Consider the following 67,070-nt stretch of genomic DNA (forward strand, 5'->3'; position numbering starts at 1 on the left):
CAACTACCCGGACCCTTACACAGCCCCTTCCGAGAGGTTTTTGTAGGTCAAAAGTCTGCTGGAGAAAGAGTAGTGATGACTGGCAGCAGCCCTTAGATGCTACGGAAACAATGGCACAGCCAACCAGCACCACACCCACACACAGCTGAAACACACCACAGAGCCATTTTGCTGTTGATAGGGTCGTGGCATTTACACCATTGAGTCAATACATATTTACTGAATCTGTATCATGTGCCCAGTACAATATTAATAGAAAATGGGAAAAAACCTACATGTACCTCAATAGATACAGACAAATAATTTGAGAAAATATCCAACACCCTTTTATAATAAAACAACAAACACTCAACAAACTAAGTGTAAAAGAAAATCTTCCTCTACCTTTATAACAGCATCAATGAAAAACCCTCTGCTAACATCACATTTACTGGTGAAAGACTGAATGCTTTCCCCCCGAGATCAGGAGTGGACAAGGGGTTCAACTCTTGCCACCTCTATTCAATGTTGTACTAAAAGTTCTAATCAGGGCAATTAAGCAAGGGGGTGGGGAGGGGAGGAAAGGAATCCAGAATGGAAAGAAACAAGTAAAACTCTCTCTGTGTACAGATGGCCTGGTCATACATATAAAAAAAAAAAATTTCACACACACCAAGACAATGTAAGAGAGCTAATAAAAGGCTATAGGATCAATATACAAAAATCAGTTATGTTTCTGTACATTAGCAATGACCATTTCAAAAAGGAAATTAAGAAAACAATTCCATTCACAATAGCATCAAGAAGAACAAAATACCGGGAATAAATTTAACCAAAGAAATGCAAGATTCATACACTGAAAACTGCAAAATGTTGTTGAAAGAAATTAAAGAAAATTAAATAAATGGAAAGACATCTTGGGTTCACGAATTGGCAGACTTAACATAGTGAAGATGGCAATACTCTCCAAATTGATCTACAGCTTCATTGCAAACTCTATCAAAACTCCCACTGCCTTCTTTGCAGAAATGAACAAGCTTATCCTGTAATTCATATGGACCTGCAAGTGACTCGGATAGCCTAAATGACAGGGGGAAAAAAAGAACAAAGTTGGAAGTCTCGTGGTTCTTGAGTTTAAATTTATTACAAAGCTACAATTATCTGAATTGTGGTGCTGATGTAAGATAAATATATAGATCAAGGAAATAGAATTAACAATCCAGGAATAACCCTGGCTGGTGTGGTTCAGTGGATGGAGTGCCAGCCTGTGAACCAAAGGGTCACTGGTTCGATTCCTAGTCAGGGCACATGCCTGTATCAATAAAATCTTTATGGTCATATGTAAATGGGTTCATTCCTGAATTCTTTTTTTTTTTTAAGGTTTTAGTTATTTATTTTTAGAGAGACGGGAAGGGAGGGAGAAAAGAGGGAGGGAAACATCAATGTGAGGTTGTCTATCATGCACTCCCTACTGGGAACCTGCCTTGCAACCCAGGCATGCGCCCTGACTGGGAATCGAACCGGCGACCCTTTGGTTCTCAGGTTGGCACTCAGTCCACTGAGCCACACCAGCCAGGGCATGACCAATTAATTTCTGATAAGGGTGCCTAGACCGTTCAATGGTAAAAGAAGAATGGGTGTTTTCAGTAAGTGTTACAGGAACAATGGGGTGTGCATATACAAAAGAGCGAAGTTGGACTCCCATGTCATGTCATAAACAAAAATTAATTCAAAGTGAATGGAAGACCTAAATGTAAAATCTAACACTATTGAACTCTTAGAAGAAAACATAGGTGTAAATCTTTGTGACCTTGGATTAGGCAATATTTCTTAAATATAACACCAAAGCACAAGCAATAAAAGAAAACATAGATAAATTAAAGTTCATCAGGATTTAAAAACTTTGTATATCTAAGGACACTATCAAGAAAGTGAAAAGACAACCACAGAATAGGAGAAGATATTGTAAATCATATATCTGATAAGAGTCTAGTATCCAGAATACATAAATCACCCTTACAACTCAACAACGAAAAGATAAACAACACAATTTAATGATAAACAAGACTTGAATAGGCATTTCTCAAAAAAAAAAAAATACACAAATGGCCAACAAGCACATTAAAAGATGTTCAACATCATCAGTCATTAGGGAAATGAAAATCAAAACTATAATGAGATACCACTTCACACCCATGAGGATGGACATAATCAAGAAAACAAATAATAAAGTGTTGATGAGGATGTGGAGAAATTGGAACTCTCATAATTTGCTAATGGGAATGTAAAATGGTTCAGCCTCTGTGGAAAATAGTTTGGCAGTTCCTCAAAAAGTTAAACATAGAATTACCATATGTCCCAGCAATTCCACTCTTTGGTATATACCCAAAAGAGTTGAAAACAAATGTTCAAACAAAAATTTCTACACAAATGTTCAAGGCAACACTATTTACAGTCGCCAAAAGGTAGAAACAACCCATATGTCTATCAACTGATGAATGGATAATCAAAATGTGATATATTTATACAATGGAATATTATTCCACGATAAAAAGCAATGAAGTTCCGATATATACTGCAACAAGGATGAAACTGGAAACCTGCGAAGTGGAAGAAGCCAGACAGAAAAGGCTACGGATTGTGTGATTCCATTTATCTGAAGTGTCCAGGATGGGCAAATCCATGGAGACAGAAAGTAGATTGGTGTTTGCCAGGGACTGGGAAAGGGGAAGTGGGAGGTGACTACTTAATGAGCAGGGGTTTCTCTGGAGAGTAATGATTTTTTTTTTTCCTGGAATTACATAGTGGTGATGGCTGCATAACATGGATACTAAAATCACCGAATTGTACACTCGGAAGTGGTTTAAATGGTGACTTTTATGGTACGTGAATTTTTACCCCAATTTCTTCTCTTTTTAATTGAAAAGAGTCAATGGCACGTCAGGATGTCTGCCGGCGGCGGAATCAGCTTTGCCAACAATAAAAGAAATCAAACTCCTCATCGCACACCCCGAGGGCCTGTCACTGACCCTGCCGTGACTTTGATCTCACACAGCTCTCTTCACAAGACTGCACGCTTTACAAGGGCAGGGACAGCAGAGTCTAGACCCCAAAGCCTATTCCAATGCCGAGAAACACTAACAACTACGGGGCCTCGAAATTGAGAAAAGCTCCGGAGACAGCCCATCAACAATCGACCCAGGGAGGAAACAGGACAGTCTTTATTCCTGTTCACATCTAGTGGTCCCTCCTGAGAAAATGTGAACAGAGAAGAAGAAGGAGGAAGAGGAGGAGAAGAACAACAAGAAGAACAGAAACTCCTCTCAAACACACGATAGCACAGAAAAGCAATCTGAATTGCTTCTTTTTCCTCCCTTCCTCCAAGCTAAGGCATCAAGGCTGAAAAAAAAGAACTCCTCCCCAGTCAGGTGCAATGAATGCCAAGGTTACCGAAGGGAAATCACGTTGATTATTGACATGTGAAGACCCATCCACTTAAAGCATCGGGAGCTGGTAAAAGCAGAATCAGTCATTTCTGTGGAGGAATCAGGCAGCTTTTCAGAGATTATGATGCTGGAGCTTGGAATGTTCATTTCAGAGCAAGTACAGGGAAAAAAAAAAAGCCAAAACTATACTTCATCACCTGACATTGTCACCCTTTTCTCTTCCAGGCTCGGCTGAGCTTCACCCAGATTCTCAGACACTGAACCCACCTTTCCCCCGCACCACGGTGGGGAAGTAGACTAGTTTCAGCTATATTGAGATCTCCCAGTTTCTCGCTCAGCCCGTGAGCTTTCATGTTCTGTACCTGGTTCAGTCTCACAGCCTTTTGCAGTTCTCCAACCATACCGGTCCCTGGGTCTTTGCCGAAACTGTCCCTTCTTCCAGCATCACCATTCCAAGAAGGTGACCCCCATTCCTCGAGGACTCAGCTGAGAATTCCTCCCCGGAGGGAAGTCCTGTCGGATCCCAGGCGGAACCAGATCACCCCTTGTCCATGCTCACAGCCTCCTGTGGCCAAGGTCACAACCCACCCATTTCCTGCCTTTTCCCTCACCAGGCTGTGAGCGCCTTGCAGGGAAAACAGCTCGGAGTTGCCCGCCTTGATTTAAATCGGTAAGCGAGTAAACCCTGGACCGTGTTTCCTCCTCTGCAAAATCCTGGGGTTGGACGAAGTCGCCGATGTGACCTGCAGACAGCCCATGTCACATGATTTATTGTATTTAAGCAAAAAATTTTAAATCAGAAACGTTTATACTAAAATCTGGATTTCTGTCTTTTGAAAACTCAGACATTTTGGCAGCCTTGGGTCCACAGCTGCGGAGGGGCCAATGAGCCCCTCTCTGCAGGCGGGGCCCCGTGCTGGGCCCTCTTCTGCAGGCAGCGGACGTGAGCCCTGCTCTGGGCGCCTTCTCAGACTGGGCTGCCAATCAGAGGACGTACCGACCCATGATTCCAGCTGCTTTTCCTCCTGCTCTGTCCAGTTAACATCACCACCATTTTTGTTTTCATTTTGATGAGACCCAGGGACTTTTTTGGTTTTTTTGGTTTTTGTTTTATCTTTCTTTGCATTTTAAGGCAGTAACTGCAAGCCTACCCAGTTATTTCTGAAACAATCAATCACCAGATACAATTTAATCATCCTTAGAAATAATTTATGCCAACCCTATAAAAAGCACTATCACTTTTAGGTTATCCAGAGCACCCGCCCTTCTCTTTCTCAGCACTGAACTGGAAACAGCAAACTCCACTTTCAAAAGCACGTTTCAAAGGTAATCCAACTGAATACAGACTTCTTAAAAGCACATCAAATGCTCAAGCAAATCCTACCTATATATAACCATTTAAGCAATTTCAAATGCATTTCTGTTGCATAATTATGCACGGACTTTGGTCATAAAACATGCTGCCACAAACTTCAGTGAAATCACCACAGATTACTATTTGTAAGGAAAATGCCCAGTGTAAGGGAGAGCTATCATCAGCTTCTCAATGGATTTCCATCTGGTCATTTCCCACCAGCCGGTTGACCCCAATCAGTCGGCACTTGGGTCCTTGGAAAAGCACCCAGCCCCAAAAAGGAAACTCAATTAGGATCTAGCTGGGCCTGAGCAGATTGGTTTGTAATGCTGGAAATTTTGAACTTGAAAGCAGAGGCCATTATGTTTCTGTATATCAGTGAAAAGGGACCGTTATTTTCCTCTAGAAACTTGCTATTTTGCCTCTCTTCCCTACTGACAGAGTTTAGAATGGTGGTTCTCATCCCTGGCTGCACAGGAGAAACACCCAGAGGGTTTTGTTTTTGTTTTTTTTTAATGCCGAAGTTCAGACGCCATTGTAGACCAATGCGGTCAGACTTTCAGAAAGGACAGCCAGCTGCCATCAGAGTTTCGAAGTGCTCCAGTGATTCCAGTGCTCAGCTAGGGTTGGGAAACACGTGGCCCTTGAGAAGCAGTGGTTCCCAAAGTGTGGTCCCTGGATCAACAGTATCAGCATCACCTGGGAACTTGTTAGACATGCAGATTCTCAGCTCCACCCCAGACCTACTGAATCACAAATTCTGGGGGTAGGGCCCAGTACTCTCTAGTTTAACAAGCATTCCAGGTGATTCCAATAGGTGCTAAGGTTTGAGAAGCACTTTAAAGCTCTGTGACCTGAGGCAAGTGTTTTCCCAGTTGAGGGCTCAGTTTCTCCATCTGTGAAACGGGTATAATGAGGATTTCAAGGCAACAATACACTGGGTACACTTAATGTATTATCTAATGATACATTAAGTAAAGGCTGACGACTGTTATCTAGGAGTACAGCCAGAAAGTCAACCCCTATTTGCCTTCCCTACCACACCACGCCCCTACATCCTGGACCAAGTCTGTCCATCCTGCCCCTTAATATTCCTTCCCCTCTTCTCTTCCTCCCACCACTGCCTTGGAATTGAAGTTCTCAATGGTCCCAACGGAGCACAGTGTGGACTCTGCACACGGCCTGAGGAAAGAAATGAGACGGCAAAGGAAGAAAGACAACAGGGCGCTGGGCAGGGGGAGGGGTGGCTTCCGAGGACCTGAGCCCACAGGATCACTCACTGGATTCAGAGCCACTTCGGAGGAAGGTGAGTCACTGCTGTCAACTGTGCTGGTATTTCTTCTCCCGGGACTTCATGCTGGATGACAAGGCTGGCCCTATGCTTCTGAGACACGCCCTGAGACTGCAGAGCTCCTGTCCCTGCAGCAGAGTGAGCCCCGGAGCTTGCCGTGTTATTTGCTGGAGCTGAAAGGACCCTGGCAACCTAACGAAAATGGCTCCTGACCTGTCCTCAGGGCTGCTGCCCAGGGCGTGGCCAGGGGCCTCAGCCCTGTAACAAGGCTCCCTCTGTTGATCCATGAAGCCGTGTTTTCAGGGGCATCCTCACGTCTTCTCCTGGAACAGACCATCATCGCCCCTCGAGAGCAGCAGCCCCTCACTTGTCCTGCTTGGGTGACTGTTCCCAAATTGTCTCCCCAGGCAACAGTCACATGACTGGAATAAAAAAGAAAAGAAAAGGAGGTTGGGATCCAGAGGCCTGGTGACACAGCAAATGTGGCTTTATCGTCACCATACTTGTCCCAGCTCCAGTGGCTCACCAGGCACACTCCTGCCCTCGGGCCTCAGTGCTGACCGTTGCACAATAAATATACTCATTTGGGTGAAATGCCTGTACGGTTGCAGAGCATGGCCTTGGGACTCAGACAGCTCTGAGTCCAAGTGCTAAATCCACGCTTTCCAGACTGTGACTTTGGGCAGGTTCCATAAACTTTCAGAGCCTTGGTTTCCTCACTTGTAAAGTGGGCATAATCAGGACTGGCTACTGAATTTGCAGCGCCCAGTATAAAATAGAAATGCAAGGTCCTGGCTGGTGTGGCTCAGTGGATTGAGCACCTGCCTGTGAACCAAAGGGTCACCGCTGTGATTCCTGCTCAGGGCACGTGCCTGGGTTGAAGGCCAGGTCCTCAGGAGGGAGTGTGCAAGAGGCAACCACACATTGATGTTTCTCTCCCTCTCTTCCTCCCTCCCTTCCCTTCTGTCTAAAAATAAATAAATAAAATCTTTACAATAGAAATATGAGACTCCCTGTCAAAAATTTACTGAGAATTTCAAGGTGGCATTGAGCTGTGTGCAGGGCTCCTCCTGAGCACAGGTCCTGTGTAACTGCGTGGGTGTAGGCCTGTGAGTGACAGCTGGGCCTGGGTATACTCATAAACAGTATCTATTGCATTGAGTATACAGACCAAATAGGATAAGGTGTATGGAGTACCTTATGTAGTTCCTGGCACATAGTAGATACTTAAAAAAAAAACCCACAGCCCTGGCTGGCATAGTTCAGTGGATTGAGCGTGGGCTGCGAACCAAAGTGTGGCAGGTTCAATTCCCAGCCAGGGCATATGCCTGGGTTGCAGGCCATGACCCCCAGCAACCGCACATTGATGTTTCTCTCTCTCTCTCTCTATCTCCCTCCCTTCCCTCTCTAAAAATAAATAAATAAAATCTTTAAAAAAACCCCACAAATTTTCCTCCTTACATCTTACCTTCTTCACCCATCTGTTACTTTCTGGGCTGCCATGGCTCTGGTCCTTGCACTGAGGCTGGCCCTGCTGAGAACTAAAAGCAAAGCCCGCCCTCACCCACTGCTTGGCCTAGCCCTGCTGCGGCTACTGACTGTTAGCTCTGCTGTTCCTGGGAAGTGGGGTGATGGTCCCCTGCCAAGGACCCTTTGCTACCTGGGTAGTTCAAGGGGAAGCTCTGGGAGGGGTGGGCTGGGCAGCAGGAGTGAGTGGAGGCCCAGCTGCGGCTGTGCAGCTGGCACTGAAGCCGTTCCCCTGGATGAATGAGGACCGTAGCAGGAGGGTCCCGCTGAGCTCCAGAGAGGCTGTCCCCCTTCCACGGAGTGAGCGAGCCCCATGCAGGGCCCATGGCTTGCTCCTCCCACCTCTCCAAGGGGACAAACAGAAAGGACAAGTATTTTTGGAACAGGAAAACATCACTTTCTATTGCTTCACTGTGTTCGCTCACTTCACTGACTCTGAAATAAACAGACCTGGCTGAAGGAACTGGCCCTCGGGGAGCGGTGAGGTGAGAAGGGGCAGGGTGGGGAGTAGGGAGAAAACCAGAAACTGCCTGTCAGGCACCAGCCTGAATCCTGCGGGCTCTGGACCCCTCCTAACCAGCCTGGCCCGACCAAAGAGCCTGTGGCCCACTTCAGGTCACTGCAGAGCAGGGGAAGACGCTGAGCTTCTCGCACTCTGCACATGAGAATGCCAGCATGGGCGTGGGGGGCGGTGCAGGGTTGGGGTGAGTGGGAGGGGCGTGGGGTTTTAAGCAACTTCTAACTATAAAACCCTATAGATTTACACATAAGAAAAATTAGGGTTATATTTTCCAATGGTCTTGCCCTGTGTCTCCTTTCAGGTCTTTTTTTTTTTTTCTTTTAGTCAGTTATCCTGGTAAATAATGTAAGTCAATTTATGAAATGTTCATTTGTGCTTAGTTTTCCTAAAAGAGCAATGCCTGTCAGAGGAAGCGGCGTTCACACATGTGCATCTGTGCACATGCGTGCACACGTGGGTGTGTAAAACTTACAATAATGGAGCCTTGTCGAGATAGCACGTGGCCTCCCCGCCGTGACAGACAGCCTGGTACAAGCCCTGTGATGGATCTTACTAGCCGCGTGATCCTGCACGTGTTACTTGTCTTTCTGCTCTGCCTCTTTCTCTTTTATACGTGGAGGTGTCATGAAGATGAGTGATAATGAGTATCAGCAAGGTGCCTGGCACAGGGAAACAGTTAATAGCAAATTTACAAGGTTGTGGAAATTTGCAAGGTCCCTGGCATATGAGAGCTGCCCACAAAACGTCCACTAAAGGACTTGAGAATTTTAAATTAGGTATTCCACAGACAGACATTGTAACAGAGGGTCAATTCTTTTCCCTCCTTTCTCCCATCTGGCCCTCTCTTTCTTGGTGTAGTTGCCCCTCTCATTACCTCTGGGACAGAGTGGTCAAATTGGGTCACTTGGGGGGCTGGAGGGTGACGAGGAAAGGCTGAGGTATGGCGGGCAGTGTAGAGGTTAATTTTATGGGACAGCGTGACTGGGCTAGGGGACGCCCAGAGAAGTGGTAGAACATAATTTCAGGTGTGTCTATGAAGGTGTTTCTGGAAGAGATTAGCATTCGAATCCGTAGGTTGAGTAAAGACTGCCCTCCCCAAATGCAGGCAGGCTTGCCCCGGCCCCCTGGCACATGAACAGAAAGGCAGAGGGAGAATGAGCACGCTCTCTGCCTGAGCAGGGGCGCCCGCTTTCTCCTGCCCTTGGACGCCAGAGCTCCCGGTTCCCAGACCTGCGCCCCCAGACTGAATCACACTGCCAGCCCCCCTGGTCCCCAGCCTGCAGACCACAGACCCTACCTCCCACGTGCCAGTTCCAGTAACAAACGCCCTCTTCCATCTCTCTCTCTCTCTGTCCTGTCGGCTCTGTCCTCCGGGGAACCCTGCCTGATGCAGGCAGTTCCCCAGACAGAGCCGCACCTCCGCGGAGTGTTCTTCTCAGCTAGGGACACGGTGGGGCCCCAGGGGGCTTGCCCAGGCCTCAGGGACGCCCTGCCTGAACTTTGCCGTCTCTCCAGAATATGGCCTTCAGCTGGAAGGATGACGGCAGGTGGCATTCGCCTCCATTGCTAACACGGACCCCCTGCCCTCCTGTGCCGCTGAGAGTGGTGACCGGTACGACCGCTGCAGACGGCTGTTGGCCAGCATGTTCTGGAGCGGGACATCCTGCCCCGTCCAAGGGAAATGGGGCAATGTGGCCACCAAAAGCACGTGTAAGAACCTTGTCTCAGTCCGTTTGGGCTGCTCTAACAGAAAGGCCATGGACTACAGGGCTTATTAGTGACAGGAATTTGTTTCCCACAATTCTGGAGGCTGGGAAGTCCAAGATCAAGGTGCTGACAGACTGGGGCCTGGTCAGAACTGCTTCCTGTTTCATAGATAGCAGTCTTCTTGCTGTGGCCGTAAGTGGTGGAAGGGGCAGGGGGTTTCTCTAGGGTCTCTTTGATAAGGACACTAGTGTCACTAATGAGGAATCCACCTCATTCTTCCCCAAGGCCCCACCTCCAAACACCATCACAATGGGGATTAGGTTTCAACACAGAATTTTGGGGCAGGGGGCGGATGCAAACATTCAGTCAATAGTAAATAGTCCTAACAGTTTATTCCTAATAGCTGCAAACTGAAAATAACCCAGATGCCCACCAGCAAGAGAATGGGTAAATAAATTGTGAGCATTCACATAATGGAATGCTACATCGCAATAAAAATAAACCACCGCTGCAGGCAAAGACAGGGACCAGCTCAGACATTATGTTCAATGAAAGGAGCCAGACACTGCACTGTCCCATTCATCTGAAAGTCAAGAACAGGAAAACCGGTCCATGGTGACTGAAGTCATATGGTGATTACCTCTTGATGGGTATTGACTTCCAGGGCATGAGAGAGAACGTTCCAGGTGCTGTCGAAAACCCGACCTGGGTGGTGGTTCCAGAGGTGCATACATATGTAAAAACCATCAGGTTGTACAAGTAGGATCAGTGCACTTCATGTATATTTGATTCGATGTGTATTATATCTCAATAAAAATGAAAAAATAATTATAATGCTTTACCAGATTGTACTGTCTGTGCGAGCCCCGAATGAATACATCCAGGAGCTGTCTTGGGAAAAGCACACATATCGCATTATTTTTGTGCTGAGGGCCTTAATTTTAAACATGTACACGTTTGAAAAGCACCACAGCTGACATTTCTTTATGGTTTAATAAAGCCACGCTTAAGGAAAGGGCAAGGGTCTGAAGGAATCTCTGGGAGGCCCTGTCACGGACACAGCCACGGGCCGAGCGAGGCCGAGCAGGGGGCGCCCGGACTCCCAGCGTGCGGCCTGAGGATGGGCAGGGTCCGCCCGTGTGGGTGCAGGGATGGGGCAGGGGTGGCCTCAGGGTGCCAGTGCAGGCACGGAGCCCTGTCTGCCTCCTGTCTGGAGCTGCCCGAGGCCTCCTAAAGCCCAGGGACACCACTTCTTCTCTCGGCTTCCAGGGAGTCCTAAGGTACACTGCCCCGGCCGAGGGGGTTTTGCTACTGTGAAAACACAGCCTGGGAGAAGAGGCCCGGGGAGCTGGCAGACACCAGGAAAATGCCCTAAGCGGGAAGTCAGCGTGTGTCCTGTGCGGTCACACTCAGAAGGGCCCACAGTCAGTGAATACTCTGCTGTCATCATCTTGAAATTCTTGTTTTATTTTATTTATTTATTTTAGAGAGAGGGGAAGGGAGGGAGAGAGGGAGAGAAACCCTGATGTGAGAGAGAAGCATCTACTGGTTGCCTCTCACACACTCCCCCAGTGGGGAACAAACTCACAATCCAGGCATGTTCCCTGACCGGGAATCGAACCGGTGGCCTTTCATTCTGCAGGATGAGGCCCAACCAACTGAGTCATACCAGTCAGGGCTTGACATTCTTAATAACTGTTGAATGGGTGGCCCCACATTGTCATTTTTCTTCGAAAACTTGATGGTTGGTCCTGGGAGTAGCAGAGCCCGGTGTTAACAGTCTCTCGTGGGAGTCAGGGCTCTAGTCCCAGGTTGGCCCCTTGCTGGCTGGACCCCTCGGGCAGGCTGGCTGTCCGTCCATCCGCAGTGCCTCTGCCCCCTGTCTCTGCCAGGGACAGGCACTGCCCCGCACAGGTGTTAGAAGAATTCAGTCAGTCTCCAGCACTGGGCCTGGCACATTACAAGTGCTCAATACATTTCGTGATGAGCGCTAAGATGACTGAAGGAGGATTAATAAGGCAGCAGTCTTGCCGGGCCCCACCTTTGCAATGCCGGTCCCAAAAGCAGGAGCCAAAAAAAAAAAAAAAAAGAAGCTTTAGGATGAACTCTTCCCAAATAGCAAATGTTCTCTCTTGGGTACCGGGTCTAACACCAGCTGCATTATTACACCCCAGGAGACGTGCGTCCTCATCAAGTCACAACAGCCTGCTTCCAGCCTGTGGAGGGAGCAAGAAACAGCCTGAAATCCCGAAAGCTCGCACAGCACCAGGTCCGTTGCATCCAGCCCGTCACTGATTCGGGGGTTCACTGAAGCACAGCCAACAGGTGGTCATCTTGGGTCCTATATGTCGCTTCTGTAAATAGACTTTTGCTTAAAAAAAATTGGCTGACTTGGAAAAGCTGAAAGAAAGCTGTGAGAATACTTTTTCTCTATATCCCTTCCCACGAAATTGACAGGCCTGAGAATTCCAAGGACCTGCGCTGTTCACACATCCATTAACCTCTTGCAGCCCGAGGTTCTCCCCGTATGTGGGCAGTCCACAGCGGAGATGAGCAACGCGGATGCTGGAGTCAGGCTGCACGGGGTGCCACCGCTCTCCGGTCCTGTGGCCTGGGACCAGCTGCCCGGCCTCTCCATGCTTCCTCATCCGCAAGAGGGGAAAATAACGGCTCCTACCTCCCTGGGTTCTCATGAGGATGAAGCAAGATGATACGGGCGAAGTACATAGGATGGTGCCAAGCGCACTGGAGTGCTCAGTGAGTGTTAGCCGCGGGTCGTGAGCCCAGAGCACCCAGGCATGCAGGGTCACGGGGTGGTCACCGTAGCAGCTGTGGTTATGGGTACTTAGACTGCCCGGGACCTTTGGTCTTGTGACTGCAGGTCCCTTCTGAGGAAGCCTCCAGAAGGTAGAAGATCCACCACGGTCCAAGTGATCGTTCAAGGTCAAGGGCTAACCTCCACCTAACTGAGATCTTTTCAACCTCCTGAGGGCAGCAGCCACGGAGCTCGGAGTCCTGTTCGTGTCGGAGCGGAAAAGCTGAATGTCGAGGTCCGAGAGTCCGCATTCCTCACTTACATATAAGGAGCCGAGGCTCAGAGGTGGCAAGTGACCCGCCAAGGTCACGGAAAAATAGGGCCTGCGCAGGGAAGGCAGCTCAGGGCTCATGCTTTTCCACAGTCCTGCCCTGCTCACTCCCCCCTCCAGCTCACTCGGCCAAACTCCTGGCTCCTCACTCAGCCCTCCCCACCGCAGCATCTCCCCAGTGAGCTTTCTATCAGGTTATGGGCTCGTCTAATTCTCGGCCACATCCTGCCGAAGACCCATTTTTCTTACTGAATCAGGCCGCCATTAGGTCCTGAAAGCCCCATAAGTCTTCTATGGATGAGCAGATCCCTTAATCTATTATTCCACAGTCCTATTTATATATATTTATCCATATGGCTATATAAATAGGGCTCTGAGACATATACGTGGCAGGTTATTGCTGTAGCATAGCTGTTCTCCCCAAGAGGAAAACAAAAATGATGTATGGCCGAGGCTCTTCGCCATGCAGGAAGCTCCCGCCTGATTTATGAAGAGTTAGGTTGCAGCCACATGCTCTGAAGGTAGAGAGGATCTATTGCAAAGTTATCTAAGAGCAGGACACCCTCGGCCCCAGACACCACAAGGCCGTGGTGGTGCAGCAGGAGCTCAAGGGATCCCAGAGCAGTTGCTCAGAGGCACCTGCCCCGTCCCATGCTGTGAAGTGGGATTCCTTTGGTCACAAGTTTAAGCCAAAGAAGGGAGTTTGTTGTGAGGATACTGGGTATCTCCAGGAACTTGAAGAGAGGAATGTGGCTGGAGCACCCGCATGTCTCATTTTCTCTCCCTGTCCTCCACCCCTCTCTCCACTCCCCATCTCTCTGTCTCCCCCCTCCACCCCCCACACCTCTGCTTCTCCCTGTGTCTTGGCTCTGTTTCTCTCTCCCTCCATAGGGGCATTCTCCATATAGAAGGAAACATGGCAGCCAACAGCTTCCAAGTTTTCCTCTCACAGCTTCCACTGACGGATGTGGTTCCACGTACAAAAAACCCTGGTATGGGAATCATGTGCCCTGCGTCCAGGGTCGCGAGCAAGGGTCATGAGGGCAAGAGCAGCTGCTGCAGGCGCCGCGGGAAGGGACTGGGTGCAGGAACCTGCTCCGTGCGTCTGTTCCAGTCACGGTGTGGACTCCGACCAGGCACCTGACCTCCCCGGGCTCCTTCTGTGCAAAACTGGACGAACGATGCACTCCACAAAGGCAGAGATTTGTGACTGGTTTGCTCCCAGATGCATCCCCAGGGCCTAAGCCACGCCATCCACATGGCTGTGCTCAATAAATATCTATTGAATAAATAAATGAGTGATAACTCCCTTATACAATTGTTGGCAGGATTAACTGTGATAATAATAAGAGCTAACATTTTGAGATCACCTATGTACCAGGAACTGTTGTAAGCATATGAGTGAATATATAAAGTGCATTTAGGACAGTGCCTGATGTGTGTGCACACACGTGAGAGAAAGCTAGAGTCCCAGAAGCTAAACTGGCCCGAGGTCACACCGTCAGCGGCAAGACCAGGAGGCAGATCTAGGGCTTTGCGAAACCACTGCGCTGCCTTCTCGGGACTTGACTGACATTCCCTGGTCAGCAGTTCCCAACCGTGGGCGGAGAGAGTGGAGACTCTCGGATAAACCCGGGCTGTGGAGCGTGCGTCCGGACATGTGTATAAGTCATTGTAAATGCTTTACAGGCTGAACGCGTACGCTGATCCCGCATACATGTAGGGCCACTTCGAAACGTACATATTCCACGTCACTGCATTTAATGAAATAGAAACTCACTGTAACCCATTACTGAACTCCTAGCAGCCCATGCTCATGTGTCTTTTCTCAATTCTCCAATACTGCAAAAACATGTTTCTATGGGGGAGGTTGTGAAATTTAATTTTGAGTAAAATCACTTCAGTTAGGAGCCTGAGCTAGGTCTGCCTCCTCATGTCACGGATGAGGAAAGAGAGCCAGGTTGGGGGCGGGGGGCAGTGGCTGCCCCAAGGCCACATACCAGAGAGATGGGCCACACCGCCCCCTTCCATTCTGACCATCCCAAGTACTGGCGATGCTGGGGTGCCACAGGGAGCCCCACTCTGCTGTGGAGGGGGGTGTAATTCTTACAGAAGCAAGTTGGCATTTTCTAGTGAAGTCGAGGGTATGCACACCCGATCGACCACCCAGCACGTGCACTTTTAGGGTTGTGCCCTAGAGAAGCAGCAGACAGGTGAATAGGAGGCTTACTCAAGATAGTCACTAAAGCTGTAAATCATGGAAAAGGCATCAGTGACCATCAGGAAGAGAAGTGAGAGGCTGAAGCCTTCGAGGAATTTCAACCCAGCAGCCAGAAAGAATAATCCAGCTACATCAGTCCATAGGAAGACATCTCACGAGGGGAACTACCACACCCTCGTCTTGTGGTGGGACCTCAGTCCTGCCCCCTCCAGACCTCAGTTTCTTCGCCTGCAAAATGGGCATTTGCGATCAGACCAGTGGTTTTCACATCGTGTTTGGCAAAGCCCCAGAGATGCTTCTCGGGTTCTCCAGAGATGTCAGCTTTCAAAAATACTTTAAACTCTTCTACAGCTGCGGAGACAACATGCCCACTCCAGTGAGCTCTGTGGGAAACGTTAACCCTTCGCACCCTGGCGTGGCACGAACTAGCTGGAACGCCCACCTCGCTCACATGAAGCAAAACTCCAACTGTGCTTCCCCCGCCTCTCTCCGGCTTCATGGCGGCGGGTCCCGAGACCACAAGGCAAGCAGCTGTTAAAACCTCGAGCATTTTCAACTGCTTAGCCGAAGGCGTCAAGATTTTTTTCCATATTGGGTCACCAAGGCAAACCAGTGATAATTTGTATGTTTTGGAAGATGCTAATTGTCGACCATAATTTCAAAGGCATATTTGTTGGTTTTTAAACTGTACTTAGTAGTAATGCAATGAAACATTTTTAAGTAACCTTCTTTTGGTGATGTTGCATTCACAGAAAAGTCATACAGGTAGTCCTGAGATTTCCTGGATACCCTCGACCGGGTTTCAGTTTCTCCTAATATCCGCCCCCTACGTCACTCCTACGTCACCCCTACGTCACCCACTACGTCACCCCCCACGTCACCAGGGTACATTTATCAAAGCTGAGCTACCAGCGGGGCACCTTACTGTAGTTACACAAACTCCAGGCTGTTTCCAGCTCTCACCGGCTCCTCCCCCAATGCCCTCTTTCGTTCCGGCAGCCACTTGGGGTGCCGGGTTGCCTTTAGTCAAAATGGCATTTTCACCGGTCACAATGCCCTCATGTAACAAGTCATACGTTATAAATGTAAACCTAGAGTTCTAGACTAATAAAATATCTAGCGTATCTATGTTGCATAATGAAATTCTAGGAAGATTTCTCGGAGGGGGGTGGGGGAGAGAAGGGGAAGGAATCCAGTTTTTGAAACAGGTCTCGAACAAACTGGAGGAGCTGATCTTCGGGCCCTGGTAACCCGGCCCGCACAGGGCCAGGTCCCGTCAGTGTGGGCTCTCAGTGTGGGCACCCCACAGCTGTTCTGGGGGGATTGGGATGCGCTTGTCCGACACGAGGAGCCAGGGGCTCATTTGCTCATGCATTCTTTTGCCAAATATTTAAGCACCTGCTATAGGCCAGGCACCCGAGGAGCTGAGAACACGGACGAACAAAGCAGACAGATTACTGCCCTCTTGGAGCTCTTCATTCTGGTGAAGAGACAGGGCACACAAGAGAAAGAAGTAAACTATGAAAAAACAAAGTGAGAAAGGAGAAGATGAGAGGGTGGGGGCGCAATGTTAGATAAGGAAGAAGACATCTGGGGGAAGAGTGTTCCAGGCAGAGGGAACAGCAAGTGCAAAGCCCCTGAGGTGGGCACACCTGGGAGCTTGAGGAGCAGCAAGGGGGCCAGCATGGCAGCGGAAGACTGACCAGATAGGAGGCTGAGCGGGAGGAACATGAGGAGCTGATCACAAGAGAGCCTAGAGCCTCTGGGAAATAACAGCTGGACTCTGGGTCAGCGGGGGGGGGGGGGGGGGGCGGGGGGGGGGGGGCTGCGCACTCAGCGTGGGCAATTTCAGGTGAGCGTGAGCAGGTGTGCACCCTCGGCAAGGCCCGGATACCGCCCTGTTGGAGCAGGGCTGGCCTGGACAGTGCTCGCTGGCCTCTGGGGCCTCTCCTGACCCAGCTCCCTGAGGAGCCACAGACACAAGGAAGGCGTGTTGGCCTGCCTCGTGTGTCCAGGCTGCCCATGCGCAGGGGGCGCCCAGGGCAGAGCGAGGCAGGAGCCTGGACAGGTCAGCCTGAGCTGGCAGCAGGTGCCCAACTCGCTGACCCGCAGAGAGATGAACCCTGCAGCCCTTGGGGCTATTGAGAAAGAGGAGAAACCTGGGTGGAAAGAAACACTTCTCACCCTTCATAGCACAGGGGGGCTTGGAGATGGTTTCATCCTAATGGTGAACTCAAATGTCCTAGGGCAGGTGGCTGCACGAACAAAGTGTGGTCCATCGTTTGATGCGTCTCAGTGATGTACAGGAAAGAACTACTGACACAGGCAACATGGCCCCAAAGGTCGCTGCGTGCAAGGAGCCAGACAGAAAGCACACACTATGCGATCCCATTGCTATGGTCCCAGAAAACAAACGTGTTATCAGTCTCAGCGCCCTCATTCAACAGGACTGACCTCCAGTGACAGAAAGCAGACCCTTGCTTGCCTGGGGAGGGTAGCGAGGAGGGGGTGGGGCAGGGCACCTCGAGAAGGGGTCGACTAAACTTTTGGGGACGATGAACATGTTCATGCCCCTGACCGCGGTCCTGAGTTCACAGGTGTGTTTATACATCAAAAGGTGTCCAGTTACGTGCTTTACATATGCACAGGCTACTGTATGCCCATTATATCTCAGTAAAGTCAAAAATGCAAATAAACACTCCACACGAAAGACGGAATGAGAAAAATAAAAAAAAGTGGGACTTCATTTTGTTTTCTATTTTTGTTTTTTTGTGTTTTTTTTTTAATCTTCACCTGAGGATATGATTGACCATCGATTTGAGGGAGAGAAACATCTATCGGTTGCCTCGCGCACGTGCCCCAAGCAGGGACCTAACCCTCAACCTTTGGTGTGTGGGACGACACTCCAGCCCACTGAGCAGCTCGGCCCAGGCGTGACTTTATTCAGTATCCCAAGATTTTACTGGTGTTGTATTTTGTGAATATAGTATATAGATCTATATAGTTAAAGTACGGTTACTCTATATTTTATGTACATTATCATCACATACATGATTATACACTACAATATAATTGTTTTTATTTTTGTGTTTTCTCTAATACAATTTTATATCGTTATAATTAGACCATATATAACATGCATGTTTGTCATATACGATTTTCCATTTATCTACTTTTTACACTATAAGTGCACCTGTGTGTGTGCAAGCACACAGGTGTGGGTTTATATAGAGACCCCAGGTGTCAGCTGGAGTCTCTTGGCTCCCAATCCTGGGGTAGCACTGATTCGAGTCCCCGTTCCACAGGTCAAAGCTCTGGCCAAGATCCCTCTAAATCCCCAACTGTCTGATGTTTCAGATTTCCGTTCACAAGTGAAACACACGCTTCTCCCCTCCCCACCCCACCAGCAATCTCAAATACAAGGCCGATGCCTAAAGCTCAAATTTTCCGTGAACCCTGGGGAGCCAAAGCAGCACCTCATAGCAAACAGCTGAGTTATTCCTGGGACTGCCTGTGCCTCCCCCCTCCCTGGCTCCTCCCCTTCCCACCCCCTCCTCTCAGTCCCCTCCCTGTAGGACCACCTTCCCCTGCCCCAGATTCTTCTTTTCAAAGGAGGGAGATTCTGCCTGCCCAGCACCTCCTCTCTGACTCTCAAAATGCTCTGCAGAACAAAAGGCCGGCAGAGACAGTGGGGGGGGGGGGGGGGGCAGGCAGGAGTGGGGGGCCGCTGACAGCTCTTTTCTCCTGCCTCCTGCACACACACACGGGCTTGTAACTCCCCGGGCACGTGTACCCGTGTGCACATGCACACGGACTTACACGGTAAAGACCTGAACCAGAATGCCAACCCAAACGCAGCGCCCGGGAACTGGCCAGCCCCCCTCCTCTCGCCCCTCGCCCACGTGCGCAGGGCCCTCCAACTCCTGCCGCTCCCCCTCACTCTCTGAAGTGTCTTTCCTTCCTGCTCTAAACTGTTGCTCTGTGTCCCTGCTCTCTCCCTCTGGGGGCTGCATTTCCTGAGTAAGTAGCAAGCCAGACAGTTGAAAGGCTGAATAAACAGTCGGTAGAAATTAACTTGAACGTTCAGAGAGAAGAACAAAGACTGGGGACGTGAGCTGGGGAGGGAATGTAATTGCCAGAGAGGAGCCGCCCGGCGCCAGGCTGCAGGAGACGCAAAGCAGGGATGTTGACGGCAGCGGAGAGGGGCAGGTGCGATGCTGGTTTGATAAGTAAGTAGGAGCGCGAGAATTCTGCTGGAAGGAAGACGCCGAGGGAACAGGGAACGGGGAATTGGCACGGGGAATTGGCACGGGGAAGACAGGTGGGCGAGGTGTCCTGAAGGCAGCCGGCCGAGGTCGCGTCTGGATGGGGGGCCCCAGCCCCGCCCCTGAGCCCAGCTCAGGAGGCGAGGGCCTCGAGGAGCAGGGGCCTGGGCAGCAGGGGTTTGGGTGGAGGGGTCACCTTGGAGCCTCCGTGGTGGTTCCATGGGGTGAGTGGAAGGAGACCAGCAGTTTGGTCTTCAATATGGAGCAAGTGATGGGACCCCTGGATCCAGAAGCAGGAGGGGGATGCCACCTGGAAGAACCCACAGAAGCAGACAGAGATGGCCGTCTGAGAGACTTCCACAGGGAGACATTCAGCACATCTTCTCGTCCTCACGCCTACGCCATGCAGCAGCCCAAAGGGCGTAAGTAAACAAAACACTTAGCAAGTACACTCGTCCTGGGGGCCAGAAACTTCACGTTCGGCACCCGCAATTTGTGGCAGTATTGCTACTGACCCAGTTTACAGATGAGCAGACCGAGGCCCTGAGATCGCATAGCTCCCGGCTGGTGTGCCAAGCCAGGGGCATCCCACACGTGTTCAGCTTTTGCGAGTAGGGAGCTTCCAGTCCTAGGGGCAGACACTTGCGGTCAGGTACGTCCTGTTCCAAGGTCTGAAACCAGGGCGGATATGGCCTTTTCTCCCTATGACCTCATGCCCGTCCTGCCAGACCCAGCCTGGGCCCACCAGAGACTAAGACAGGGTGTCTACCCCGTGTCCTGGGCCTCCTTGGGCCACGGGGGTGAGGCACCTGTCAACAGCTCTGAACGCACTTTCTCATTCAACCTCCTCCAACTGTCCCAGAATGAAGCTCTGGCTGCCTTAAGGGGCATATAAGTAAGGAAGGCGTAAGAAGTCAGAAAACCAAAGACGAGGAAATAATCATGGAATGAACTTTTGGGCATTTCCTCCGCTGTGAACTGAGTCCCCACTGACCAGATATTTTCGAGGGTCTACGATGCTTCCTATGCTAGACTTACAGAAATTAAAAAAAAAAAAAAATAAACAACCAGAAATAAAAACGTATGCCCTGTTCCCAAGGGGCTCACAACACCAGGAGGTGATGTCACAGCAAGAGGATACTAGGTGTGCTCTGGGGACAGGCGGGCTGCCACCACTGCACAGCTGGGAGGCTGGAGGAGGGGACCTCGCCCTGTCAAGGGAGAAGGGAGAACGGAGAACGGGCAGTGCAGACGGCCCTCGAGGAGGCTCCGAGGTTAGAGACCTGAGCCGTCCTGCCCTTGGACGGAGCAGCAGGGAAGGCGGAGGGTGGGGGTGAGCAGGAGGCTCTGAAGGCCCAGGGGGCTCTAAGGCCTTTCAGGATGGCACCAGGGGTCTCCCCTGAGGGCTGTAAGAATGGCTGGTGCCCGCATCCAACCTGGAAATGACAAAAAAGAAACCCCAGGAGGGTTTCCTTCCCTGAAAGAATGCAAGAGCCGGCCCAGGACCTTGGGCCATCTCCTCAGGCCAGTGTTTGGGGATCAGACCACAGGCACCATCACCTTCTGCAGGGAGACTGGGCCAGCCCCCTTTCGGACGCCCCAGGAAACCACAGGAGGGAGGTGCAGCGGTCCTGATGCTAGGTCGCTCCGAGTTCCTAGCGCTCTCGGGTCGGTGGACGTGCCATGAATATTCATGGTTGGAAAAACAAGGTGAGGTCCCGCCATGCTCCTGGAAGAAACTGTCGAAGGCACCTGACTTTCGTCCTCCTGCCTTTAAATGCTAAGTCAAAGCCAAGAAGGACTACACCTTCTAAAACCCCAGCTTCCTTAATTTGTTTAACAAAAGACATGTCCATGCTCTGTGGCCTCTTAATTTCTGTAGATGTTAAAGTGCAGAGAATTAAGGAATCAATGGGCAATTAAGGAGGCACCGGCAGGTTCTGGCCAAGAGCGTATTATTTATTTATTCAGCCAGCCATGCTCATTTTTAAAGCGTTAACTTTCCATTTTGTTTCTGACATCAAAAATAAATCAAACTAAACTGTACACGTCATAGCAGAAAAAATTATTTGCATGATGCATTGCCCCTCTGAAGGCTCAGTAGCCACCTGCAAAAGGAATTTTTGTCAGGAAAAAAAAATTAAAAGACGCGAGTTCATTCTGGCACTGGCCTCCCCTTAGCATACAGACAGGATTCGAAAGATAGAAATAAGGTTTTACTTCACTGGTGACTTTTCCACCTCGTCTCAAGCTTCTTTTCGATTTCTGAGCACCCATTTTCCTGGACTGTGCTGAGAAAGTTACCAGATTTTAGTCCATTAACATCGTGCTGCTTTGGTGAAATTTCAGAACGTGCAGAAATGAGCAGCTACCGTGGGCCCACCCGCCAGCCCACAGGTCCTGCAGAGCTCAGCCAGCCTCTGGTTCCTGCCCCTCCCTGGTTGGGGGCCTTTCCTCTTAAAGTGGGGGCTCCCCAGTGACCCCCTTTCCCCACTGTCCAGCCGATACCATTTGACATCCCTTACCTAAAAGGAAAAGTACAGCCCTGGCCGGTGTGGCTCAGTTGGTTGGAGCCTCATCCCAGCAAAGCAAAACGTGGCCCGTTTGGTTCCGGGTCAGGGCACAGGCCTGGGTTGCAAGGCTGGTCCCCAGTCTCGGCACATTCAAGAGGAAACAGATCGATATTTGTCTCTCACATCCATGTTTCGCTCCCTCTCTTTCTCCCTCCCTTCCCCTCTCTTGAAAACGAAATGAAATCTTTAAATAAATAAATAATAAAAAAGAAAAGTACGAAATCAATACCCAGTCTCTTGTCCCTTAACTGCTCCCAGATTTGTAACTGCTCCAGGATTTGGGCGAGCTCTGCCCAAACGTGGACAGTTCGGAACTGCTCCGTGCTCTCCCACCCCGACTCCGCCCCCGCCCCCTCCAGCAAGGCCTCGGTCCTACAAGCCCTACTCCCACTTACCCAAGCTTCTCCAAGGCAGATCCTGGGCCGGTGATTCTCAGAATTCAGTGTGTATCAGTACCACCTGGTGGCGTGTAAAAACAGTTTCTGATTCAGTGCGTTTGGGGTACGCCCGAGACCTCGCATTTCTCGTAAGTTCTGAGAATGAGACCCACTGTTCTAAGGCAACCGCGGTAAGGGAGGAACACTTCCAGGAACTTGTGCTGTGGCGCCATCTAGTGGTTTGAGGACTTCATGGCTTGTGTGGAGTGCGTTTGCTTTTCATCTGAATTTTTTTTAGGGAAGCTTTTTATTGAAATTAAATGATCTTTTTACCTTTTGAACAACCACAGGAGAGGACTGAGACTGGGGGACACGTCTTTTGTCTCCAGAAACTCGACACGGTACAAACGGACGGTGTTGTTTGTCCTCCAGGTACTTCTCACGGAGGCACGACCACCCTCACACACCGGCAGACCGCGGAGCAGCCACGCCGGTTCACACAGCAATTGAACACCAGTTTAACCCCAGACTTGGTCCTGAATACTCCTGGCAGTTGAGTCAACGCAGGAAATGAGAGTTCCATCAGCCTATCTGTTTAAGTGGAAAATCAAATCACCCCAAGTTGTTGATGCAGTGAATCTCAAATTTCAGAGGGCGCGGGTTCAGCTGGGCGCTTATGGGAAATGCAGACTCCCAGTCCCACCCTTAAGGGTTTAGGGGAGGGCGTAGCCCTTTGCATTTTTTTAAAAGTATGTTTTATTGTTATTACAGTTGTCCCAATTTTCCCCCTTTGACTTCCTCTGCCCCGTACCTGCCTTCACTCTAGCAATAGCCCTCCTTAGTTCACATCCATGGGTTGTGCATAAAAAGTTCTTTGGCTTCTCTATTTCCTGCACTATTCTTAACCGCCCCCTGTCTATTTTGCACCTACCGTTTATGCTTCTTACTCCTTGCACTTTCCCCCCATTCTCCCCCACCCCCCAGTTGATAACCTTCTGTATGATCTCCATTGCATTTTTGACAAGCATTGCAGGTAAACACCGAAGCAAATGACCTGAACCCCCCAATTTGGGAAACACGCTGATGCATTCCCCTTGCCCAGCGCTGTCCCACAGAAGCGACACCAGCCACACGAGTGATTTGCCCTTTAAGAAAAGCAGGTGTGACTGCATTTCACTTAACCTGCTGCTTTGACCAGCGCCCACCTCACCGTGCAGCACAGCTCACCAGGTGGGGCACAGTCCATCAAAGGCCCGGGTGACAATGGGCAGGTCCTAGGATCCACATTTTAGCCTCATTTATTTGCAGAGCTCTTTCCACCAGGCCCTGGGCTATGTGCTTTACCTGTTTTATGCCAGTTCAGCTTCATGCCAAGCCTGTTATACTCTCAGGACAGAGAAGATGCTGTGAACCGACCACTACCCCATCCACATGGCCCGGAGGGCACAGCAGGAAGGAATGGGGCAAGAGTCTGAGCCTGGCTTCTGCAGGAGGAGAGGGCTCCGGCAGGGGAGAGAGTGGCTTGAGGCTGGCACCTCATCAACAGGGACAACAGGGACGAGAATTTAACACTGAAGCAGATTCAGAGTGATGGTAGGACCTGCCCTGGAGCTATACATCTGGTTGGATGGGGCCCGCTGGTGGCAAGTGACAGGCACAGCTTAGGGACTGAACGGAAGGCAACTAGGGAGCCTTGGCAGGACTCAGGCGGCCTCGGCAGGGCAGCCGGGCAGCAAGTGTTAGAGCCTTCTCTGTGCCAGGATTCTCTTTCCCAGCAGCACATCCGAGTCACCTGGTGAGGCTCTTAACATCTCAATATGCAAATAACTACTGGAGCTGAACATACCCCTACCCTGTGGCCCAGCAATCCCTCCCAGGTGCAGGCCCAAGAGAAATGAAACAAAAAACAAATCCACCAAAAACACGAGAGTGAATCACAGCAGCTTTATTCATTATGGCACCAACTGGAAACCCGAACGAACATCAGAGGATGGGTAAATAAGCTGCAGTGTGTCCATACAGCGGGGCACACGAACCCAGACACTGTGGTGAGTGCCAGCAGCATGCGTCCTTAGTGGGCGACTCCATTCACACGACATTCCCTTACAGGCTGAACGGGTCCTAGGTGATAAGGGAATACGGGTTCCCTGGGGAGCGGGTATGGAGGAGAACAGGGCACGAGAGGAGTCCTGGGGTCCAGGAAACATTCCTCTGTCTCCACCTGCAGATGGTCGCCCGGGCCCGTGTGTGTAAAAATGCACCCCGTTCCACACTCGAGATTCGTGCACGAGGGTAATTAATACTTTTTAAAAACTACAGTCCAACCTCGGTTCTCGAATGTCTCCCCTCTCAAACAATTTGGTTCTCGAACAAGTTGTTCACAGAACCAAAGTTCCGGTGTCAAACTTTGGTTCTCCTCGTGACGACCCTTTCAGGCGGAAAGCTGTGTGATCAGGCACGATTCTGTCAGGTGGCAAAGGAGAGTCCCTTTTTGAGCAGATCACTTCCCCCACAGCCTTCCGGAAGAGATTAGGGTTGAGAACTGAGGTCCTGCTGCCTATTTCAATGCCAGGGCTGCAGCCCGGACCGATGAAACTTGCGTGTCTAAGAATGCATCCCAGGCACTGGTAGTTTCAGGAGCAATTCCAACATGCAGCCAGCGTGGGTCACTCCTGCCCTGCACACACACACACATCACCTGGGTGTCTAATTAAAATAAGGATGTGGGTTCAGTAGGGTGGGGCTGCAGAGAGAAAGGTCAGTGGCAGAGGCAGAGCTCCTGCCTCCCGCCAAACCAGGGAGGCGGAGAAATCCACCCCAGCTCTGGAAGGAGGCATCCGCCCTCTGGTGTCTTCCACGGCTTCTCAAATGTCATCTGTCCCCACGAGATGTTGATGGGGCCTATTTCTAGTGACAGACAGCCAAGACCTCTTCTAGATAATTTGCAAAGTTTGTAAAAATACAAAAGAAGTCAGCCTCATTAAAGGAATCTTCCTGGAAGGCCCTTATTTGCATAACAGATCGGCCTGGAGTCAGATCTAGCAAACCTCAGCGCTCATCTCAGAAACACCCACGTTTCACAGGTGGGGGGTATGGGAGCAGAGAGGGCAGGGAACCTGTCCCATGCCCCATGGCCGGAACTCTGAGTCCTCCAAGGAAGAGTCTGGGACCCGGCACTGCACCGTCGATCAGGACAGGCCAGTGCAGGCCAGCGCAGGCCAGGCCTCGCTGACTACACTTGCTGCTTCCTGTGCCATGTGCCACCAGTGGGCTGCACCTCTGCTCCAGGGCCTTCTGCTGGGGCCCAGGTGCATGGGCCGGGATCCTCTGGGAAGCGGCTGATGCTGGGCCACAGGGAGGGCAAGCCGTTCAACATTAATGTCACCATTAAAAGACCCTTGAGGTAGACGTGTATGTGAGAAGTCTAGAACTCTGAATTGTATTCTAGATGTTCCAACAAAACCCAGGAGACAAGAGGACATGTGCATGCCCTTGTAGGAAAAAGGGCAGAAATCTGACATTCTGCTGAGTTCCTTAATGTTTAGGGAGGAAGGATGCCTTAAATACGCGACATTGAGAGAAATATAAATCCCAATTATCAGTGGATAACTGATATCCACCAATAACAAATAAGGCGTTGAGAGGAAAATGAACTAAGTGGTAAATAATATTATAATAATGATCATAATTAACAAGTTAAATTCACCTATTGACTTCATGGATTTCACTCAAAAAATAATTTTAGTGATGTGTTTATAAGCCACTCACCTAGTGACAGAGAAAAAGGATATAAAATTCAAAACAAAAAGTGCCAAACAGGATACCAAAACTATTTTAACGCTGATGAGGAAATACCTTCCATGAGCTTTTTCAAACTAGGCAACGTAACTGAAATTTATGAGAGTAGTTCAGAGAAGCCAGAAACCATGATAATAGCAGAATCATTTAATGTGGTTTTCTTAGAAATGAACAAACACAGGCAAAAAAAAAAAAAAAAAAAGAGGGTGGAGGGAGAGGGCCCCAAACAATAAATTTTAATAATTTACAAGCCCGATTTCACAGATTACATAGAACTTTATAACAAACCAACAGCATGCATTATTTCCAGGTGTCAAAACATTTGCCATGATCACCTCCCCCGAGCCATTCTGAAATGCATCTGCAAGACGTGCTAAGGAACCCAGCATCCCCTGAGTGAAGTAAGGGCCACAAGGAAGGCTGTCCTTGTGTGGTGGCGATCGAAGGAACAGCCCGATCCTGCACTGTCCTGTAGGGTTGCCCTCAGCCACCTGTGACTGCTGAGCTCTGGAGCTGTGGTTAGTCCGGCCAGACAGGCTGGAGGTGGAAAATATACAGCCCGATTTCAAAGACTGAGTGAAATAGCTCATTGATACTTTCAATGTCCATTACATATAGAAGTGAGATACTGGGTTAAACTAGTACTAGTTTCACCTGATTTTTTTTCCTTTGTATTGTGGCTCCTAGAAAAATTTAAATTACTGTTTGGGGGCTCATAGATTTCCATTGGACAGTGCAGTGCTGGTCTAGAAACAGACCCAGATTCTGTTTTCCTGCCCGTATCCTTTCAGACATTTTCCAGCAGAGACCACGTTTTCCTTTAGATCGGCACAGGTTAAAAATGTTCACCCTTTTGGCCTAGATGCCACAGGGTCTCCTAATTTTGTTTCCATTGCTTAAATTTTAACTTTTCATATGAGCAAAATGAGTGATTGCCCGTGTAGTGTGTTTTCCCTCTAAGTTTCAAGCGTTCCTAGGGCCGATCGCTTGGTTGCTATGGTGCTCACCTGGGGAGGTGGAACAAGGAACACCCACCCTCTTGCTGCTTCGGGGGAGATACGGTTAAGAGAACCCGCCATGGTCGAAGCCTGGCTTTGAATCTCGGTTCTGCTGCTTCCAAACCCACTTCCTAACGCCAACTCCTTCCCCCTCCAGGGTCAGTCCCTGTGCCCCACTGGGTTGTCGTGGGATCAATTACTTCCTGTGAGACACCAGTGTCTGACGCAGTCAGCGCTCCCAAACTCTGGCTGCTGACGGCTTTATCCGATGCCCGTGACGGTCAGACACACCTCCAAGCAGCATAACTGAGGCTGTCCAGGGCGCAGCAGAACCCCAGAACCCCCCTCCATGCAGACACCCTACTGGAATCGGCCACCCCTTCCATTTCTAGTGGGCCCCGAGGACCAGAGGGGAGGTCGACACACGCACCTGCAGTGAGAACAGGCGGGAAGCTCTAGCCACCTCCGTCCAGCACCGCGCCAGATCACCAAATCTCTCTCTGGCACTGGCTCTCCCGTGAGTTTTCAAACCCACACTTAAGCTGTCCTCCAGGTGGCCCACAATTCATTCCAAGAGGTCTAAAACATACTTGCTGGACCAGCGGAGCTGGACCTCTATAAATTTGCTCCTCCGTAAGTGCAACGAGTTCACTTGGCAAAATGGTCAAAATCAACTTTTCCAGAACCTAAAAATGAAAGGCCCACGACCATCTGAGATGTGCTTTTGAGAGGACACGTCTTCACCAACCTGCGGCGTGTCGAATGGCCAACCCTGAAGGCTCAGCCGAGGGAACCTGAGACACACAAGCAGCCCACCCACCTCCTTTTCCCCACTGTGCCCCCCCCAGCTCTCCACCTGGGGGGCTTTGTCCAAGGATGCCGACCCTCGCTAGTCTGTCTGGGCCATCCTGGCTTTGGTCTCTGCTTGTCCACCTCCCCTTCCTCCTCCCTGCACTGGAATTGTGTGATTCCCTCCATCAGAACCCCTCAATGGCCCCCGAAGATAGTCCGGGTCTGCACACCAGGCTTTGCGAGCTCTCCCCAAACTAGCTCGAAGGCTCCCGTATGTGCCTTCTGCTCCGATGAGGAAAGGTGCACAGGAAAGGCTGAGACCTGGATGTAGCATGACTTGGCCAAAGTCACACCCAGTTACCAGGGCACGTGGGCTACCAGCAGCGACACCTGCAAGAGAGCTCTCATGGGCAACTCCGTGCAAGCAGGGCATGGGCCCGCCGTTTCACCCACAGCCTTGTGTGGTCGGCACTGTTCATCATCCGTTCCTGCAGACGAGGGAAGCTGAGACTCTTGACCACTGGCTAGCTGCAGCTCTGTGGGAGGGTTCCTTCCGTGTGAAGGACCCTGGGGCTGTCTTAGTACTCTAGAGACCCCCAGAAGCCAGGACTGAAGGGCCTGAGCCTGCCTGTGAGAGGAGGACCTGGCAAGTCCAGACCTACTATCTGCCTTCACTGTGTTATGTGCAGAGTTTGTATCATTCTTACCAAAGCACTTCATAGGTCTGGTCTATTAAAAATGCACAGCCACAGAATTTTGGAAACCAGAGCTTTATACTTGAGCCTGGCTATTGGAGACCTTCACTGAGGAAGCCGAGGACACTTGCTGCCACCTTATGGGGCCTGGAGGGGAAAGGGCCAGATGGAAATCTCTGGCTCCCCCATCGTCCAAGAGCCACGGGCCTCCAGCCCAGCACACTCACCACCACCTCTTAGCTGCCCAACCCTTCTCACCACGGAGCAGACGCACTCCGAGCTGCTGGGTATACACCTCAGGGTTTACACAGGCTTAAGTGGCTTATTTTAAATTGCACAGTGCTGTAAAAAAGAATCAAACGTACCACCGCAAGGTAATCAATGAGTTGCTTTCTTTCTTTTTTTTCTTTTTTTAACAAATTTGTACAGAAAAAAAAAAAATCCCCGAATCACAATCTCTGGTAATTCGATGAATGTTTTTTTTTTTAAATCACAATCACACTTGTAGAGAAAGAAAAAAAAAAATCCCCGGATCACAATCTCTGATAATTCAATGAATTGCTTTTTTTCCCCCCGAAACAAACTTGCACAGAAAGAAAAGAAAATCCCAGACCACAACCTCTACTCTGCAGTCACGCCGGCCAGCGTGCGGGACGCCTTGGAGCCCCAGCAGGGGCGGCTCACGGGTGGCTGCAGCTTCTGCTCACCGACGGCATGGCGTGTGGAAAAATCGTGAGTTCCCTTTGTCCTCCAGTGTATCTTGTATAAAATATTACATTTTTTAAACACATATTTACAGAGTTTGCACAAATAGAAAATGGTTACAAATTACAACAAGGCTTGGCCAGATAACAAACAGTTTGCTTCTCCCACGGACCAAGGCCAGAGAGAGGTATGATTGCTTTGTATTTACATATGCATTAAAAAGTCTGCCTGCTTCGTGACCTAGGTCAAGTTTATAAAAACTGGTTAAACATCATAAATCCATTTATGCAAGCTGTACAAGTAATTAATGTCAATTCGTCAGTTCATGTCTTGCTCCCTGAAGAAAGATTCTGAAGCAAAAGAAACCCCTCAAATGAGCAACACACCCTCGGCCTGTCTGCTGCAGCGGGTTGGGTTTGTGTGTTGGGGCGGGGCGGGGGGAGTGGGAAGGGAGAAGAGAGGAATGGAGAGGAGGGGACAGGACAACTTGGTCAACGTAGTTTTTCTTCTTCAGCAGCTTAGAACCAGGTTAAGCTGACTGGCTTGTTAAACACCACCCTATGGCTTTAAAAACAACCCATAGCTCCTTCCTTGCTTCAGAGACCAAACACCTTCTCAGCATGCCTACAGTATGAGAAAAAAAAGGACTTTCTGAGGAAGACAACGTTTGTTATTCTCGTGTAAAGTCTCTGCCTCGAGCCACACCCGATGTCCACAGTGCAACAGACTCCGGCGGCCGTGGGGACGGGGGTCAGAGGCTTGTGTAGTAGCTGTCTACCCACTGAGCAAGTCCTCGCTCCACCAGCGACCGGTTTATCAACACCACCTGGAAAGGAAAGTTCCCTTGAGTGCTCTGCCCACCGCACCCAGGGGCCACTTGGGCAGCTGGCGTGGAGTCGCCCTTTTACAGCGCCAGGCGGCCACCGCCGGCAGCAGGCACAGCAGCGATGGGGGGAGGCGGGACTCGTTTTCTGGGTCAACAGAGGCGTGCACTTCTGTGCTCTGCTGGCACGAGGACATGCTCTCCAGCACACTGAAGGAACCTCAGCTCTGACACTGTGAGACGGAGGAGAGGGAAGCCCGACAGACCGCAGGCCCATGACTCTTCAGCCCAGGTAATTCTTTGCTGCGGGAACCCACCTGTGCACTGCGAAGTGTTTAGCAGCATCCCTGCCCTCTGCCCACGCCCAGCTGTGTCAACCACAAAGGTCTCCAGACATTGCTCAATGCCCCCCGGGGACACTGGTCTAGAGTTACAGCCTCCGGCTCTCTCAGGAGGAAACAGTGCCAGCACCAGCTCCTCACTGAATGCTGCTGCCGGCCAGGGACTCAGAAGGAAAAGGAGGCCAGACTTACCTCGTCTCCAACCACACTCCACAGCTGAATCAGAGGAATGCCAGTTGGACTGTAATTTGTCACCTGAAAACAAACAAAAACACCAGCATGTTTGAAAGTTACCCCGCGCACCTCTCCGTGAGGACTGCTGTTGGCCCAGGGCAGGAGCCGCAGGAAGGTGGGCACTTAAGGGTCAGCCCCCAAGAAGCCCCGATGTTTGACAAGGGAGGCCGAGGGGCACCGCAGAAGCCGGAGGAGGCTCCTCGGACGGAGCCTGTCCAGCCGGCCCCGCCTCCCTCCCACCAGCCACGCACCTGAGCCAGCAGCGCTGTGTTTCCGGTCATCTCGCTCATAGCCGCGTCCGCTTCAGGTGAGAAGTGGTCACCATCTTCAGGAGGGGAAGGAAAAGCAGCATTCAGACTATCACTGGGGCAAGGTACTCCCGCCGCAGACACAACTTCCAGGTGTGTTCCAAGCAGAAGGCCTCAGAGGCTGCTGCGGGACCTGAGAACTTGGTCCGGGAGAACCACCTGTGTCCGGGACAGAGCCCAGGCCTCTTTCTGCACTCAGGGTCCTTGCTAAGTGCTGCCCACAAGGGGACAGAGGACCAGAGCCAGAAACTCTGCCTTCAGTGGAAATACCACCACCACCACCTACTTGGGGACTGACTGGGCTGAGCGCCTCGGATGCGTTCTTCCACTGAATCAGTAACACCCTGCAGGAGGGCGGGTGTTATCTCCCCTTTACAGGTGAGAACTCGGAAGACAAAGGTTGACAGCTGAAGGTCAACCGGCTCCTGGAGCGGCGTGGGTAGAGTGCAAACCCAGGCAGCGGGCACACAACCCAGCAGGGGCAGTCGCTACAGAGGAGCCGGCAGGGCACTGAGGCAGGCTCACTCCTCGCCCGAGTATGCAAGTCACACCCAAGAACACACCCAAGGCAAGAGATGGTGAGGATGTGAGAGGCAGGTGCACGAAGGTCTGGGGACATCTTATGGAGGAGGGAGCGTGTCGGCTGGGCCTGGACAGACTGTTGAGATGGACAGAAATGGAGAGGAAGGTTGGGCAAGAGCAATAAAGGAAAACAAAACGAAGACCCTGCCCTGCGTTCCGGCCAACAAGACTGCAGCCAGACGGTGGTGCTTCTAAAGCCTGTCACTGCTTTAGACGAGAACAAGATCAGACGGGACAAGTCCGGGGAGGGAAGTGCACGGATTCGGCCCGCTAGTGCCTGTGAGTGTACAACTCCTGCTCATCAGCAGCTGCTACTCCACAAGCATGCACATGCCTGTTCCTAGGTTCATGGAATCCCCTCGGCCACCCTGAAAACCAGGTGCTACCCATTTTCCAGAGGGGAAAAAAAATCAAGGCTAATAACTTCCCCAGAATCAGACTGTCAGTCCCCTTTCCTTAGGCAATGGGATCCGTGTAAGACACCACGGTGGACAGGTGAGGGTTAGCGTGGTCCACCCGGTGCCTCAGAAGCCGAGGCCCAGCTGGGCAGTGCCAATGGCCTTGACGCCTGCCCTCGACCTCAGGTGCTAGGACTCTGGATCTTGACTGTGTTCTGGGAGGCACCAGGGGTGGAAGCCCCTCTGAGATGGAGGCCTGGGTAGAGTCTAGATCAGTGGGCCTGGAAGGGAGGGCCAGGGGCCAGTGGCATTAGTCTCACCTGAGAACTAGAAAATACATGTTTCCAGGCCTCAGCCCAAGCTGTCCATCAGTCAGAAACTGACAGTGGCATCACTGAGGTTAGCATAAGCCCTCCAGGTGGAAACGAGGCTCTCAGAGAGAAAAGACCTCCTCTCAAAAACCGCCCACAATCCTCCCCAGCTAGAAGCCCCCACCTGTTACCTGACAGAGGCATCACGCTGTCCAGAAGGACTTCCGCTCCCTGGAACGGCAGGGTCACAAAGTCAGACCTAGAAAAACAAGAAAGGAACACCCTGAACTGGACTTGAAAGCCGACCCCACTCCAGAATGACATTCACCTTGTTAGTGCCGTGACCCCAGCAGCTTCGGAAGAAGCAGAGCGGAGACACCTAAGACAGGCAGCAGACCTCAGCTCCCCACACACCCGAATGCAGGCCGCCGGCGCTGCTGCAAGCCTGACCCCAGAGGTCTTCCTGCCGTGTGACACTCGGGGGACTCCTCCACTAGACATGCCCTTCTAGCTGAGTCTGGCCGAGGCGAGCCATGGGGTCTGCTTCTATCAGGCCCCACGAGAGCAGGGCAGGGAGCACTGGCCCGAGCAGGCAGGGGAGCACCGAGCCCGCTGCGCAGACACCGGTCCCCACAGAAGCAGGCCGTGTGCCCATGTGGGGAGCCGCGACTCACCGGATCTGCCGGAGCTCGTCGACTCTCACTCTCTTATATCCACCGTAGTCCACGTAGCGAATCTCCACTTCGTTGCTCTCCTCATAGGAGGCCACCACTTGGGCTCGCCACCAGGCGCCATCCACACCGGGGGCCGCACAGATGACCGTTACTGAGGGGCAGGAAGAGAGCCTGTGGACGGGTCTGGCCCAGGGCAGGGCACGGAGGGCTGTCCAGTCGAACAGCCACCTCCCCACACTGCTGCTCAGAAGCCCGTACCTCCAAGCCGCAGGGGACCCAAATGGCAAGGGGCCCCCGAAGCCTCCCCCGAGCCTGAGACTGGCCAACAGAGGGACCTGCACATGGGACACCCAGCCTAGCACACGTGCCGTCCAAAGGCTATCCGGACCAAAACACAGTCACCTACACCCATTCGTTCTGAACCACGGAAGCCTGAGATGACACAGACGAACCAGAATAAAAAGTAAAATCTAAAACTCGGGGAATGGAGACCTCTATTCTTAAGGGAAAGTCCCAGAAAGACTAAAAAATTTCCAAGTGTAGCAGATCTCAGCGGTCTGGAATGCAGGGTCCACTCTGGGCCACGACAGCTCCAAGGGAGGGCTGGTCAGAAGGGACTCGCAGGCCCGAACCCCTTCTCGCCTTTACATCAGGAAGGCGCTGAGGGCAGGGACACCCCAGATGGCCAGCAAGGGTCCTCGGAGTCACCAAGCCCACCCTGGGGCAGCAGGCATGGGGCAGGCTGGTTCAAAGGGGAGGTCATCCAGTGGCCCCTGAGGCAGCTGCCCCAGGCCAGCTGGGGTGAAGGCCTGACACAGCTGGCCACGCTGTGTCCTGGTCCTTAAAGGCCGCCACTGGCATGGTCACCTCTTGGCTTCTAGGTCAGTCTTTACTGTGGGGTTGAGGCAAAATGATAGAATCTGACAAAAACTAAAATTTTCATTCCTCAAAAACCCCCCCCCAAAAACCACACACAACCATACAAAATGCTACAGATACCCCAAAGGTTTTCCTAGCACTGAAAGCCCGTTGGGGGCTGCAGGTTCGGAGTCACTGGTGGGGGTGGGTGGGGAAATGTCCTCACATCGGGCTCCTGCTAACAGGCAACCAAGACACCACTGCCAGGGAGTGAGCTCTCCAGCGCCCAGCGGGGGTCGGGTCTCAGCTCCTGCTCAGGCATCCCGTGGGCAAGTCACATGACCTCAGAGGCTGTTTCCTCATCTGTCCAATGGAAATGACCCAAACCCACTGCAAGGGTCTGATGCTCACATGGAGCTTCCATGGAACCTGGTCTGCAGCACACACCGTATCCAACCCAAACTCCTGGAGCAAGCAGATGCCAGTCCCATTCAGCAGGAAAGTGGCAGAGCGGGAATCTGAGTCCATGTGTCAGAACTCCACTCCAACCCCATGGCTGTCAGCCGGTGGGAAGAGCAGCTTGGGCAAACCAGGCAACTCAACCCAGAGTAACTCCACACCAACGGTGAGAACTCAGCGATGCTGAACCCATGAAGGATCCCAGATCAGCCTCCTCCTGGCCAAGACCAGGGGCAGAACAGGCCACCCCCAAAACCTCTTCGCTGGCCTGGCCAATGCCCGGGGCTCCCGCTGGCCTCCAGGACAGCACTTACTTTCCACCGGGGTGGGCAAGGTGGGGATTCCAGGCTGAGAGTAGCAGAGGTACATCTGGTGGTCCAGGCTGCGCAGCGCGTGGAAGGTGGGGTGCGTGTGCTGCTGCACGAACAGGTGCCCCGCGTTGACCTGGTTGACCACGATCACCTCCACAGTGATGCCATCTGGGAGCATGAGCTGTGGGGCGGGGGGAGCAGGCACTGCAGCAATCCTTCTCGGGGTTCGGCTAAGGCTTGCCCGAGGCTGCAGACCAGGGCTCTGAACTGGCACCCCTCTGACAAGAGCAGGGCAACCCCAAGCACAGGCTCCCAGATGGCAGGGGTCCGAGGAAAACCCCTTCAGCATGGAAGGTGCTTGGACACCACAGCGGCCCCTGTCCTGCCACACCATCACTCGTGACCAGAGGCAGCCTCAGGCAGGGCTCGGCAGGGAGGCTCCCAGAGCTTCTGTGCCCCCTGCCCGCTGAGTCTGTAAGACCCAGGGAAGGCAAACGGGAACCAGGCAGCCACAGAGACAAGGTGCCAAGGTGGGCAGGCCGTCAGACAGCTCCTCTGGGCCTACGGCTGACCCTGGGAGCTCAGGGTTCGACGACATCTCTCTACCTTTCTGCCAGCAAGTATCCACTGTCAGAGTCTGTCACAGTCCCTCTTCCCTAGGCCCTGCTGACATCCTCCCAACTCATCCCTATGCTGGGATCTGGAATGCAGGTTTGCGCAGTTCTCAGGCCCCACGTTAATGGCCCTGGAAGAGGCCAAGACTCACCTCTAGAAGAGCTGTCCTTAAGATGCCAGCTTTCCCAATGCTAAGCTATAGGAAACACTCGGGTGCCCTGGACACAGCAGAGTGTCGCGTCTACCTTCCAGCCAGGTGGCTCAGGAGGCTCTCGCTGCCAGTCCTGGCCTCCCCCCTGCCCAGGGCTGCTGGCTGAAAGGCATCTGGGACCTCCTCTCCAGTCCCACACAGCCACACCAACCACTCAATTATTTAAAAGTAGGGTGGGTGTAGGGCCAAGCCTCCTGGGGAAAACACTGGTTCAGAAATGAAGCACGGAGTGAGGTTCAGCCCACTCCCAAAGATCCACGGGAAAGGAAAGAGGCACTCCTCCCTTCCCCCAAGGCACAAGGGTCTCTGCAGGAGGCGAGACACAGGACCCGAAAGCCCACTGTCCTGAATGCAAGCCAGGCCGGCGAGTCTCTCAAGGCAGCACATCCAGCCCGAGTGTGACATGCAGCACAGCCACGTGCGGCATGCTGGCGCGTCAGTAAGGAGAGACGGCGTACGTGACGGTGGCGCACCCCACAGCCCAGGCGCAGGAGGCTGCACCACCTGGGTTTATGTGACCACACTCTCAGTCTGTGCCGCAACGGAACTGCCCGACGACACCCTTCTCAGATGTACCCCTGTCGTTAAGTGGTGCGTGACTGCAGCCTCAGTGAGGTGAGGTCCAGATAGGGCAGGAGATCTACTACAGGACATGGTGATGGGCCCCAGAGACCCTGCAATCAACCCCCCAGGACACAGGGGTCGCCAATATGTGAGTCCTGCCTCTTGCCAAACTTCCAGGGCAGCCTCCAAACAGCCACATGGCTTCCTGGACCTGCTGGGAGTTACTGCTTCTCCTTCATACTCTGGGCACCCCTGGGAAGCGGGGTGGAGAAGAGAATCCCTCACCAAGGCCACCACTAGACCTGCCGCCGCTTGGGGTAAGGAATGACCCACTATAAGCCCATCCCAACCCACAACAGTGGGCCCCACCCAAACCCAGCTCCAGCTCCAAGGAGTCCCCCCCACCACTACCGGTCTGGACCCTCCCAGGCTCCTGAACAGACTGCAGTCCTTTCTCAGAAAATGCCTCGGCCATAAAGAGTCCCCAGGTGGCTGAGCCAGGGGAGGGTGGTCCTTCCAATCAGGGACCAAGAAGCCTCGGCCTCTTACCAGCACTCCAGCCTTTGACCTTTCCCCAAGGACACAGCCTAGAAGCAGAGCTGGCCGGTGGAGGCCAAAGGTGAGAGGGCACAGGCATCAATGAGCTCTTGGCCCATGGTCTTGGAGTTTCTTGTCTGGGCAGTTTGGGGGAAAAGGGGCACAAGAAGTCCTGGTCCCCTGGGAGCATGCTCACCCAAGAAGTCATTGGAAGAGAAGGCAGTGCCAGTGAAGGCAGTGGGGGAGCATAGATGTTGGTGAGGTTCAGTTCCTTGAACTTCTTCCCAATCAAGTTCAGCGCCTTATCTACATGATGCTGAGAGCCTACACAAGGGAGGAGGAAAGGAGGGAGGAGTCACAGTGGGTAAGACACAGTGAATAAAACACAGTGGAACCACACCCCATTCCACAGGACTTCTAGAGTTCAAGTGCATCTTCAAGGTGCTAAATTTGGCCTTCAGAAGAAAGGCATCCACGGGGGCTTGAAACCCACCGACCTTACTGAACACAGGGCAGCAGTGGCCACTGACCTTCTATGTGGCAGATCTGGATGTTCTGGGTGTAAGGCAGGGTTGAGATGTAGATCTTGGCACCGGATGTTTGCTTCAGAAAGCTCACGTACCGCCCCTGCTTGCCAATGAGCCGACCGACTAAGTGCTGAGAAAGACAGCGAGTTGGTTAATGGGAAGCCAGCTCCACACACTCCCAAAGTCCTACCTTTATTTTACTACACAAGGTCAACCTCAAACACGTGATTAACTGTTACTGTGTCAGCGCTCCTTTCCCTGACGTTGTTCTAAGCACTTGCACTTGCTCACAGTACCTAGGAATGGATATCTTCTCAGCCCCGTTTTACAGACGAGGAAAACCAGCCCAGAGAGGCTAAGTAACTCACCCAATGTCACCACGAAGCAGCTGCGTTACCCAGTCTGGCTCCAGGACGCAGCGGTCCCAGTTTCATCCCCCGACAGCATGGCCCAAATCCAGAAAGCTGCAAAGACGGACTTTTCCCCTCCCAAATCCAGACTACAGGATGTTTCACCAGCACGAGGGTCGATTTACAACACTTCCACCTCCTCAGGTCTACTCAGGACCAGGGACACAGGACTCAATTTGATACTAAAGGTCTAAGAAAGAGCTTTTGGGCTCCTGCCACCAAGTGACAGCAGGCTGGGGCCTGCGGAGCCCCGAGCTCACAGCAGTGCCCAGCAGGCCAGAGCTCAAGGCAGACAGAAGCAGCCAAACTTAGCCATGATGTAAGACAAGCTCTGAATCAATCCCAAATGACCCCGCCCCCACGGGGCTACAAGACACTTGGTCCCTCCGTGCCCAGAGGTGCTCAGGTGTGCCCTCTGTGGCCACTGCAGGGGAAGAGGGCAGGGTGGCTATTGGGGTCCCCCAGGGGGGAAACCACCAACAGAGCCAGCACCCTGGCAGAGCAGCCCGCCTGACCCAGAGTTCCAGCTGAGCAAAGTCTCTGCACCGCAGGGAGCTAAACGCCCGGGGAGGAGGCAGTCAGCCAATTATTTCTGAGCCCCAGAGAGAAACGTCAAGACCAAGGTAATAAGTTGTAAGTCAGAATAGCGAGAAGCTAGAAACCACTTAAGCACCCTGGAATTGGGGACTGGTGAAGTAAATTGACATTCGCACAATGAATAATGCAGTTAAAATTACATTTTCAAAGAATAGCACAGGAAAATTAAATTGCTAAATATTTAAAAGCATTAATTAAAGCAACAATCTGTTTTGTTTAAAAACCACAGGGTACAAGAAGGAAATAAAGTCTTCCCAGTCACTCTCCCGGGTAGGATTAGAGCTGACTTTTATTTTCTCCATACATTTCTATGCTTCTCGAATTTTCTAAAATATGGATTTATGCTGTGCGCAATGACAAAACACTTGGCATTGGAGAGCCTGAGCACAGCACAGCGAAGGGACCCCTGGCTGGCCCGTGCCCTCAGTCTGGTCCTGCTAGCATCTGCGATCCGGTCTGCACGGGGACACACAAGAAAAGCACAGCGGAGGTGAGCGGGCCTGGGAGTCTGGAGAGGACAGGAACAAGACGCTCCCGAAGGCAGCTGGAGAAATTTCATCTTGCAGGAAGCCCTCTGAAGCTTGGCAATGGGGAGAGCTCCCTTCCCTTTCCGCCTCTGGTCACCCAGGAAGCTTCCCCAGGTTGACTCCCCCGTTGGACCCCAGCCCTTAAACCCGATGACCCTGGCCCAGGGGAACTTCGAGTCTGCAGCCCTTACCTTTGGCACTTCAATCTCCCAGATGATGAGGTCCACCTTCTTAGGATTGGAGCCTGCCTGGGCATTCTGGAAAGCGTCTGTCTTCTTGAGGCCACAGCAGCCATCCACTGAATCCATGCTGTTCCCGTCCGAACCTGCAGGGGAGGAAGCAGCATGCACAGATACCCAAAAGCCAGCTCAGTACAATCGATAATGCACAACTCCCAAACCCACATTCCGGGGAGGCCTGCCCCCGCCCCCGGCCCCTCCCCCACCTCAAGCTTGGCAGGTGACTGTCTACTCAAAGTCTGGAAGGCACAGAACAACCCCAAAGAAAGGAGGGCTGGGGATATAGATACACCTAATTTTAGCTTGTCCAATTTGCTTAATTGGCAGCCATGCCCAGCCACGCCCAGCCACAGCTGCTGGAGCAGACAAGTGGTAAACTGGGAAGACATTGGCCCAGGAAGGGGGAGTCTATGGGGGGCGGGGGAGGGTGGGCCAACAGGTCCACGTGGTCCCAGGAGCTGAGTATTGGGTACAGGCCCCCAAAGAGACCAACTAGTCACAACCAGTCCACACCCTTTTGACAATGCCAGCCCCTCAGACCAAGAGTCCCTGGGTCCCAAGGTCCCTGGCTTGAGCTCACAGTCCATGGCCTTTAGACAAGCAGGGCTAGCAGGAGTCTTCCCTCGCCGGTTTGTCTAAGGACCCGATCTTGCTCCCGATCAGGGCCCTGCCAAAAGTGGAAGTGGGAAGGAGGCCCTCCTCTCCCTCCGCTCAGCCCCGACCTGGGCAACTCCGAGTGCTCTTCTGGGCTCACAGTGGGTCTTTCACATCCCCCCCACCCCCCAAAGGCTGGGCTAGAGCTTACTCCCGAGAGGGTGGAGCAGGCAGCAGGAGCCTGGCGCTGACTTGGGCTGCTCCCCTCTTGATCAAGAGTGTGCCGAGGGGACTGTTACAGAAAAACAGGGGCCAAGCTGGCTCCGGAGAAGTGTGGGTGGCTCGATTGCCAGAATACAACACTCCTGAGGTCCCCCAATCAGGTTAACTTGCACGTGGTTTCACCAAACCCGGGGCCTTATCCTGTGCCAAGCAACCCAGGCACTGTCTGGGTGCAGAGGGTAAGGCTTAAGAGAGTCCTCCCCGCTAAGTCACCTTCAAAGTGACCCCACTCCTTAATGTAACACCAGGGGCCCCCAGGCTCTGCCCAACAGAGCGAGACTGGATGGCACCTTCCACCCTGATGACACCCAGAGGTGACTCAGACCGTGCCAGGACTCCAGCAGGCTGCACTCAAAGGCCAGCTTCTAGCTTCCTCAGCTGAGCGACCACTGGACCCTCTAAGCTTCAACTTCCTCATGCACAGGGCAGGGCTACCAGGAGAACATGGCCCAGTGCTCAGCACAAGTGAGAGCTTGACTGGTAATGGGCACTACCAAGCCTCTCTCTGCCATCCCCATGTCCCCACCCAGCACCACGCTGTCACAGCCTCCGCTCCTGCGAGGCCTCGGTTCAGAAGCCTTTGACGCATCAGAGAAGCTACTATCCATCTAGAGTTGGCATGCCAAGGCCGGGGGCTTGTTAATTAACCTGTGGGGCAAGAGGCAAAGGGAAACCCCTTTATTCTTAAGAGATTCTTCCCTCATTTTAAGATGCCTTTTAAAAAGCCCCACATTAAGACATGGCTGGTGTAGCTCAGTTGGTTGGAGTGTCGTCCCAAGCACCAAAGGGTCACAGGTTTGATTCCCAGTCAGGGCATGTGCAAGAAGCAACTGATGGATATTTCTCTCTCACATGGATATTTTTCTCCTGTCTCTCTCTCTCTCTCCCTTCCCATTTCTCTCTGAAATCAATAAGCATGTCCTCATGGGTGAGGATAAATCAATAAATAAGCCCCACATTTTAACATCCCTAAGTCAGAGTACATCTTACAGTCTCTGGCCTTCTACACTCCCGACCAGCAGCATTTTCCTTTTCTTTTTGAGGTGCATAAAAACAATAGTGTCACAATCAATAGCTCCTTAGAGATGACAACACGTGACGTATGGTACAGGCCAGGAGCTGCTGGAAGTGCTGAATTCCCAGGAAAGAGTGCCAACCTTCCTGGAGCTGAAATGACAGGGGAAGGTTTCGGGACAGGCCAGTCCGAGACCCACGCAGGGAATTCAGGGTCTCTTCATACGCGATCCATGAAAACGCCCCATAGCAGCTGCAAAGCAGCCAGGAGCTGCTGACCTGGGAGCCAGCGGTCTGACCTGCCTACGCTGGGGCCAGCCCTCGGAAAACCCAGGGGGCACTCTGTCCTGGGGGCGGACCTGCAGCTGCGCAGACAAAGAAAACGGCTGGCTGAGGCACTCTGCGGAGGAACGGGTAACAGCAACACGTGGGAGAGCGCAAGCCTCCCACGAGTGTGCAACGCGGGGCCGTTCTCTGGGCACTTACCAGGACAGAGCTTCTGGAGAAGGAAAGCAGGTGAAGACATGGGAACAAGCACATGAGTAAAAGGAAATACACCATTAAACAAGCTCACACCATTCTTGGTACTCAAGGGAATTAAAGCTAAGGAGGTCTCTCTCCATTGGGGAAAAAAAAATTAACAGGCTAGTTTAAAACAGGCAAACTTGGGTTAATCGGCAAACCCAACTTCCCTCTGGTTCCTACAAATGGGCTGGGGCGGGGTGGGCGGGGGTGGTCAACAGCTGCCGAATGAAGTTCCTGCTCCCATGGCTCTGGGGTTCAGGGCAGGCTAACCTCCAGTTACCCACCAGCTCTGCCCCGTGCCCTGGCTCTCCGCTGGCTGGCTGGGACACAGTGGAAGAGCACCGTTCCTGCAGACGTAGCAGAGGGAGAGGCAGACCAGCAGCCTTTCCTACTGCATAAAGGAGAACCCCCAACCCCAGGTCCTCTAAGCGCCTTCTCCCCCGGGACCATGCTTCTCTGTGGGGGCTGCAGGCTGGCCTTGCGGGTCACACCCTGCCTTGTGCCTGCACACCTCAGCTGCTCCCTGGGGAACGGAACAGACTCTGGGGGTGGAAGGGAGCACTCTAGAGGAACAGGCTTAGAGGACCCTCCTACCTCCCGAATGATCTGCTTCCGCATCCACGGTCCATCCATCCTCAGTCCCCAAGTCCGACAACTCCCCCTTCAGCACCCCATTGCTGAAGGGCACAGTACTTTGTGGCAGTGGCGAGGTGGAGGCCTTATCCCTGGGGCTGGAGTTGGTGGTCTCTGTACACGAGTCTTCAAGCCCTGAAGTGCTGACGGAATCTGCGCACTGCCCGGAGGAGGCCACTGAAGGGACGCCCTGGCTGTTGTCAGACGTGCAGGTGACACAGCCAGCATCTTCCGCCACTACACTCGCGTTGTCCAATGGCTCTCCAAGGGGGGTGGCTGGTGGTGGGCAGGGGACCAGGGCAATGTGGTGCACAGAGTTCTTTGGCTTCATGTCCTGGGTGGGGCTGGACAGAGGGCTGCTCAGGCAGCTCACATAGGTCTTTGGTGGTGGCAGGTCCTCTGCTGACAGGTCTGGTGAGGGGAGGGCAGCATCTGATGGGGCCAAGGCTGCCTCTGCTGCGGCCTCCTCTACTGCAGCCGCCTCTCCCAGGGCTGGGCTGGGCTCCGAGGCATCTTGCCCGAGGGCAGTCTTCTGGCAGACTGGGGCACAGCTCTCCTGCTGCCCTTGGAGCTGACCGGCTGAGGCCTGATCCGTGCAGTCTTCAGTCTTGCCCGTGGTGGTGGCCAGCACTTCTTCAGTGGCCTCCAAGATCACTTTGGAGATAATCTGGAAGGCAGCTTGCTCAATCGTATCATTTTCATCCAAGGTTTCCTCTTTGCTCAGTTCTCCTTCACAGGCTCGGCCACCTCTGACCTGGGATGCTGTCATTTCGACATCCTTGGCCCTCTCTGCATGAGCCGATTCAGTGAGGCCACTCAGCAGCTTCCCTGCTGCGTCCCCATCCGCCTGAGGCAGGCTGCTCTTCCCCTCCTCTCCTCTTCCTCCCAGTGGGGCCAGGCTGGGTGCCTTGCTGCTCTGTGGTGCAGAGCCAGGCTCCAGGGACAACACGCCTTCTTCCAGCACACCTTCTCCCAACACTGCATCGCCAGTGCCTTCAGCCCCTGTCTCCCTCACCTTCTCCCCAGGGCCAGGCTTCTCCGTGGGGGCTGCGGACTGGCCTTGTGGGCCATGCCCCGCCGCGTGCCTGCACGCCTCAGCGGCTCTGTGGGGGGACAGAACAGACTTGGGCGGTGGAAGGGAGCACTCCGGAGGAACAGACCTGGCTTCATCAGCAGTGAGGGCTAGTTCCACCCTGGCGCTGTCATCTCTGTGTGTTCCTGGTCGAAATCTCGTGTCTGTGGTGGTAGAAAGGCTGTCTGAGGACTCTGATGTACGGCAGGCTGGATGTGCCCGTAGCAAGGCTGGGGGCTCTGCAGAAGGCTCGATTATGGTGGCCAGCTCCTTTTCTGCTGGCTGTGTGACAGTGGGGGGCGTGGACTCTGCTGCAGGACAGGGGTCTTCCACAGGGACCAGTTGCTTGATGGCAGGGTCGGCCCTCAGCTCCACAGTGCTGGCCCCCACCGGTTCGTCATGGCTGCTGACATGCTCTTTTTTACGAGAGAAAAACCACCACCAGCCGAGGAGCGCTAGCATTCCAGGCAATGCCAAGGGGAAAAGTGAACGGAATTGGATGGCCATCCTGGAGGCTGGAAGTAGTTACACCTGGGAGCAGGGGGAGAGAGAGGGGGAGAGAGAGATGCTGTGAGAGCTGGCAGGAGGATCCTGGCTCGACTGCAGGGGAAAAGCAACGGACAGCACAGCAGAGCCGTTTGGGCTCCCTCTCCCTGCTGCTGAAAGGCGCACCGCCCCTCACACCCACGACTCTGGGCGGGCAGGCCGCTGAGGTGGGTGTGACACCCCCTTCTGCTCCCTCACACACACACATTCCCTTGACACAAGCTGAACCTTCTCTTAGACAAATCCCTTCCTCCATTACTTCTTGATGCCAAAATCTCCCTCTGTCCCCCCAGAGGAGCTAGTTATGTTTAGTGTTTTGGTTCTCTCAACTCCCAGAAATCTTTTCTATGCAGGTAGCGCAGGAACACTTTTAAACACCCATGGAACCCACATGTACATGTGTCCCTCACATGACCCACAAAACCATGAGTCAGTGAAACATTAGTTGCACAGCAAGAGGCGGCCAGAACAAACGATGAATAAGAGTCCGAAAGGGATAGGGAGGGACTAGCAAAATAACACACAGCGGCATGGAAATGCTTGGAGAACCAAGTCCTGGGACTTCGCCAGAGCCCCCACTTGATCCTGCGGACAACAGAGAACCAGCACAGGTCTAAGAGGCATCCGCACCGAACTGCGTCTGCGGCTGATTCTGGGCGCAGGAGAAACAGGCTGTGGAGCGGAAGGAACCTGGAGACCTGGGTCAGTTAGGGTCAGGAAAGGGGAGATGCTGACGGCCTAGAAGAAGGCAGCAGAGATGCAACGGAGACAGCAATCCAATTCTTTCATCTGTAAGATGCACATACAGGACGACGGTGTAAGGATTGGTGGAGCTACGCAGGAAGTGCTCTGCAGAGCAGGGTTCTCTCCCACCAGAAGGACGCGACTTACTTACTCTAGGATGCGTGCATTCCGTGCCTCCCACGCCAGCAAACTGTGTTCCGCAGGCAGAAACTGTAAAACCCCAAACCCTCCACTGACATGGGTATAATTATACCTTAATTTGGGTTTGTGCTTCCCTGTAAATGCTTTACCAACTCTTACTGGTTTTGTCTACTTATCCAAATATTTTCTGCCAAAGGCAGAGCATGCAACTCCTCAAGTGCGTCTGATGATCAGCTGAGGCCGGGACAACACGGCTCCGGGACTCTGCTTCTCGAAGCACAGTCCGTGGACCAGAAGCACTGAGCATAACCTGGGCCCCTGCGAGAAATACAGTCTCGGCCCCACCCCAGACCTGCCGCACTCTAACAAGACTCCCAGGGGATTCACACGCACGTCTGTGAAGGTGCCAGTGCTCCTCTAGGGGATGGGGCGGGGAGGAGGTCATCTCCAGAAGGCCCCTCATCTTTAAAGTGGAACCTTCCTGCTATTATCTGGACGTGAGGCAATGGACCTGGAAAACCCAAAGCAGAACTGAGCAGTAGCCAGGGCTCAGAAGACACTGCACCAACCCCACAGGCGGAAAGCTTCGATGCTGCTGCTTTACAGCTTCAGATTCCAATGGGGAACCGCACCAGACACTTCTCTCCCGCTACCTGGTTTGGAACGTATTACCATCTTCAAGGTTTAAAGAGCTCAAGGTCAGCCCTGACCAATGGGACCCAGCTGGCTCCCGCAAGCGAAAGGTCACTGGTTTGATTCCCAGCAGGGGCGGGTGGCAGGTGCAGTCCCTGGACGGGGCGCATATGAAAGGCAACCCATCTGTGCTTCTCTCTCCCTTTCTTACTTCCTCCCTAGCCCCTCTCTAAAAGTAAATAAATAAAATTTCAAAAGATAAAAATAAAAAAGAACTCAAAGTTAGACAGCCAAGGGAATGGAACTCAAGTTGTACTCCACATTAAATCCGGAATCCGCTAATTAATGGGTCTGCGGGGGGGGGGGGGGGGGGGGGGCTGAGGCACTGTATGGGCCTAGGAAAGGGGAAGTTTCTACTGCTCTTAAAACTCTCAGACCATACATACCCCGTGACCCTAACGTCCCACACCTGGAATCTCTTCTTTAAAGGCAAGGAAGGAGGGAGGGAAGCAGGCAGGCAGGGAGGGAGAGAGAGGAAGAAACTCGGCGTAGGCGGAAGTCTGTGTAAGAACGCTCCCTGGGATGGCCCTCGAAACCAAGTTCAGAGGCATCACCGCTGCACAGACTGCAGGGTCCACGGACACACCGGCGCTACAGAGGGGGGCTGACCACACGCTGCTGACGTGGATGACTGCTATGATGCAGACGGCGAAAGCTGCAGGACGCCACGTGCGTGTCCTGCCTGCACCACAGAGTCCCACAGTCAAACTGGGATCTGATCAACAATGGACAGTGTTCCTCTTCCTTTCAGGAAGGGAGACTTTCTCATAGTCTCCCTCTCAATGGTTGTCCAACTTGGCTGTGCGCCGTGCACCACCTGGGACACTCTGAAAAGCCCACGGCACCCAGACCAATGAAATCCGAGTCTCGGGGGGTGAGACAGGTACCAGGTCTGTTAGCCACAGTGACGCCAGCATGCAGTCAGGTTGGAGAGTTGCTGCTCTGTGACTACGTGCACGCCCCCTGAAAGGGGTCGATTATGGGATATTTGCGTGTGTTCAATGTCTTTTACATGAAAGTAAATAAAATGTGAGAAGGGAAGGGTACTGTCAGGATAAGACAGTACACGGGAGACGCAGCCTTTGGTCAGGAAATTAAGTCCCACCTGCCAGGTCACCGACAGGTCACATGCAACAGGAAGTGGGGCTGCTGTCTGAACCCAGGTTTCCTTCTTGTCTGTAAATTTAGATTTCAATTCCTTATTGACTAGACAATCCTATTTCAGCAGGGAGCATAGTTGTGATTCCCACAATATTCCAGCAATTCTCTGACCCCAGGAAAAGGATTAAATGGAGTGGGGTAGAGAAAGAGAAAAAGAATCTTACGTCTTAACAAACCATAGGGGGCATTTTACATACTAAGGGCCCAAGGCCACATAGAAATTGGTGTGTGTGTGTGTGTGTGTGTGTGTGTGTGTGTAAGAGGGGAATTGCTCTCCCAGACACAAACTACCTCCTCAAAACACTGGGAACCGCCCCCCTCCACTCTGGAACTAAAAGTTGATCCCAGAGGCCCTTGGAAACACCAGAGGCAGCAGAAACCGGCCCTAAGGCAGAGGCCCCGCACCCACACGTTCTGGTCTGGTTCCAGGCCTGCACCCAGGAGATCCACACCACACCACACTCCAGACCATGGCCCGCCACATCACAGGCCTCCGCCCACTTCATCTGTTCCCGTCCCAGTCCTAGTTTACACAGAACACAGAACAGCTGTCTGGGGCCACCACGCGTGCTCCCGGCCCGCTGCTATGCAGCTCTCAGGGGCACCACCACCACTCACCACCTAGCCCCCAGTCCCGCTCCTTCCCAGAGGCTGAGGCTCTAAGTCCCCAGACCCACCCACCCCCTACAGCCCCCTGCAGACAGGCTGCTGTGGCTGCTCTGCTAATTACCGCTTAAGAAACTTTCTGCACCACTTCGTAGCCAGACACCCCTGCTGTCATGCCAGGAGGGCCTCCCAGAAGGCATTTAATACTGCTACCCTGACGCCATGTCACCCAACCCACAGAATCCTCACTATGTCTCATCTGGGTCCCCGGTGCCTATGGCTCATACGCTGGACTAGGGCTGAGGGACCCCATGCTGAAAAGCCAGAGCCAGTGGCCACTGTTCCTCCAGGCAAAGCCCTCCTCTCTACACTGTCTCTAGGGACAGAAGCTGCCCTGGACAGGAATTCCAAAGACTGGAGGGGCTGGAATGTGTTTTTTTTTTCCCCTCACCACCAGGGACTTGTGATTAGCTATGAACCATCTTCACTGAAAACAGAGCCAAGAGTCCCTGGAATCAGCGGCCACCCACCCACAGCTGATGTGAGCGCCAGACTGGGTTCCACTGAGGGCGCTTCACAGGCAGCTCTGGGTGACGGAAGCCCCACTTCCCACCAGTCAAGAGGAGGCCCTCACTCCCTCAGCCCTCCAGTCCTACCCGAGATGATCTCACCTCCGTTAAACAGACTTTCTGTGAACAGGTAAGGAGCCATTTCCCCTGCGCTACATGGACAGACAGGCCTGGACTGGTGGTCCAGAATGTCCCCCCTTTCCCTGCGTTCCCAGGGCTGCCTTACAAAGCTCTCTACTACCTTCCTTCCCTACACAGACTCTTGAGTTGCTCTCTCTGCCCTGTTATTTTTTTTTCCCTTTAACCTGAACCTCTCAAAATATAAGTGGCATTTAACAGTGTGGGTCTAAAAGCCTTCTCACTTACTCGCTAACTGAAGGTGCCCCCCACCCACCCCCAATCCTGAGGCCCAGGCCACACAGGCAGGCCCGCCTCTGCTCAGGGAAAAGGATGCAGAGCCCTGGCTTACAGTTGGTGGGGAGGAGACTTGGCTGTTCTGAATCTGCTGGAATGAAATAGCTGCCTGCTTATTTTTAGCAGGTCCATTTACCCACAAATAGATGCACGCTGGCTGGCTGCCCAGTGGTCACACAGAGCGGAGGGCAGGCACACGTCTCAGTCCCCCAACACCACGGTGCCCACCTGCTCACTCTAGGGTCTCAGAGGAAAGGATCCCTTCTCTCTCCCAGAGGAAGCTGCAGCTTCCCAGGGCAGTGCACCTCTGGAGAAGTCATCGCTTAACTCCCAACCCCAATGACCGGCCTGGTCACTGCAATCTAGGGCCTTCTGCTGAACAACAAATCTCTGGGAAATGAGACAAAGAGTGTTAGTCCCAGTGACTCAGCCTATTTGGCTGCAGTTATTGTGGAAAAAGAGCTGCGTGTAATTCACCGATGGGAAAACCCATCATAAAAACACGAACGTGGGTGCCAAGAGCCTCACAAGTCCAGCCCGGGCTTGGGCCTGGTCTGTGAAGCCACATGCACTCTGTGTTCTGGATGTTTACACGGGGTGGCAAAAGTAGGTTCACAGTTGTTCATATGGAAAACGATACAATAAAAAAATAAATGATGACACAAAGATAAACTGTTTTGCGCACTCACAACGGTAAGCCTACTCCTGCCACCCCCAGGGGGGTTGAAATTTGAACATCGCTTCCACTATTCCAAGATTGTGTTCACCAGCAGAAGGAGGCTCCAGACCATCCATTTCTAGCCGTCCTGGGGTGCTTTAGCCCTTGACGGGAGTCTTCCAAAAATAGGGACCAGAACATGAAGCCCAACACTTGCTGCCCCTTAACTCGGAGAACACAGACGGACTGTGGGCCCCACCCCCTCTCCTCCTCTGCCCACCCCAACCCCCATGCCCCTCACTCCGAACCCCCGAGTTTGCTGGAGAAAGGCGACAAGAGCGCCTCTTTGGTTTGTATGGACGCACTCATCAGGTTGAGGACACGCACATACATTCAAATGTATTTAACTTTCAGCGAGAAAGAGCTTCTGTCCAGCGGAGGCTCACAGTCCGGAAGAGCCAGCGTGTGTCTCGCTTTCACACACACACCAGTCCCGAGCTAAGCCCGGGTTCAGAAAGAGGCAAAGAAACCCCCGGGAAGGCTGTCTCCAAACAGCCAGAACTTCCGCAGGCGCAGGCGGCAGTGGCGGGTTAATGACCTCAGTTAAGGTTCTAGGCCCAGCGTACCTTTGGGGGGGCAGGGGGCAGGAGGCCCCAGGAGGGAGAGAACGAGTCCTGGGAGCAGGGCTGAGAGCTGGCCAGAGCCAGACACAGTCTGGCCTTTACTGCCCGGCTATGGGAAGCGGTGACATGGCCAAATCAGGACAGGTCACGAGAGGCAAAGTCCTGGCTGATGCCCAAGTGGTGAATGAACTCCAATATTGGAAGCCACTTAGCCACAGAGGCCACTGAGCACTGGAAATGTGGCCAGGGTGACTGAGGAACTGAATTTTAAATTATATTTAATGTTAATTTAATTTAAACGGCCACATACATACAGCTGGTGGCTACCTAGTGGGCAGCACAGTTCCGGAGGGCGTCCCAAGAAGATGTGGAGGAAACTGGACAAATGCCGAGATGGCCGGTGCCCACCTCGCCGGGCAGTGTCTGGTCCTGCCCCTGAGGGCAGGGGATGATGGCGGGCCGGGCCACTCACCCTCAGCAGCATGGCCGGGGCCCAGGACTCAGAGCGCGGGAGCCATGCCTCGGGTTGCTGTTTCAGCCCAGTCCTGGTGTTCACGGGGCTGTTACCTTCATCCTTAGGGTGCCTGACTCAGCTGTGATTCATGCTGGCACCCTAAAGATTCCAAATTAGCTCACAGTGGGACTGTGAGGTCCTGCTCCCAGGGGCTGTCCCCCACACCCTCCATTGTGATGGCCCCACAGAGCAGCCAGGTCCGAAAAACCCCTGCTTCTGGACCACAGAGCCCTTCACGGCCTGCTCTCCTGGAGACTGTGGGCTCCACCCAGCGATGTCCGGTGGGCGTGCCCGCGCAACAAGGCCTTCCCCCCAGCCAAGATGGAAGCCCCGCGCCCGCCGCCACGAGTTCCAGGTGAGTAGAGTCAGAAGTGAAGAATCCCCTCTCTGGACACAGTCTCAGATTAAAAGCTCTTCTTCCTCCAGTCCAATTAAAAATTACACTCCCAGTTTGGAAAAGTTGGTAAAGGAGGAAACCACACGAGTGAACTGCCCAGCCTCCTTCCTTTTCCACTGACCATTCTTGATAGGTGCAGTCTCCTCAGGCTTGAAGTGCTAAAGGAAAAAAGTCAGCACCTCCCACAAAGGTCTCCCCATTGCTTCATTTGGGGGGTAGGCTTGTGGTCTAGAGATTTTTAATGGTTGTGATAAAGCGGGTGCCAGTGCAGTGTTCCTGGGTACACACAGTTCCTGCCCATGAGCACAGAACACTCCATAAGACTGCCTGGAAGGTATGGAGTTGTGATCAGACAACAAGCTTATTTAAAAGATAATAAGGATGAAACATGCCTTCAGAAGGCATCAGAAGACATGTTGGTATGTGGCAAAGACCCTTTAGAGCTCAGGACAAAGCAAAGAGGTAGACACTAATTTTCCAAATGGCAAACAGTGCATTATCACCAACTCAGAAATCACATAAAAGCAAAAAGTAATTTCTATTTGTTAAGTACCTGTAACAACAGGGTAAAAAGCACAGTAGGACAAAGAAATGAATGACACAAATGCACTACCCTCGAGGCACTCTGATGTCCTTTTGGGGCAAAAAATACAAACGGCTTCTTCTCTGATGAGCATGTTACTGCCACCCTCTACCCCCAAGTAACCGACAAGTTTGGTCCAAGAGTCAAGGGTGCTGGATAGGACGGGGTACAAACAGGAACCAGTCTCTCCAGATCGGAAGTTTGTAAGGTCCTGGGGTGGGAGGGGAGAGGACGGCAGCCCGAGCCCAGCACTGCGGGAGCCTGGGGAGGCGTGGCTGCCCCATCAGAGCGCAGACTTTCATTCAATACCCGTTTCACCACCACCCGGTGCCCAAATCCAGACCGCTGCTCCTTTCAGCTACCCCACAAAGCCAAGCCAGATCTGTGGCGAAAGGGTCTGGGGGCCTAGCTGTCTTCAACAACTTTCCACCACCCTCCTGTCTCTGCCACGCTCCAACCCACACCTTCAATGGAGCTCGTCCTTGTGTGTGAATCGGCTTGCTTCTTATTGACTGCCCACCCTTGCACACTTTCACAGCAAGCTACTAGAAGAAGGGCTCCACAAAAATAAGGCAGTAAATCAAGAAGGGAGGGGGCACCGATTCAGGAAGCAACTCGAGAGAAGGGGAGAAGGAATTCCCAGGGTAAAGGGGAAGCAGGGCCAGCGGGCAGGCGTGTCCCAGGAGCGACAGGGAGCTGCTTGTAGGTGGTGCGTTTAAGCACAATGAGAGGAGCTGGACAGCGATGGCTGAGGCCCAGGGGAGAGTCTGAGAACCGATGGGAGAGACACAGGAAATGAAACCAAACAAAGTTAAGCAGGAGAGGAGAAGGGAGAGGGAGACAAGCAAGGAAATATGGAAGCAGTGTTTGTATCATAACAATGCATGTGCCCTCCACAATGAGGGTGAGGGAGGCAAGTATAGAAATGAGCCAAGTCCTTCCAGGGTAGAAAAGCAAATGAGATAACATAAAAAGGAAGAAAAGCTGGAAGGATGGAAGGAAGGACTTGGAAATACAGAGGCGCGGAGGACAACCAGAAGAATGAAAGCAGCTGCTCCAGGAGAGAACAGGGCAGGTAGAAGGGTACTCAGGGCAAACGGCTGTTCTTCCATACCTTGTACGTAGTCAAAATCAAAACTTCCTACAAGCGATGCTTTCACAGAAAATTAACATATTCTGAAGTGTTAAGTGGCAATGGATGCTCTATTACCATACAGCTTTATGTTTAACCATCAAAATAAATATGTATGTCATCTACATGCAAATTTATAATGCTTTATTTTCCCATAACAATTGATGCTAATTTTTGTTTCAAAGACCACTGTCCCCACCCCCCAACAGCCCCGCTGACAACAATAATCACAAAGAGAACACACTTATTGATAGGACTTTCGGAGCTGGAGCACCTGGCTCCCACCCCACTGAGGTCCACCCCATGGGCCTAATCATTTCACAAAGATCTGAATACCCCACTGCGAGCCAGGTTCTGCTGGATGTGCACAAACCCTCAGGAAGCAAGGTGGATGGAGGGGTAGGTAGGTAGGGAGTCACATTTCAGATCTCAAGATACTGCACAGAGGCAGGGACAAAACGTAATAAACCTGGAGCCTCTCAACCGCTGCAGAGAACTGAGCCCCAGGCATCCCTTAGACCCGAGGAATCAACTATATACTCCGGGGCATCTAGAATGGTGCTGCCTGGGGGAGCTGAGAAACAGCCACTCAGTCCTCTTCCCGTGCTCTGTGGTTTAGATGAGGGGCCCAGGTGGAGAGAGGCTGGATAAGGGGTGTGTGGGAGAGGGGGCGCTTGAGACAGAACGGTCAGAGGGCACCTCTCCCAAGAGGTGGCGGCAGAGCTGGAACAGTGAGGGGCAGCTGTGCCAAGGTCTGAGAGGAAGGAAAGGAGAGGGGGAGAAAGTTCCAGGCAGGGAGAACACACGCCCAAGTCCTGAAGCAGAAATGAGCTTGGCTGACTGAAGAGGCAGCAAGAAAGGGAGCTGAAGAGGTTGGAAGGCTGCTGCCAGAGAAATCGCTCCCCAGCCTCCCTGGGCAGACACACTGCTGAAGGTCAGGAACCCAGAGGAGGGGTTTCACCACACTTCCTCCAGAGAGAGAGGCCACCTTGCCCCAGTAGCCACGGGGCTATAGTTTCTAAACTGCTCATCAGAGGCTGATTCCAGAATCTGTTCCAGAAGCAGGGTGCCTCTGTAGCTGGTAGCATGGCAGGTGCATAACGTGTGGGTAAACAGGCCCGCTTTTTATTGATACTTCGAGTTCTTAGCAAATGCTTTCGTACAAAGCCCTGGGGTCACGCCACTTATTAGCCTCCGTGTGGGGGGTCGGGTAGTGGATGAGGACAGGGACACGCACGCGCTCAGCCCCACATAAGCCCTTGCCACTTCCTTGAAATACGCTTTGCAAAAACAACCTCACTCTCCAGCCAACATAAACCATAGGCAATAGAGGGCCTTATATGGCTTGAAGCTTTCTTAATCAGAAACAGATAGATGGGCCAGAGTTGCCAGATCCAAGAGAAAAGGAGGAGCGAATAAAAAACAGGGCAGGAGAAGAAAGGATGGCGGTGTGGGACAGAACTTATTTGTTGGACTCCTTTTCCACATCTCTTCAGCCCCCTCCCGCTGGCTCCCTGTGAGAACCCGAGGTACACGGCTCTGCCTCCTCTCCCGCCTTTCATTTCGGACAAAGCCCGAGTGCACCAGTATGCATGTAGCCGGCAGATCCACAGTTTACAGAGTTTTCATGTCCATCTAGTAGCCTGTCCTCAGGTTGGCTGACTTCCCGTGAAAATGGGGTTAGATGATTTCCTGAGAAGTTGGCTGCTGGGGCAGCAACGGGCTGCCGTTCCCCAGGACAGCAGTCCTGGGTTCCGGGGCTCGCTGGGCTGCCTCGGTCACATGCCTGCCTGGCCCAGGAGGCACGGTTGGGCCCCTGCCACGGATCCAGAATAGAAAAGGCAGCCCCAGGGACCTCTTAAGCAGCTACCTCTCCCCTCCACCAACACCCCGTGATAGCTTCCAGGGTGGCTTTCTTCTCTTTCCTCTTCTGATTAGAAAGCGGCGGCAGCTTCGGCCTCAGGACCTGCCCTTCGCACTGAAGCCACATGCACTTGGCCCTCCTCAAGAATACCACCTGCCAAAAATAGCACAGCGGCACACGCTGGGCCGTGTGGGCCTCACCAAAGTCAAAGGACAAAGGAAGGGGGCTTTTCTCAGCACAGCCTTTTCTCAGCGGGAGACAGCTCGAGGCCTGTCAGAGTGCAGGCCTCCTTCCAAGGCAGGTTCAGGGCAAGTCCCTCCTGCTCCTTTCTCTTTGGAGGGACAGGAAGGAGGAACAAGAAGATTCACAGAAGACCGAGCTGGCCCTCAGCTCTGCTGTCCCAGCCAAGGTTGGAGGAGAAGGGGGTGGGAGTGGCGATGCAGTGTGTGGCTGAGGGCTAGGCTTGAACAAACCCTGCTGCCTCCACCGGCAGGGACGGAGCTACTGCCAGGCAGCCCTGCCGAGGGCCAGGGGACGGTCTCGTGACCTCCATGTGAGGACTGACAGGCCGTATTATTATTAGCCAGGGAATGAGTGCCTTCAAGGCTGCCTTCTCTGCGAGGCCACTGAGCTAAACCAAAGTCTTCAGAGCAGTTTTCCAGGGCCTCCAGCACAGCTACGGTCTACAGGGCTTTCTCAGTCACAGCCATTATTTGTGTAGCTCAAATGCGCCCGCTGGTTGCATAATTCTGATGACAAAACAGGGCTTTGGAAAGACAAGAGCCTTAAGGAGTAGGATCCTGAACTTCAGTTTCCTGTCAAATGAAAATGTCCTGTAAAATGGAATACAAATACCTCTACCACAGAGCTGCAGTGTGGCTGAAATGACTCAAAACCCAACAGTCTGACTCAGCTTGTGAGATAAATGAGTTTTGATCTTTTAAAAACTCAGTTTTGTTTTCTGCATGAGGCGGGAGCATCGATGGGGCAGTAAGTAAGAAACATCTCATAAAGCCTGGAGCTACAGACACAGAACCCTGATACCCGTCCAAAGTCACCCCACCTTCCTCAGGGCCTTAGTTTCCTCACACACAAAGTTGAAACACCTGGTCTTACAGGGCTGAGAGAGAATTAAAAAGGGAACAGTTTAGAAAGAAACCTCCTAGGATACAAGGTATATAGTAAGTGCTTAGTGTCTATTATGCAACGTAGGGTATCTGACTCCAAGGGAAGAGAGCTCACATTGTATGCCAAAGGTCAGCCTAGCAGCATTCGAACTGAGCATGCCCAAGACTAGAGGGGGCATCCAGAGCTGCCCCCGCCCAATGCCTCGGGCCTCCCCCTGCAGGGCAACTCTCCCGGTGAGTGCTGTCTGTAGGACAGGCCTCCCAAGGCTGAGGTGGAGTGGGGGTGGAATTGACACGACATCTGTCTCCAAGGATCTGCGGACTGTGTAGCAGAGGGCCCACCGTGGGGCCCTGCAGGAAGCATTCAGGTGGAGGAGGGACACCAAGGGCAGTGAGCACAGGCCTTAGAGAACGAGCAAAGACCTTTATGATAATAAACAGGCTCTAAAACCAGCTTTCCAAGGGCTTGGCATCTGGCTCTTTGCTTCGGGGTCCCATTCCCACAGGAACAGGTCCACTCCTCACACTGGTTTGTAACTGGCCACTGCCCTCCAAACTGGCAGACCACAACCTGCTTCTTCAATATGTCATGGAGAGAGCTGATAAGTAATTTGTCACCAAGGCCGTGGGTTTTTTTAACGTTTTATCTATTTTTATTCTTTATCCTCACCAGAGGACATGCCCATTGATATTAGAGAGAGGGAAGGGAAGAGGGAAAGAAACAGCGATGTGAGAGAGAAACACCAGTCAGCCACCTACCATACGTGGCCCATAAGCCAGGCATGTGCGGTGGCCAGGAATCAAACCTGTGACCCTTGGGTTTGTGGGACAACACTCCAACCAACTGAGCCACACCGGCCAGGGCTGTCACTAGAGCTGCTTGGTTTGTGGCTATGAAAGACAAAGCCAAAGCATGATGCTTTAGCTTTTAGAGCTGGGCAAAGGACTAGGTTCCGACCAAACTTTCTGGGATGACAAAAATACTCCAGGCCCGCACTGCTCAGCGCTGTAGCTGCTGGCCACGTGGGGCTGCTGCACACTTGAAATGTAACTAACATCACCAAGAAACTAATTTTTAAATTTTATTTTATGCTTAAAGCGTAAATTTAACTAGTCACACATGACCAGTTGCTACCCTATAGGCCAAGGAGCTCTAGACCCTCTCCCCTAAAAATCAATTTAAATGAAAACAGAGATTATAAAATAAAAAATATTTAGCACAGTAGCACCTTAGAGCTAAGAGAACTTGAGATGTGGGTAAAAAAGGCTGATTGGGTGTTTTTAAGTCTTTGACTGGCACTATCCACTGGACCGTGCACCCTGGCCCCAAACCCCTCCTCCCCATACACAACCCTGCAGGCAACTCCACCCTTCCAGGATCCCCCAGGCACTGCAGACTAACAGGGATCGGGGGTCAGAATCTGAATGCCTTTGATGGTGACCAACCCTTTCACCAGCTGAAGAAACAGAGACCCCAGAGTGCCAACAGAACTGCCTAGAGCCACATCCAGGTTTTGCCCCTGAAAGCTATACGAAGCCCTCACCCCCAATTCAGGGCTCTCGCCAGCTAAGCCCAGTGGTGAAACAAGCCTTATCGGCCTGCAGCACTGTGTACCTTTACTTCCCGAACTCACCTGGGACACTGCTTTGTTCCTAAGTGCGTGGGCCTCGGTGAGGCGGGTTCAGGGAAGGCAGTGAGCCAGTATTACTAGATGGGGACAGAATGTTTACTATTGACTATGGCAAACTATCAAACCGGATTATGGAAGCATCCAAATGGCAAGGACCTGGACAAAACAAACCTTTTATTTTTTTAAAGATTTTATTTATTTACTTTTCAGAAAGAGGGAAAGGGAGGAAGAAAGAGGGAAAGAAACATCAATGTGACAGAGGCAGTGCATCAATTGGTTGCCTCTCACACGTCCTCAACTGGGGACCTGGGCTGCAACCAGGGCAAGTGTCCTGATTGGGAATTGAACCTGTGACCTTTTTTGGTTTGCAGGCCACTGCTCAATCCACTGAGCCATACCAGCCAGGGCCAGAATGAACCTTTTAGTAGGAGGAAAGGAAAGTTAAGGATTAGGACATCTTGAAAGCCACTCATTACTAAAAGTCCTCAGAATGCTAAACGACAACACACACTCCTTCACTCCAACAATCTGCTTAGAAAGCAACAGGAAGATTAGGAGAAAAGCCCATGGATTTGAGTGTGCCTTGGCTGTTCTCACAGAAGCCCTCCAGAAGACCAAGTTTAATTCCAAACCACACTTGCCAGTTTCTCTGTCTCTCAATTTTGTATTTCTATTCACCATTGAAACAATCCTGAATGACCTCCCAGCTTCACCCTCGAATGTACTCAGAGGTGTGAGGATTAAACAATTAGGGAGGTGTTTGCTCACAACTCACCTAGCACAGTAACTGTCAAGGAAAAGGCATCCTCTAAATTTTAGTTCCCACACCCTCACCAGCCACTTCTCCAGCCTGATTCTGTCCTACTCAAAACACTGTCACTGGTGGTTTCCACCACCCAGCTCTAAAACCAGGGCCAGCAGGCTGCTCAGTGGAGTGCCACATACAATGGGTACTTAGTGTTAAGTGACCAAAAGGGTAAAACTGAGTGAGGCATGATACCAGAAAGGGACGTGGGAGAAACAGAACTTGCCCTAGGAAGCAAAGATTAGGATTAAATTACATCCCACGCAGACCAGCAGCTCAAACAGAATGACATGACTTAAATGGGATCAGAGGCCGGTAGGGTTCAGCACCTCCCCGGAGTGGAGGAATACCCCTCAGCCCGGCAAGTTGAGGGTACTAACTTGTACACAAAACTGTTGGCTTCCTCACAGCAGGGACAACAGACCAAGCTGAGGAGAAACCCTCTCATTCTAGACTCGCTGGGAAAAGTAGGGAGGAGTGGCCCGGGGAGAATGTGCTGGGAGGCGCCAGCTCACCAGGCACAGGGGGTGCCCACTCCTCAAAGCCCAGAAACGAGCACAAGTCATGTCCGTTGCAGGCTACAGCCAGGAGGCTGGCTGGCAGTGTGGGGAAGCCAATTTGTTTTCCTCTTCCTTCCAACCAAGTTTCCAAACCAGACGCTGGGGGGAGGGTACCTTTAACAAAATTTAAATCATTCAAGTGATTCAAGAGAAAATGTCAGTCTCAGAGATTCTTTAGGAGGGAATAAAAATAATGCTTGAGCAACTATCATGCACAATGCCGAGTCTCACAAATATTCCAACTTGACTGTAGGATGAGGAGAGGGAACACTGTAAAGCCTTAACCTACAAATGACGGCTAGGACACAGGTCCAAAGCCCACCATTAAGTTGGGTTACCAGGTTTAGCAAAACAAATTGCTTTAAAATACTGATGCTCAGCAACCTTATACTGGAGACGCATCTACTTGGCACCTGAGCAGGCCACTTACAACAAACACCTTCGCCGTCACCCTGCAGTGGCCACGTGTGAATGTATTTCCTCAATACAGCTGGGAGATGGGACGGACAGTCAGTCACACACAGGGCTCCATTAAGACACAAATCCATTAGACTTGTCTCAATCCCCGGCTTGGACAGGATCAGTTACCTGCAAATTCTAGGCCATCACCTAACAATACTCATGACAATGAAGCCTGTTTAATCCAGGTCAGCACTGAAGCTTCGGTGATTTGCATACCTGTAGGATCCAGAGGACCTCCTCTGGCCTAGTGACAACTTCCTCTGAGGATATACACAGGAATCACTACCCAGAACCTATAAAGCTAGTTAAGAGGTAAAAGAAGACAGGTTCAACACAAGTCAAAAAGCTCCAAAAACATAACATCACACGTTTCTAGTGCTCAGAAAACCTTAAATAAGCAGGTGAATCACTTGAATGCCAAGAGCAGAGGAATCCGATATATGACCATACCATGCATGCTGCCCTCTCTTCATTTCAAGATGCTCTGTACCTTTAAGAGCAAAGGGATGGGTGGGTGGGGCTTACTAAGAGTCCAAGTTTTGCTTTCTAAATTTTTTTTTTTTAATGTTGGGAAGGACTTCCTTACAAGTGCACGGTAAGGATACTGTTTGCCAGAATTAATAGCTCATTGTGAAGTATTCATCAGGAATTGCGACAGTGGGAGGGAGTGGTGGGGCGTGGGGAGGGGCGAGCATAATAGCAAACCAATCAACAGATAGGATTGTACCAGGTGTCCAGCAGCCCAGATTCCCCTGCAGAAGATAAATTTATACACCAAATAGCATGAACTTCAGTAGGTGAAAGACAGCTAGTTTAATCTAATTGTCCTGCCCAGGCACCCTACCTGGCTTGAGAGGCCTCCACTCACACCTGGAACGAAGTACACCGGGTTTGTGTTAGCGGCGGTGGAGGGGTGGGAAGACAACGGCCAGCCTAGGCATCACCGCTGGAGAGGAAGATCGCGAAAGGCCCAGAGCTTACACGCAGTCCCGGTCGGCTCTACACCGCCGCCCAACACCAACAGCTCCTTTCTTCCTCATGCCTCCCCTGGAAGGGAAATGGGAGGAACCGTACCCAAGGGCAAAAAAGAATGGAACCAGTGAAAGGCCGCGCCGAGGTGTCCAAGACGACGACCTCTCCAAGCACACAGAGACCCGAATCCGCGAAAGTAGCTAGTCTTTCCAGACAGCCAGTAGGAAGGTATCGAGGTGCCGGCGGAGCGCCACACGTGACCTACGCGCCCTGGGGCAAGTCAGCGGGGACACCAAACAGGACCCGATGGCCGCTGCCCCTCAGGACACCCTTTAAAGGATTGCAAATACTAATTCTCTCCAGAGACACCAAGTCTTTAACGTCGCGACCCTAACTCGGTTCTAACTGTCCCACGATTCTAACTATCCAATCTCAATTGGTCGCCTAGCCCAGGCTCCCCGTTCAGCAAACGGAGCCTTTTCCCTGGGTTTGCCACACACAACTAACTCTTTAGGAGCTGGACTATCTGCTCGGGTTTGTCATTGCCGGACCTAGAAGGGGAACAACCTAGGACGAGCCAAAGGGGCCCAGAAGTTGCGTGACGTTCCTGAGTGACCAATTCAACTCTAACCCCTTGGAAGGGAGAAAGGGGTGCCCCGCGGGCCTTGGAGCACCTCCTCACCCTTCTGAGAACCTGGCCCTGCCCACAACACGCCCCGCCACCACCTCTCCCGGCTCAGACCGGGTACACACGACCTTTGAAAAGTAAATGCGTGTGGGTTAGGCGACCTTGGGTGGGACGCGCTCAGGTCTGTCTCACGCGAGGGTGTGCGCGCTCTGGAAAAGTTAAGCCGCAAAAAGGTGGCCCAGGAGTCGCGTCCTCGCCCCCCCCCGCCCCCGAGGATAATGACGCGCGTGGGGGTCACCTCCCGGCTACAGAGCGCCGCCCCAATCACGCACACGCGATCTGTCAGCAGGAGCCGACGGGCAGACAATCCAGACCGGGAAGATGAGGGGGCGCGCAGGAGACGGAAAGGAAAGAAGGGCCTGCTTGACAGCAGACGGTGGGCCAGAGCCCCTCCGCCCGCACGCGGCGTCCGGAGCCTCTGGCATGCAGGACACAAGGAACGCGTGTTGCGCTCCGCACCTGCACCCTAGGTTCCCCATCACCCCGACAGCGTCGTACTCAGGCCTCGGTAGGTGGTCCCGGGGCCAGCCGCCTCCAGCGGGTCCAACTTACCAGCTCCTCGGCCACTGTCGGGATACAGGGTCCTCGCCCGCCGCCGCCCCCCGACCCCCTACTCGGCCCCAGAGGCCCGGCCCCAAAGCGGCGCGCTCCGGCCGCTGCCCCACGTGCTCGCCCAGGCCGTTGGAACACAGAGACATTAAATACTGAGTACGCGCAGGGACGTGCCCGCGGCGCAACGCAAGGCCCCGCCCCCCGCCCTCAAGCCCTCGCTCTCGCCCCGCTCACCTGCGCGTGCGCGCCGCGGGCCTCTCCCGATAGTGCCTCTCCCAGCTGCGCCAGAGGGGGCGCGGTCTGGGGCGCTTCCCTAACATCGCGCCGCCGCCCTCTGCGGCCGGGCCTTGCTAGAGCTCTCGCGAGATTAACTGTAATCTCGGCGGGTGTCGGAATAAGGGTCTGGCTAGGGCATTCTCAATCCCGTGGAACTTCGAATTTGTTTCGCAAGCCCAGCGCGCAATTACCCTGCTTCGGCTCTGGGCAGTCTAGAGGGGTCAGTTAGATCATTTGCTTGCCTCTGCACCGAGATCCCCCTGGAAAAGGCGGAGGAAGTGGTGAAGGGCTGGGCTCCCCTTGCTTCCCTGTAACCGTCATTATCTTGTAATGCATAATCAAGTATTGCTCAATTGTGTAATGGGAGTACATGGCACCACTCAAATAAAACTTTCTTGCCCATTTCCACAACTTCATGATGTCGAAGTGAAACAAACACTCTCCTCTAAATGGATTTGATTTGGGAAACATTTCCTGCCAAGAGATAATCACCGTGAGTCACTGACTCCTCCAGGAAATTTGGGAATAGATTTCCCCTGACAAGACCCGGGTTCAGCTGGCCAGGTCTGCTCTCAGTCTAAAAACGTAGGGACTTGAATTAAACATTTATTAAGCAAAATACAGAAAAGAGATCATCCTAAGAAGTAACCATTACGTGGGGGAAATGCTTTGTCTTCACTAATGATTAAATGCAAATTTAAATGACAATGAGATACCATTTACCTATTGAGTTTGAAGTATGCGTGTGTGTGTGTGTGTGTGTGTGTGTGCGCGCGCGCATAAATAATTTCCATTTCCCAATCGCAGGGTGTGATTAGTGCCTTGAAGGAAACAAAGAGGAAACTGAAACAGAAAGATAACAAGAGACCTATTTTAGGTCCTGTGGTTTGAAATGGCCTTAGGTGAATTTAAACTGAAACTTACCTGCTGAGAAAGCTGGTCTTGCAAATTGTAAATGGGAATAAGGATTGGGGAGTGTTTCCATCAGAGGCAACAACACTGGGGAAAACAGCAAATAATTTCTGGTAAACTGAGAGATTGGTGTGGATGAAATGTAGTCAAGTAGGGAGAGTGCTGGGAAAGGGAGTTGGAGAGGCAGAGGGAGGAGGTTTTTTCTGGGGGGTGGCAAGGGAACTGGGTGATTTTATAAACCGCTGATTCCAAAACCCATCTTAGTGAAGCTTGGATTTTATTCTACTCTGCTCAGCCCCAAAGGCTGGCATGCTTCTGCCTCCAGGCCTTTGCACTTGCTATTCCCTCCAATTGAAATATTCTGCAGAGCGCATTCCCTCACCTTTCTCCAGCCCTTGGCTCAAAGGTCACCTACTGAGTCTCAGTGAAACCTTTCCTGGACTCCCTATTTAAAATTGGAAATAGCCCTGGCTGGTGTGGCTCAGTGAATTGAGCGCCAGCCTGAGAACCAAATGGTGGCCCATTTGATTCCTGGTCAGGGCACATGCTTGGGTAGCGCCCCAGGTCTCCAGTAGGGGGCACATGAGGGGCAACCACACATTGATGTTTCCCTCCGTTCTCCTCTACCTAAAAATAAATAAATAAAATATTTTTTAAAAAAGTACATTTGAAACCTGCACATGATTTCCTGTCCTTCACACCTTCTTTGTTTTTTCTTCATAGTACTTAGCACTATCTACATACCATATATTTCATTAATTTCATGATAGGAGGCATTATTGAGGGCATGGCACATACAAGGCGCTCATAAAACTATGTTTACTGAATAAATGGGGACCCATTCAGGAAGGATTAGTAAAGAGTGACACGATATAATTTCCAGGTTTATAAAAGATTTTATTTATTTATATTTTTAAAATGGTATTTTATTGAATATCCTATTACAGTTGTCCCAATTTTTTCCCCTTTGCCCCCCTCCACCCTGCACCCCGCACTCCCTTAGGCAATCCCCACACTTTTGTTAGTGTCCTTTGTTCATGTAAATAAGTTTTTGGCTTCTCCATTTCCTACACTGTACTTTATATACACATGGCTGTTCTGTGACTACCAATTTGTACGTCCTTTTTTCTTGTAAACTTTATTTTAATTGTTCAACTATAGTTTTCTGTCTTTTACTCCCATCCCAGACCACCTCCCATCCCTCCCCACCACCTTCCCATTTCCACTGTCCCCCTAGTTTTTGTCCATGTGTCCTTTATACTTGTTCCTGCAAACCCTTCCCCTTTTCCCCTGAAATCAATTTGTACTTCTTAATGCCCTCACCTCTTCACCCATTCCTTCGAAGTCTCCCTCCCATCTGGCAACCATCAAGACGCTCTCCATATCCATGATTCTGTCTCTGTTCTTGTTTGCTTAGTTCATGTTTTAGATTCAATTGTTGATAGATATGTATTTGTCTCCATTTTATTGTTCATAGTTTTGATCTTCTTTTCTTAAATAAGACCCTTTAGTATTTTATATAATAATGGTTTGGTGATGATGAACTCCTTTAGTTTTTCCTTATCTGGGAAGCTCTTTATCTGCCCTTTGATTCTAAATGATAGCTTTCCTGGGTAGAACAATCCTGGCTGTAGGTTTCTGCTTTTCATTACTCTGAATATTTCTTGCCAGTCTCTGCTAGCCTGCAGAGTTTCTTTTGAGAAATCAGCTGACAGTCTTATGTGAACTCTCTGTAGGTAAGTAACTTGCTTTTCTCTTACTGCTTTCAAGATTCTCTCTTTATCTTTAACCTTCGGCATTTTAATCATGATGTGTCTTGGAGTGGGCCACTTTGCATCCATCTTGTTTGGGACTCTCTATGCTTCCTGGACTTGCATATCTATTTCCTTCACCAAGTTAGGGAAGTTTTCTTTTATTATTTTTCAATAGGTTTCCAATTTCTCGCTCTTTCTCTTCTCCTTCTGGCACCCCTATGATACAAATGTTGGAATGCTTGAAGTTGTCCCAGAGGTTCTTTACACTACCCTCTTTTTTTTTTGGATTCTTTTTACTTCTTGTTTTTTTTTCTGATTTTTTTTTCTTGCTTCCTTATTTTTCAAATCATTGATTTGATTCTCAGCTTCATCCACTGTGCTGTTGTTTCTCTATAAAGTGTTCTTTATTTCAATTAGTGTATCCTTTATTTCTATCTGGATTTTTTTATGCTGTTGAGGTCCTCACTAAGTTCCTTGAGCATCCTTATAACCAGTGTTTTGAACTCTGCATCTGATAGATTATATATTTACATTTTGTTTAGTTCTTTTTCTGGAGTTTTGTTCTGTTCTTTCATTTAGGTCATGTTTTTTTGTCACCTCATTCTGGCAGCCTCTCTGTTTGTTTTTATGTATTAGGTAGAGCTGCTATGACTCCCTGTCCTGGTAGTGTGGCCTAATGTAATAGATGTCCCGTAGGGTCAAGTGGCACAGCCTCCCCTATCACCTAAGTGGGGTACTCAAGGTGTGCCCTTCATGTGGGCTGAGTGTACCCTCCTCCTCTAGTTGAGCCTTGGTTGCTGTTGGCAGGTCAATGGGAGGGATTTACCCAGGCCAGTCAGCTGCAAGGACTGGCTATGCCTTGTGACCACCAACCTCCACCTTCTGTGGAGGATCAGCTGTAGAGGGGAAGGGTGGTGGTGCTCTTATGTTGTCTGTAGCTGTCCACTGGATGTGCAGGGTCTGGGGTTTCCTGGGTGGTACAGGCCAAAGTCAGCCCCCACCTGTGTTCTGCCCAGGGCCACACTGCATGAGCTGCAATACAATATGAGATGGCTGCTACTCGTGCTAGCTTTGGAGATTCCCAGGAGAAGCCAAGCTGTGACCTTAGGCTGGCTACTACTAGTGCCATGTCTGGGGCCAATCAGCAAGAGGAATGGGGGCTGTAGGCTTGCTGAAGCCAGCTGTTGCTTGTTTGAGAGAATTTAGGAAGTTGTAAAACATGAACCAAGACCAGCCATTCATATGGAAAAGCCACTGTTAACAGCTTGGGCAGGTCAATAAGTTGAGTGAGGCAGAGCCGGATCTCCAGGGTGGCACAAACAGTGTTATTCAGGTTGATGGAGTCTCATATGTGGTACTCACCTGCTGGCTCTGTAGCTTGTTGGAAGGAGAGTTCAGAAAAGGAGCAATGGCCTCTGCCTGCCGTTCTGTCTGGGAGAAAGTTGTTACCCAGCCCTCACTTTGGTGCTGGACACTTAAGTTCCTCCCTGTATACCACTGGTGCCTTTCAAGCTGCTACCCCAGTGCTAGAGCTCAGAGGGAGTGAGTCTGAATAAGTCCATATGCAGATTCTTTAAAAGGAACTGCTTGGGACTCCAGAAGTTTCTCCCACTGACTCAATCCCTGCTGGTTTTTATAGCCAAAAGTTATGGGTATTTATCTTCTGCCATTGGAACCCTGGGTTGGGGGGCCTGATGTGGTACTGAAACTCCTCACTCCCAAGCTATCCCTCTTGAATGTTTTGTCCACAACATGTGGGTGTGGGACCCTCCTGTTCTGCATCTCCACCTCTCCTACCTGTCTAGATGAATGTAGTTTCTTTAATTCCATAATTGCCAAACTTCCATTCTCGATTTCTGATGGCTCTGAGTGGTGGGTGTTCTATAATTTAGCTGTAATTTTGATGTGGTTGTGTGAGGTGAGCTATGTTTACCTATGCCTCCATCTTGACCAGAAGTTATTTATTTATTTTTAGAGAGAGGGGACAAGCGGGAGAGAAACATTGTTGTGAGAGAGAAACATCTATCGGTTTCCTCCCGTACATGCCCTGACTGGGGATTGATCCTACAACTGAGGCACATGCCCTGCTCTGAAAGTAAACCAGCAAACTTTCACCTTGTGGGATGATGCCTAACCAACTGAGCCACACCAGTCAGGGCTATAATTTCTGTTTTTAAAAGGGATCTGTAGTTTCTGTGGAAAGAAGGAACTAGGGAAAGACCAGCGTAGAAGCAGGAAGACCAGTTGGGGGGCTGCTGCAGTAGTCTAGGTGAGAAACGATGCTGGCCTGAGTCATGGCAGTGGGTGTGAAGAGGCTGCGTTGGACTCAAGATATATTTTGGAAGTGGTAACAATGAGACTCACTCATGTTATTGGGGCTATGAATGTGGTTGTGGGAAGGAGGGACAGGAAACAAGGGACAAATGAGATCAATATGTCAGTCATATCCTCTGTGTGGGGACATGGGCAAAGACTGCCAGGATAAAAGGAATGAAGGAGCAATAGAGGTGTGGAATAAGTGCAATACTAAGGGAAGTACAAGACACCAATCAAAGGGGGAAAGGTGAGAGGACAGAATTAACTGGGTTCACAACTAGAGATCAACCCAGCAGCTGTGGCTCAGGAGGTAGCCGCAAGGTTAGGGCAGTTCAGGGGTCACAGGGTGGCCCTACCTTAATGTTGGAAGGTGGAGGAATGAGAAGGGAGGTGAGGATGGGAAGTAATCCTAAGAACTTGGCCTTGAGGAAAATAAGATTACATGGTTAGGCTTAAACTGTAACAGCAACTAAAATGGGTAAAGGTCTACTTAAGGCATGGATTTTAATATAGGATGCATAAAACAGCTTCATGGACATCCACCAACCCACCCCCCCAAAAATTGCTCGTATGGTTTTATACGTATGGTGTTTTTCTGTGGAAATACTTATGGAGGGATTCTGTCAGATTCTCTAATCCTGCTGTTAGGAGAGAGAGAGAGAGAGAGGTCAGAGAAAAGTGACAGAAGAAAATGTCAGAGACATTTGGAGCATGAAAAAAGCTCACCGTTGCTGGCTTGAAGATGGAGGAACCTGAAAAAAAATAATAAAAAATTTGATAGATGGAGCAAGATAGGCTGTAACGCTGTATCTAAAAAAGGGAATATTTCAGTTAGAAGAAGTTGGTAAAAAATAACACCCAAAGGAGACCAAAAAAAAAAGTGAGCAGTGCCCATCGAAGGAAGAAGGCACCCCATTATATCTAATCAATAAGATGCCCTCTCTGATGAATAGAAATAGTCAGAACAGAACTTGACACTATTATTCCACTAAGTCCTATAGCTCACACCCCTCATTCTGACCCTCCCCACCAAGCAACTTTCTGATGCCACTTTCTAAGGAGAGACGCTGTGACTGAACCTACAGAAGGCACTGGTCCACCTGACAGGTCGATTTTTATCATTGTAACTTATGTAAGTGGCCCTCCTGTTTTCTACCTCTTGAACATCTTGTGAATGTTTTTTGTTTGAGCTGGCTTTCAGTTTTGGGACTCGAACATGATGAAGTTTCTGAAACCCGTCATAAAGCTGAGGGTGGGACCGATACAGGACCATGCGGGATTTCATTAAAACATCATCTTGGGAGGCTCTTTTGAAAAAGTCAGCCAGCTGTCTCGTCTTGGTGGCCCCTCTGGTTTGGGGGGCCACATATTTGAGAAATGTCCCACCTTT

At 51.6% G+C, this 67,070-nt stretch overlaps 1 protein-coding gene across 3 annotated transcripts; it reads right to left on the reverse strand.

Annotated features, from left to right (window-relative positions):
* Positions 1-29,019: 29,019 nt before the first annotated feature.
* AKAP1 (A-kinase anchoring protein 1) lies at positions 29,020-60,631 on the reverse strand. Of its 3 annotated transcripts, none has more exons than XM_028519705.2 (11): positions 60,423-60,631; positions 41,870-43,511; positions 38,813-38,946; positions 37,091-37,217; positions 36,757-36,884; positions 34,637-34,814; positions 33,006-33,156; positions 32,523-32,590; positions 30,984-31,057; positions 30,691-30,753; positions 29,020-30,160 (listed from the first exon to the last, which is right to left on the reverse strand). In XM_028519705.2, the coding sequence occupies exons 2-11, from the start codon at positions 43,485-43,487 to the stop codon at positions 30,086-30,088; spliced, it is 2,616 nt and encodes an 871-aa protein (XP_028375506.1). In that variant the 5' UTR covers positions 43,488-43,511; positions 60,423-60,631; the 3' UTR covers positions 29,020-30,085. The 3 variants fall into 3 exon arrangements, 2 of the variants coding, with proteins under 2 accessions (XP_028375506.1, XP_035889591.1); XM_036033698.1 differs by lacking the exon at positions 60,423-60,631 and adding an exon at positions 59,055-59,235; XR_004904895.1 differs by lacking the exons at positions 29,020-30,160; positions 30,691-30,753 and adding an exon at positions 31,604-31,698 and having other exon boundaries at positions 60,423-60,574.
* Between the last annotated feature and the right edge of the window lie 6,439 nt (positions 60,632-67,070).

Source organism: Phyllostomus discolor, chromosome 8 (assembly GCF_004126475.2).
Source record: "Phyllostomus discolor isolate MPI-MPIP mPhyDis1 chromosome 8, mPhyDis1.pri.v3, whole genome shotgun sequence".
NCBI lineage: Eukaryota > Metazoa > Chordata > Mammalia > Chiroptera > Phyllostomidae > Phyllostomus > Phyllostomus discolor.

What these genes read in the sequence shown, in the direction of transcription:
- AKAP1 (XM_028519705.2), bottom strand. Translation starts at nt 43,487, where the DNA reads ATGGCCATCCAATTCCGTTCACTTTTCCCCTTGGCATTGCCTGGAATG. An exon ending in CCAGATCTGCCACATAGAAG is followed by an intron (nt 36,885 to 37,090) that starts GTCAGTGGCCAC and finishes TCCCTTGTGTAG; the next exon opens with GCTCTCAGCATCATGTAGAT. An exon ending in CTTGCCCACCCCGGTGGAAA is followed by an intron (nt 33,157 to 34,636) that starts GTAAGTGCTGTC and finishes CCTGCCCCTCAG; the next exon opens with TAACGGTCATCTGTGCGGCC.